This window comes from Telmatherina bonti (genome assembly GCF_933228915.1).
Source record: "Telmatherina bonti genome assembly, chromosome: 2".
In the NCBI taxonomy this organism is placed as follows: domain Eukaryota; kingdom Metazoa; phylum Chordata; class Actinopteri; order Atheriniformes; family Telmatherinidae; genus Telmatherina; species Telmatherina bonti.
This window is the reverse complement of record NC_136620.1, coordinates 593,705-665,604: the sequence shown is the minus strand read 5'-3', so window position 1 is coordinate 665,604 and position 71,900 is coordinate 593,705. Positions and strand designations below refer to the sequence as shown.

Below are 71,900 nucleotides of genomic sequence, written 5' to 3'. Positions count from 1 at the left end.
TGGGACTAAATCACCAGCCAGACTCTTTTCCTCTGTTGTTCCACGATGGTGGAATGATCTCCCAAACTCTGTCCGCCCTGCAGAGTCCCTGTCTACTTTTAAGACCCAGCTGAAGACTCAGCTCTTCAAGGAGAACTTCCTGCTCCTGTTTGGCAGTTTGAACAATTAGTCTGCATAAACCTAATATAGCACAGCTTTTGAAATGAAAAACTGGGCAAATAAAATAATTTGAAGTTCGAAACTTACTTACACAAGCACATTCATAACATGCCACAGTGGGCCAGAAGAATATTAAATAAATCCACTAACTTACAGTTTTCACACAAGGTGGAGCCTTTTAGGCTTTGAGTTAAATGCATTGATTATGTCATCATAATCAGAAATGTCAATAATTTCTTTTTCAAATGACAAAAGTGTCAAGTTTTTGAGGCATCCTGTAGGCATGGATGATCTCAGGCGCGTCTGGATGCTATTTGTTGCAGAGAAAAGTCTCTCAACACTGCAGGAGATTTAAGGGAGTGTTATGAAGGCCCTCAACAGACTGTTCATATTGGGAAAAATGTCATGAAGGGCAGCTGTCCAGCATTTCCATCAGTCATGGGAACTTCTTTCGATCCATTTTCCTACTTATATGCTGAGTGAACACAGTGTGTTCGGCATCAGCTATTTCAATCCGAAACAAGTCCGACGGAGCATTTAAAAGGTCTTTGTTGCCAAAAGTAGCGAATCCAGGTGCAAATGACGCCGATGCTCTCATTTCTCTGTATGTGTCCTCTTTAAATCGGCAGTTTAACTCTGATATCTGCCTGTCCAGAACACAGTTCCACTAAGATTTTAAATCGTCCTTACTTTTGATGGCTGACGTTTGTTCCGATGTTGTAGTGACAACAGAAGTGTGAAACTTTGAAGGAAGCTTGCGCTCACGAGATGCAGCCACATCCCAGTTAGCTATATTATGCTTTTGCCTTAATTCTTAAATCTGTCTCAGGACTTTTTCAAAATCGCCATCTGAATCATTCCGGAGAGTTGTGTATGTAGCTTTCAGTGTTTCTATAAAGGATATGCAGTCTGTTACACATAGCGTTGAGCTTTGCAGAGCTTTGTGGCAAAATCAAGGTTGTCAAAAAATTTCCAAAATAAGAGAAGCATGAAAACAAACCTTTTCGTTTGTATTTGTTGCAAAAGTTGCTCTGCTTTTACTTTAGTGTGTCTGCTCATTTCTGTTCATTCAGCTAGAGCTTCCAGTAACACATCCAATAACTTCAATATATTGTGCACTGACCCAGATTTTGAGCTCCACCTGGTGTCACTAGATCGCTCCAGTTTCATGCTCTGATGGTCAGGGTGCATTTCCTTTTGGATCTCCATAAAATGAGCATGCCTCTGAGCCCCCAAGAAAAAACTGTGTACTTGATTCACAATGTCAAAAAATGTGCTAATGTGCCCAGATTCTTTGGCTCCACTGCATAACACTAAGTTAAGCCCATGAGAGTTACAGTGTACATAAATGGCTTTCAGGAAATGTTCTTTCAAGACAACCTGAATGCACCCTCTCCGACTAACTGATGCTCCGTCAAAACAGAACCCGACACAAAGAGTAGGATCCAGTTCAAGTGGATGGAGAACATCCAGAATGTTTAGTAATAGTCCCTTTGCAGACAAATCCGCCGCCTCCACAAAACCCACTGCCCGCTCCTTGATTATTCCTCCATTAATGAATCTCACAGAAACAGCATCCGACTCTTGTTTCGCCAGATCTTTATACTCTTCTACAAGTATTGCAAAATACTGTCCATTCAATTCAATTCAACTTTATTTATATAGCGTCAAATCACGGCAATGCCATCTCAAGACGCTTTACAGACAGAGAAGAAAACATAATGAAAGCCAATTCATAACAGCCTATATAAGGAAACCAACAGATTGAGTTGAGTCCAACTCAATCTCCCATCCTGAGCAAGCACACTGGCGACAGTGGGAAGGAAAAAACTCCCTTTTAACAGGAAGGAAACCTCCGGCAGAACCCGGCTCAAGGACAGGCAGCCATCTGCCTCTGCTGTGTGGGGGGAAGAGGACAGAAAGACAACAGACAACAGGAACTGTTACTCCCGGCCAGGGAGACCTGCTGAGACAGGAGACATACATGTTAATGATTCAACACTGTTATTGGGGGGGGGGGGTAAAAGAGAGAGATAAAGAGAAAGAAGCTCAGTGTATCAGGAAATGTCCCTCAGCAGTCTAAACCTATAGCAGCATAACTAAGAGATGCTAACCATCCCTAGCTATAGGACTTATCAAAAAGATAAGTCTTCAGCCTAGTCTTAAAGGTGGGGAGGGTGTCTGCTTCCCTAACACTAACTGGGAGCTTATTCCATAAGAGAGGGGCCTGATAACCAAAAGCTCTGCCTCCTGCTCGGCTCTTTGAGACTCTAGGAACCACAAGTAAGCCTGCAGTCTGCGAACGAAGTACTCTGCTTGGTATATAAGGAACAATGAGGTCTTTGATATATAGTGGTGCCTGGTTGTGGAGGGCTTTATATGTAAGGAGAAGGATTTTAAATTCTATTCTAGATTCAACAGGCAGCCAATGAAGAGAGGCTAAAACTGGAGAAATATGATCTCTCCTGCTGGTTCTGGTCAGGACTCTGGCTGCAGAATTCTGGATCAGCTGAAGGCTTTTCAGGGCATATTTAGGACAGCCCAGTAATAGAGAGTTACAGTAATCTAGTCTCAACGTAACAAAAGCATGAACCAGTTTTTCTGCATCACTCCGAGACAGAATGTCCCTAATTTTGGCTATATTACGTAAATGAAAGAAGGCTGTTTTAGTAACCTGCTTAATATGTGGGCCAAAGGACAGGTCAGAGTCAAATATTACTCCAAGGTTTCTCACTGTAGTACTGGAAGCTAAAGTAATACCATCCAGGTTCATTACAAAACTGGAAAATTTAGCTCTGAGTTTTTCAGATCCAAAGAGAATTATTTCAGTCTTGTCTGAGTTTAAGAGGAGAAACTTTCTAGACATCCAAGTCTTTATGTCTATGAGACAATTTTGTAGCCTATTGGGCTGATTTGTTTCCATCTGGTTTAAAGGATAAGTATATCTGAGTATCATCTGCATAACAATGAAAGTTTATTCCATGTTTTCTAATAATTTTGCCTAAAGGGAGCATATATAGCGTGAAGAGTATTGGTCCAAGTACAGAACCTTGAGGAACTCCATGACTTACTGTAGTTTGTGAGGAGGACTTGTCATTTACATGAACAAACTGAAGTCTATCAGATAAATACGATTTAAACCAGCTTAACGTTGTACCTGTAATTGTCCATGGAGTTCAGTCTTTATCTTACAAAGCAGGATTGATGCTGCAGCATCAAGCAGCTCATCCTGAACTTGGTGGCTCATCAGTGTGGCATTTCTCAGCATTTCCTTCAGTCAGTTTTCAATTTCTGGTTCATATTTTGACAAGAACTTAAAAAGTTCTAAAAAAATGGCCCTTGTTGAGCGTGTCATTGGTTTCTCTATGGCCTCTAAGTGGGATTTCAAACTTGGCACACAGCATAGCAATGTCCAGTACAACCTTAACATGTTCCCAGTTTCTCTCCACAAATGCAGGCGCCTCACTGTGCAGCGGATTCAACACTGTCCCGCGGGTTTGTGGTGCGTAGCTGCTCCTGTATGATGCCAGTTTTGTTGTGCAATGGCATGCGGCCTACTACTCTCATGTTTGTCACAGGCATCTCCAAGACATCCAGTTTTTGAAGCTATCTATAAAAGTACTCTTGGTGTGAACCTCTGGAAAATGTCTGCAAGCTTTACAAAATACTGTATCTTGTTCTTTACTGTATTCAATCCATTTGTACTTCCCATTCCAGTTGGCTTTGAGAGATTTTCCACCTATTACAGTGGATGGGAATCTTAGATTTGGTTGAGTGGCTGGTTCCTCCACTGAAGATAAGTCCAAAGGTGTTCTGATTTGCTCATTAAATAGCGGTGGTCTGTTGGTTGGAACTAGTTCATTAGCACAAAAGCTAACATGACTCTCCTGGAATGACTATAAGGATGCTTTTTCCTCATTCCCTGTGCCAATAGGCACCTCTTGATGATTAACCTCTGTTGGGGCTAGAGGGGTTGTTCAGTATTTGACTCTATCATCAACAGATGTCCATAGACAAATGTTGAGGATGTATGTTAGATTTACCAAGTAAACCAAAGTTTACCAAAATAAACTCGGAAGAGGACAAAGGCACGATTACGATGATATCTTAACCAACCTGTGTATGTCAACTCTTACAGTTGATTGATGAGAATGTTAAATCCCCCCTCTATGAAGTGCACATGGTCTAATCCAGTGGACAGTAATCAATGTTCAAGGATAGATTACTGGTATGGGGTTAGGGGTTACGGTTAACCCCAACCCATAGCTCAGTTATTATGCAACGATGTCCAAAAATGTGACATATTAACATCACCCCTAACTGATCACTGCATGATTGAGTGGGCCCTTTGCTGCCTGGGAGTTGTCCGGTTGCTGTGGCAACGGCCCCTATGAGCATGCGGGGGACTTGCTCCTGGTGTGGATGGATCCCTAGGTATCATTTCCTCACATCAGCACCAAGTCAGAATTTTATCACTAAATTAATGTTTTATTTGTTTTATGTTCAGTTAAAGAGACAGTATTCAGGGAATGATGTTTTCGGGGAATGGTGGGCGTGTGTGTGTCTGTGACTTGATTTGATCTTGTAAAGCATTTTGTGTTGCCCGTGGCATGAAAAGTGCTCAAGTAATAAAGTTTGATTTCATTGAATTATCACTAAATATAAATGAGCAACCCAAATTATCATATAACACTTGGAAATTTCACAATATTTTTTTTTTTTTTTTTTTTTTTTTTTTTTTTTTTTGTCTTGTCCAGCATTTAGGCAAGCAGAATGATGTTCTAGATGCTGTGTTCTGCTGAGCAAATTTTCTCTGCCAAGGGAAGCTTTATAGACATAATGATCCCCTTGACTTTCTGAATTTTTATTTTATTTCTATATTTATTTTGTATTATTGTTTGAATTGTAGAGTTTGTTCTGCTGGACCAGAGAGGACAGATGAAAGACAGAAAGAGAAAGAAGAAAAAACACCTCATAAGAAAAGTGAAAGAGATAAAGGGAGAGAAAAAAAACTAAAAAATAACCCAAAAACAAAAAGAAAAAAAACAACCTACAGATGTATACATATACACACACACATACACACGCATACATACACATACATATACACACACACCTCTATGCACACACACACCCACACATACATACGTACGAACATATACGCACTCGCCAGTATTAACACATATACATACACATACAAGCCAACTTTAGATCATAGTAACTAAACTATGAATCTAAAAAGTTAAATATAAATGAGAAACAAACAGAAATGAGAAAACTAGCTGCTGTTAGTGAATAAAACTGCGTGACGACTCGGTGACTGTGTCACATGCAGAACATGCAGAGTGGAACGTGTTCAGAGAAGATCATGCCAGTGTGACCCCTCCCACACAAAGGCAAGAGGCACGCCAGGAGGACCCCCGAGACCGGGGCCACCGGCAGCCCCCAACCGCCCCACCCCGGAGCCAGCCATGTGCCGACCAAGGAGGCGGCAGAGGGGGGTCCCAGCCAGAGTCCCCCGCATTCAGGGGGAACAGGCCCCAGCAGGCCCGGACCAGCGAGGACCGGCCCCCAAGGGCAGACAGAGCGCGGGCCCCACGGCCCCAAGAGCCCGGAAGCAACCCCCCACCCCCGCAGGCAGAGGGCCCAGCCCACACCGACAGAGGGCCGGGATCCCCAGACCGCCACAGAGCGGCAGCCAGCAGCGCACCAAGACCCTCCCCGCACGCACGCACACACAAACACACACACACACAAACACACACATACGCACACACATGTGCACACACACACACACACACACACATACACCCACACACACCCACACCCACACGCATCCACACTTCCTCCTTAAACACACCCTATACACCCATTCTCTTACACACGCTCAAACCCCCGTTCTTTATACACACACACACACACACACATCCCTGCTCCCTCTATAATCACCCATTCTTCCATACACGCACACCCCACTCTACACACACACACACCTCCCTACACCCCTCTATCCACATTCACACTCCTCATTGTACACCCAACCCATCACTCCCCCGTACCACCAACATAACCCCACATACACACCCCCACCCATCTGCATACACCCCCCCTTCCTCCTATCCCAGCGGCCATCCACTTTCCTAAATTCTTTCACCCTGATCCCCCCACCCCCCCTCTACCCTAACATTCAGTCACCACTTCATCCATTGGCTCATGCAGGCCCCCATCTTTCTTTCCCAACGTGTCCCCTGTGAGATACCCCCGGGGGAGCAGGGGATAGGAGGGCCCCGATCTACCCCACAACTACCCCCCACCCCTGTCAATGCCCCCCCCACCACTCCACACATGCAGCCGATCCAGCACCACCCAGGGCCAGCAGCAGTCCCACCCCTGCCAGCCCAGCCCAGACCCAGGCCCCCTGAACAGCACCACTCCCCCGCCCAAACCCCCCCGGCACAGCCCCAGAAATAGGGGCGTGGCAGGACCCCATTGTCACCCCCTGCCTCCCAGCTTATGAATGATTGTGAAGTGTGTGTTGTTTGCAATTAAAATTGGGAAGAAGTAGCCACATCATGTTGGGAGCGGGACCACCAAAGCAGCCCCGCCCACCGCACACTGCATGGCCCGCCCCTCAAAGTATGTCCATGTGTTGTCAGTGTGTGTTTTTTTGTGTTATGTTGACTAAGTGTAATTAAAACTGGGAGGTGAACCGATGCTGGGTGCAGCGATGGAGACCACCTTGATGGCCTCTCTCACCATCCAGATCAACGTGTCCACCTCCCAACGCCCTGCCTGTGTGTGCTGGAAGAAGGGAAGGAGGGGGGTCCGGGGATTTAGGTCCCGAGGGAAGCGCCCCTCCCTCAAGAAGATGAGCCACCTGCGGCACGAGGCACGTCCCCCATTCCCAGGGCCCCCGAAGGCCAGGACAGGCCAAGGGCAGCTGCCCCAACAACCAGGGCCCTCAGCAACCCCAATAAAGGAGCCGCCACCGGCCCCAGAAGGCACCAACGAACCACATGCAGAAGTGGGGGGGGGGGGGGGGGGGCAAAGAAGAGGAGGGGCGGGAGAAGGAGAGACAGACCAAGGGCCCACCGCCCCCACACCCCTAGGAGACGCCCCCACCCAGAGACACGTTGCATTCCCTCCTCCTTTACACACCAACACATTCACACCCCCTCACCATCAGCCTGGTATACACACACATCTACACACACACACACACACACCTACAGACCCACACATCTACACACACACACACACCTACAGACCCACACATCTACACACACACACACACACCTACAGACCCACACATCTACACACACACACACACACCTACAGACCCACACATACATCTATACACATACACACCCATTCTAACAGACACACGGCCAAAAGATTAGTCCACCTCCAAAACCCTACATCCCACTCACCTCCCTGCCCACCACAAAACACCCCTTCCCATTCTACCTACCCTAGAACAAACCACCACAACTCCCCACTTCTCTCACTGAAGTCCTACCCCCTTCATAATCATAACCCTTCACCCCCCTATACACCTACATACACATGCACCCCCCCACTCCCCCCTACACACGGACCACTACCCCCCCATACACATGCACCTCAACACTCCTCTATATACACACCCCTATCTCCCATGCATTTAACACCAGATTATCCACACACAAGCCCTTACCCCCTCCCACACACACACACACACACACCACCCACTCCCTCATCCACACCTTCAACCCCCCCACACAATCATGTACTATCACACTCCCCAAAACCTCCACCCCCACACCTACATGCCCTAACACACTCCCCCTTACACACAACCCTACCCCCCACAAACTCATGCTCCACTACACTCCCCATAAACCCCCCACATATAAACCACCACACACTTCCTACACCCCACACACTCATGTACTATCACAGTCCCCTAAACCTCCACCCCAACACCCCTCACACACTCCCGCATACACACACCCCTCACCCCCTATACCTTCATGTACCGCTACAATCCTCTATACACACCCCGCATATACACCACCGCACTCCCTCATACGTACACCCCCACACATACATGCCTCAACACACTCCCACATACACGCACCCCTACCCCCCATACATTCATGTACCACTACACTCCTCCATACACACCCCATATATACACAGGCACCCCCCCCATCCTCAACTATCTTGGGCCCGGGTCCCTCTGCCGGGCACCAGGGCATGGACCCGCCCCCGCTGCAGAGGCAGGTCCAGGTCAGCCCAACCCCCCCACGGCAGGGCCGACCCCCCATCCCCGAGCAGCAGGGGACAGCCCCGGGGAGGCAGACATCATTTCCATGCTGATGTAATCTAATAACAGATTTCTAAACTGCTGGATACACAGATTCTGTTTGCTTTTCCAGTTCACAAGGATAGTTTTCTTTGCAATGCACAGGCTGCTGAGGATTGGTTTTGCTAAATTAAACCCTGTTATTTTCACCCAAGTGACTCAATAGGCACAGTTTGGGGTTTGCAGGGATATTACATTTAAACCAGTCTGACAGATCTTTACATACCTGGAGCCAGAACCTCTGGACAGGTGGACAAGACCATAAGGCATGATAGTAGCTGTTAATCATCTTGTCAGTACAGTGTGGACAGATATGTGAGTGTAACAGACCCATCCTGAACATCCTGTGTCCCGTATAATGAGTTCTGTGTAGAATTTTGAATTGTATTAATTGCATGTTTGAATTCTTAGTCATTTTGAATGTGTTTGAGCAGATTTGTGACCATTCATTTTGATTGAAGTTGCTGGATAAGTCTGCTTCCCATTTAGAAGTTGGGAGAGAGATGGAATCTTCTAGCTTCAATAGTAATCTGTATATTTTGGATAGTAGCTTCAGGGCCTTAAGATTTAAGAATTCTGCAACCCTTATAGGTAACTGTAAGTTTAGTTGATCAGTGGTGTATTTCTTACCTATGATAAATTTAAGTTGGTGGTATTCTAAGAATTTGGTGCTGCTGAATTCATACCGTGAAGAAATTGCATCAAATGGCAGAAAGTTTCCATTTTCTACTATATGTTCTAACTGCTTTACTCCTTTATTCTTCCACCGAGGGAAGTTTATCATCTTTTTGTTTTGCAGGAAGTCGGGTTTGTTCCAGATGGGTGTGAGCTTACATGGAATAAGTGCAGACTTGGTTACTTTCAGGAATTCCCACCAAGCCGTTAAACTGGAGCTGATGTTAATGCTTTTGAAACACTTATATGACTTGACAGTTGAGCTGATGAATGGTAAATCAGAGATGACTAAATCCTCACACAATGCTTGCTCAACATCCAGCCATGGCTCATCCAAAGAACTTGGATTAAGCCACTTGGAGATGCATTGCAGCCTATTACATAAGAAATATTGGTTAAAATTTGGCAGGTCCAACCCACCTCTGTCTTTGGTCTGTTGTAAAGTTTTTAGACTAATGCGGGATGGCTTGTTTTTCCAGAGAAATCTGGATATGTGGGAGTCTAGTGATTTAAACCAAGTGGAGGATGGTCTGATGGGAATCATTGAGAAAAGGTAATTAACTCTTGGTAGAACCGTCATTTTAACGGTGGAAACCCTCCCCATAAGTGATATGGGCAAGCGGTTCCACCTTGAGAGGTCCTCCTCTACTGTTTTTATTAGCTGATCATGATTTAACTTTATTAGTTTGGTTAGTCTGGGAGAGATTATTATACCTAAATAACTAATATTTCCTGACTGTATAGTGGTGTTAGATATGTTTTTAAAGTCACAGTTAATGGGCATTGCTGTAGTCTTTAACCAGTTAATAGAAAAATCTGATATTGAAGAGAATTTATTAATTAGTGTGATTGTTTGAGAAAGTGTTGTTTGTGAGTTTTTTAAGGAAAAGTAAAATGTCATCTGCGTAAAGACTAATTTTATGTTCAATATTTTTAGCTTGAATTCCTTTGATTTCTGGGTTCTGTCTTATGGCAGCTGCCAGGGGTTCGATAAAAATGGCAAAGAGTGATGGAGAAAGTGGGCAGCCCTGTCTGGTGCCTCTCTGGAAGCAGAAGTTTGGAGAAGTTTTGTCCTTAGTCTTCACACATGCATTTGGGTTATTGTATAATATTTTTATCCAGTCAATAAATGATGACCCAAACCCAAATTCTTTTCAAGTTGCAAATAAAAGTTTCCAGTTTACACGGTCAAATGCTTTTTCTGCATCTAAAGATATAACTGTGGACTTCAGATTGTGTAGAGTTGAATAATCTATTATGTTAATTAATCTGCGCATGTTAGTGTAGGAATGTCTACCTTTTATAAAACCTGTTTGATCAGGGTGAATAATGGAAGGGGTTATTTTTTCTATCCTTCTGGCTAGAGCTTTGCTGATTATTTTGAGATCTACATTTATTAATGAAATTGGACGATAACTGGATGGGAGTGTAGGGTCCTTTCCTGGTTTTAATAGGACTGAAATATTCGCAAAGTTCATACTGGAGGGTATTTTTTGCTTTTCCTTTATTTCTAATACCATGCAGTAAAAGGTTGGAGCCAGTGTTGTCCAGAATTCTTTGTAGAATTCAGCTGGATAACCATCTGGACCCGGTGCTTTATTATTTGGCATACGATGGAGAGCTTCATGGAGCTCATGAACTGAAATAGGTGAATCTAGAGCCATTTTATTTTCCTGATTTATTTTAGGAAGATTGATGCTGCTAAGAAATTGGTTAATATTCTCATCTGTTGAGTTTATTTGTGATGAATATAATGCTTTGTAAAATTCTTTGAAAGTATTGTTCATCATGTCAGGATCATGGCTGATATTTCCTTCTGAATCTTTTATAGAGGGAATTGTTGTTTTCTCCTTATTTGCCTTTAGTTGGTTAGCCAGGAACTTTCCAGATTTGTTACCATGTTCAAAATTGTCCAATCGAAGTCTTTGCACCATGAATTGTGTTCTTTTATCTATTATTTCATTAAGTTCTAATTTGGCTTTTCTAATACCATTCAGTGTGTGTTCTTCTGGGGAGACATGGTAAGCTTCCTCTAGTGATTTAATTCTGAGTTCTAATTCTGATGTTCTCAAAGTTTCCTTCTTTTTCTTATGGGAAGAGAAGGATATTATTTTCCCTCTCATTACTGCTTTTCCTGCTTCCCACAGAACACACGCTGAAGTTTCTGGTCTGTTATTGTTTTCTAGATATGAGGACCATTCTCTTTCAAAGTAACTGATAAACTCAGAATCTGTAAGTAATGATGTATTAAATCTCCAGTTTCTAGTGGCTGGCTTACAGTTTTTACTTCTAAGGGTTAATGATACAGGTGCATGATCACTGATGATTATGGGATGGATCTTTATCTCTGATATGTCACTCATGAGTGAAGTGCTGATTAGGAAGTAATCTAGTCTAGAATAGGTATGGTGAACTGCAGAGAAGAAAGTGTATTCTCTCAGTGTCGGGTGATGAGAACGCCATGCATCGCAAAGACCAAAATCCTTCATGTACTGTTTAACCGTTTCAGCTGATTTCCAACCTCGATGCTTCCCTGATGAACTGTATTTGTCTAGAATAACATTTAAGTCCCCGGCTACAATGATTGTGTTATCTAAGTGATCATAGAGCGAAGTAAAGAGGGAGTGAAAAAAGGAGGAGTCATCAACATTTGGGCCATAAACATTTGCAATAGTTAACTTAACATTTTGAATAGATAATGTAACTATTAAAAATCTGCCTTCTGGATCTGTGATTGTTTGATCAATGTCAAATTTTAACCTTTTATTAATAAGAGTGGCTACTCCTCTTTGTCTGGAATTATAGCAAGCTGAGTAAACATGTGGAAACTGGTCCGTTGAAAGATTTATTGTTGAATTAGATAAATGAGTTTCCTGCAGGAGAACGATGTCTGCCTTCATTTCATGCATCCGATTAAGAATTTTTAACCTTTCTCTTGTACCAGCTCCACGCACATTCCAAGTGACAAACCTCAGTGTATCCATAAACCAGCAGAGATGGAGGTTGTGTGCATATTACCACAGCGTGTGTCTGTGTGTAACCCGCTGCTTGTGCGCCTGTCAGCTGTGTGCGGTACCTGGATCTGCGCGTTAAGTGTCTCTATGTGTGCTTTCCTCATACTGAACTGTGTGTGTAAGTGTGAATCATGCATAACGTTGTGTCCGATGTTTAATCTTGTGCGTGTGCCATGAAACATATCAATATAGAAGTAGGTGACATTACTCATAAAAGTGAAAGGGTTCAAACAAAGAAAAGTGAGAAGAGAAAAAAGTGGCCGTGCCAAAGGAAGAAAATAAATGTAAAAGAAACATCCGTGACGAGAACGGTGTAGCAGAGACGGATGGAGAAAATGCTGATAATTATTTTGAAACCACAGTTTTACAAATATGGCATAACTTATTTAAGATTTAAGATTATTAAGGAACATACCAGCAAGTCAGTAGAGCCACGGAGTGATGTTTGGGTCGCGGTACAACTGGCGATGACAGCGCGAGCTCCTTCGGCGATGGATTTCCTCCTGATGGGGAACAGGACTCTCCGCCGATCCAGGATCTCTCTTGGAAACTGGTCATTAACTGCATAATGGAGGCCCCGAAGTTCACGACCCTGACTCTTCACCTGCTCCTTTTGTTTGTAGTTAACAAACTTGGCTACGATGGGCCGTGGCCGGCCGGCTCCGGGTTTCCTTCTGCCCAGACGGTGAACTCGGTGAAAGGCGATGTTCCCCACCGTTTCTTCCGGGAGCTTTAGATGAGTCTGAATGAAGTTTTTAACTGTGGTCTCGGGGTCCTCATCCGCTTGTTCTGGAATCCCTGCAAACACCAAGTTGTCCCTCATGCTTCTGGCTTGCAGATCCAGCACCGCTTCCTTCATCTTCTTGTTCTCCTCGGAGACTCTGGTTAACCCCTCGGTGAGGGATTTAACTGACTCTCTGAGGACCGCGTTTTCTGTGGCCAGTGTTTCCACTTGCTTCTGGCTGAATTCCAGTGATTCCGGCAAGGCCTGAAACTCTTTGTGGAGAATCTCCACCAGGCTCAGGCGCGCATCGAAACTACTGAGCTTTTTATATAATTTTTTTTCTATTCTATTTTTATAGAAATAAGAACATCGGTTGTGTCGTTCCCCGGCGACGAAATGGCTCCGGATGAATCCTCATTCCGCTGTCTTTCAGCCTGGGATGATGCGGCTGGGGTCGATGTTTGCTTTGGCTTCCCCATGACAACTCTGTCGAAACACTGATCTCTGAAGTCCGTCAGGCTGGCCAAATCCTCCCCGTTGTGCTCCAGAATGCACCTTAAAAAGACACTATTTACCGACTTAGGAGAATGTTCAAATTAATTTCAGATTAATTTGGCAAAACGCACACATTAATAAATGAATGAATGAATAGTTTACGTTTGCCTAGTGGGATTCCGCCGTCTCAACCTCACTACTTGCCTACAGCATTACGTCACTTACCTGCCTACTAGCACTGATTTAGCTGTCATGCACTGACTTAGTTGTCACTTCACAATAGTTTATTACTTAATGATGGATTCTGTAAGCAAGTCAAAATCCTCTTTCAGAATGTGACCAAACTTGAAATGTTGTACATGAACAAATGGGAATGGTTCAAATCTGAGCTCAGACCTAACAAGGATCTACTTTACTTTGATAACTGGAGACCAATAACTCTTTTTTGCACTGACTTCAAATTAAGAGCTCTTGTATATGCGAATAGACTAAAAATGTACTGGTTAATCTGGTTGACGAGTTTCAATAAGCCTTTGTTAAAGGTAGAAATATACACAATAATGTAAGATTATTATTGGACATGATAGACTATCAATTACTTATTATTCAGAAAGCCTAATTCTTTTCATAGACTTTTTCAAAGCCTTTGATTCATTAGAAAACGCCTCCCTATTTCTTTTTTTTTTTTCCTTCCTATTTCAAACACTAAAAAAGTTTGAATTAGGAGAAAATTTCTGGAAAGTAATTGCAATGTTTTACAAAGAAATTGTCAGTTATGTGTTATGTTTCTCTTCATCCAGGAATATCACCCAGATCATAGATAACTTGAGGGATTACACAGGAAACACCGAAACCGAAAGGATATCACCGAAACTCTTCATTCTATACCCAGATTTTAGCCTATTTGACCGTAAACAACCAGGATTTTAGAGGTATTAAAATGTGTGATTCTGATTTCTGCATCAGTCAATTGGCAGCTAATACAGTTTTTTTTCTTAAAAGATAAATCAGTCGTCGGTAAAGCATTAAACATTATTTCTCTTTTTTCCAAAACATCTGGCTTACATGTAAATCTTCTGAAAAGTGGGTTAGGGTTATAATAATATAATATCCATCCCGGTTACATCTGAAGTTAAATGTCTTGGTATCCAATAAATTAAAGACATTTAAAAGAAAAAAAAGGGAAAAAAATATGATTGAAAAAAAAGACAACATGGAAAAAACCTTAAATTGTTGGCTAACAAGAGATTTATAAATTTTTGGTCAAAACTTATACAAATCTGAGGAAATATCAAAATTGATTTATCCATGTTACTCGATGTACATGTCTCCTAATAACATTAAAAAAGCAAAATCCGTAATTTATAACTTTATCTGGTGAAATAAAAAGCACTATGTTAAAAAAATCAATACTGCTAAAAGAATACAAAGAAGGAAGTTTAAAAACCCTAAACTTTGAATCAATGTTAGGAGTCTTTAAAATAAACTGGATAAAAACCGGTGGCTCAGGAGGGGGAAGCAGTGCTCCGTCAATACTGTGTACAGTGGTGATGGGGAACTGCTGACCTCAACTCAGGACGTTGTGGATCGGTGGAAGGAATACTTCGAAGACCCCCTCGACACATCTTCCGATAGGGAAGCAGAGCTGAGGGACTCAGGGGTGGACTCTCCTATCTCTGGGGCTGAAGTCACTGAGGTGGTCAAAAAGCTCCTTGGCGGCAAGGCCCCGGGGGTGGATGAGATCCGCCCGGAGTTCCTTAAGGCTCTGGATGCTGTGGGGCTGTCCTGGCTGACATGCCTCTGCAGCATCGCGTGGACATCAGGGACAGTGCCTCTGGACTGGCAGACTGGGGTGGTGGTCCCCCTTTTTCAGAAGGGGGACCGGAGGGTGTGTTCCAATTACAGGGGAATCACACTCCTCAGCCTCCCTGGTAAGGTCTATTCAGGGGTCCTGGAGAGGAGGGTCCGCCGGATAGTCGAATCCCGGATTGAGGAGGAGCAGTGTGGTTTCCGTCCTGGTCGCGGAACAGTGGACCAGCTCTATACCCTGTTTGGGGTCCTGGGAGTTTGCCCAACCAGTCTACATGTGCTTTGTTTACCTGGAGAAGGCGTTCCACCATGTCCCCCGGGGGCTCCTGTGGGGGGTATTCTGGGAGTATGGGGTACCGGACCCCTTGTATGGGCTGTCCGGTCCCTGTACGACAGGTGTCAGAGCTTGGCCCACATTGCCGGTAGTAAGTCAGATTCGTTCGTGAGGGTTGGACTCCACCAAGGCTGCCCTTTATCACCGATTCTGTTCATAACTTATATGGACAGAATTTCTAGGCGCAGCCGAGGTGTTGAGGGGATCCGACTTGGTGGCCTCAGGATTGGGTCCCTGCTTTTTGCAGATGACGTGGTCCTATTGGCTTCATCTGGTCGTGATCTCCAGCTCTCACTTGAGCGATTCGCGGCCGAGTGTGAAGCGGCTGGGATGAGAATCAGCACCTCCAAATCTGAGACCATGGTCCTCAGCCGGAATAGGGTGGATTGTCCTCTCCGGGTCGGGAGTCAGGTCCTGCCTCAAGTGGAGGAGTTTAAATATCTCGGGGTCTTGTTCACGAGTGAGGGAAGGATGGAGCGCGAGATGGACAGACGGATCGGTGCGGCATCTGCAGTAATGCGGACTCTGCGCCGGTCTGTCGTGAAGAAGGAGCTGAGCCAGAAGGCGAAGCTCTTGATTTACCAGTTGATCTATGTTCCTACCCTCACCTATGGTCATGAGCTGTGGGTCGTGACCGAAAGAAGGAGATCTCGTATACAGGCGGCTGAAATGAGTTTCCTCCGCAGGGTGGCCGGGCTCTCCCTTAGAGATAGGGTGAGGAGCTCGGTCATCCGGGAGGAGATCAGAGTAGAGCCGCTGCTCCTCCGCATCGAGAGGAACCAGTTGAGGTGGCTCGGGCATCTGGTCAGGATGCCTCCTGGACCTCCCTGGTGAGGTGTTCCAGGCACGTCCCTCTGGGAGGAGACCCCGGGGAAGACCCAGGACATGCTGGCGGGATTATATCTCTCGGCTGGCCTGGGAATGCCTCGGGATCCCCCCCGCAGAGTTGGTAAATGTGGCTGGGGAGAGGGAAGTCTGGGCTTCCCTGCTTAGGCTGTGTTGTGAAAAAAAAAGTCTGTCAATGACGAGGAGTCTTGTTCTGAAGTGAAAAAGATTACAAAGTTTATTGAACAGAAAATAAAGTACAGAATAATACAAATTGCAATTTGGAGAGACAGTCCAGAGGTCCAACGGGGCAGAAGTCTGGATTGCTCTACCTGAGTCCCGGACTGAAGCGTCCTTTTACCCTCGCAAAAGGTCGTCAATTGTCTGCCCTTAATCTATGTTATTCTAAACAAGAAATGTCTGTTGTTAGCTGTAACCCTCTTCAAGGAAGAGAGTGTTCTAACTAGTCAGATCTCAGATGTCTGAATGCAGACATGTTAGATCTCTACGCATTGCTTTGTCTGTAAAGGGGAATAAGCAGACACTGTGTAACTAAGCTTAAGTTCTTAAGTTCATCATGACCTTTTCAGAAAGCCCACCAAGCCAGAATCAGAAGTGAATATACACTAGGACTATGAAATATATGAAAATCTAAGTCAGAACATAAAATTTCCACAACAGCTGCTGCCCCGGCGACCCCATCCCGGATAAGCGGCAGAAGATGGCTGGATGGATAAAAACCTTTATGTCTCAAACCAAACTGGTTTTAAATCACCAGAAACATCTTTCAGAAAATTGGAGGAATGGACTTTGTGTTAAAATGTGATTTTTAACTACAAAGCTGTCTGTGAAGCGAGCAGAGTTTCATGAAAAAAAAGTACTGAACTTTTGGAAGTTAATATTCTCCCACAATTTCACCCCACATAGGGTTAGGGTTAGGGTTACCTTATGGAATAACAGAACAATTATGATAAACAGGAAAACCATATTCAAACAGGATTGGTTCATTAAAAATGTGATTTTTGTGACCAATCTATTAAATGAACATGGAAACTTCTACAGTTTAAGAGCTTTAAAGAAAAATTTGATGTTCATTGCTCCTTTTGAGAATTCAGCAAAATATGTGAAGCAATACCCCCAGCTCTAATGCATTTAATAAAAAACACAATCTCTCAAACAAGATTACAAGCCGTCATGCCAGAAACAAAAAATAATCAAATACATATTTGTGAATAAAAATGGAACAACCAATTCATTGGAAAAGCTTTCAAATGTAAACCTTTCAGGACTATACAAGAACGAAAAAACCAAAATAAACAATGATTAATTTTCAAAACATTTAAAATGGCCAACTCCACCAAAAGTAAAATCATCCATAGCCATTAGCCTTCAGCAGAAACCCTGTAGAAAAGATTTGGTTTTGAGGCTGAAGCTTGTGTTTTTTGTCTGGAAGAACCTGAAACTATTGAACATCTTTTCTATTTATGTAGAATCACCAGTCGGTTCTGGCAGAACGTTCATTGTTGGTTAAACAACACAAAAGTTAATATAACACCCTTCGATATGAACCAAATTCTAATATACAAAATGACATTGATAAAGAGAGAGCTGACATGATCAATATTATTATAATGATAGGAAAATATATCCATACATGCAAATGGGAAAACCAAAGACCCTCAGTACTATGTTTCAAAAACAAACTCAAAAACTTCTATTCCTCTCTAATATTATTGGCACCAAACATGGAGAAATACAGAAAGTTTGTAATAATTTGTCACAACCTTTTTAAAATAAATGAATAAAAATTAATAAATACATCTAAATGAATGACAATGGTTTGTCAATGTCCCCCATCTTATTGACCTTATGTCTGAAAGCAACACTTTCACTTGGTCACTTTCAAAATGTCTCAAGAGTAGAAAAGTGGGCCAGGATGATTATTTTTTATTTATATTGTTTTTGCTTTGTGTCGTATCTGACAGTGAACATGCTGGTATTTATGTTGTTTTTTTCTGGTTCCTTGCCCGATATTTGTGTTTTTGTAGTAAGTGGAAATTCTTACTTGAGTTTGTAATTAATGTTTTGTTCAATAAATTTAAAAAAAAAAAAAAAAAAAAAAAAAAAAAAAAAGACAGCCATCGGTGTAACGGGAAATTGTGCACTGACAAACGATCCGAGTTCAGCAAGTAAATGCTTTTTTTATTTACCTCCTTCATTTTTGTGGAAGTAGTTAATCGTAATGACGGATTGGTCGGCAAGATGGCGACGGTGGCAGACAATATTCCACAACTGAGCTGATTTTCAGTTCTCTATCCCTTATCTAACTGTTTCTACATAGATATGATATACCAACAAACCAAAAACAGTTTTTAAACAATCTCATCCCTCCTAACACTATCTTTCCTCCCGCTATTGCCTTGCCCACCTCTTTAGCCGACCGAAGCGCTAAGCTAAGCTAAAGATAGCTGTGTGGATCCTCAGGTCACATTGACATGAAGCCAAAAGAACAAGGGGTGAAATGTAAAAAAAAGATGCACCAGAACACAAGGAAGGTATGGTTCTTGGAGTACTTTTAAACATTAACAGAGCACAATCCAACTTTTCGGCTTCCACAGCACCTGCTACCTCTTCAGCTTAACATGGAACATGACTGTGCCGTCTCTGAATCCCACGCCTGTAGCCAAGAAGCAGTTCTGGTAGCTCTGCCATCTTCTGTCCCTGACACACCGGTTAAACCAAAAAGAAAAACAAAAAGCTGAGATGTCTTTGGCAGACTGGCAGGATAACATTGTCACTCCAATCAATGCTTGAGCAGATAACCTGGAGGGCATGATCACCAAGAATGCTATGAGCATTGAAGCCCGAAAGAAATCTATTGATTTTGCCTTTGCAGAAGTTGAATCACTAAAATCTGATATGAAAGAGATGAAAACTGCCAGCGACAAACAGGACCAGCAAATAACCAAGTTACAACTTAAACTTAACAAGGCTGATAGATATTGAACAAGGTGGAACCTCAGACTCCATGAGTCAATTCCATGAAGGCAACCCTGAGGACATCACAGAAAAAGTTGTCAGCCTCTGCTGCTCTGTGGTCCCCGACTTCGTCAGGAAATTATAAGTGGCATTGACATCGTCCACCGCTTAGGAAAAAACCAAGGATCCACTAACAGACCCAGAACAACCATCATCTGCTTCATTAATATCTTATTACCACCAACAGATGCTTCTTTCCTGGTAGCTAATTTAAAAAAACACAACTTTTCCCGACATAGATACTACATATGGAACTATAAAGACATCACATAAAAAACTAATCCCTCTTTTACCACTTTTGGTTTATTCAAAAATAATCCTGGTCCATCAATTATTTATTGCTGAAGGGTCTTCAATGACATATCAAGAATTTATTATAAAATATGAAGTAATTATTCCTATTAATGAATATAAAAGTTAAAAATGCAATCCCTGATGGAGTAATTATATTGTTCAAATGCAAATGGACAGAATCTACCACTGTTACCTCTTGACCCAACTAAACTGGACTTTGGCCGAATCTGTTTCTCATCAACCCACATTAGTAATCATCATACACGTTCAACATAGCTACAGTTCTGTATGTGGTATCTTTCTGGAACACATTAATTAATAATCTTGAATGGAAGAAGATTTGGAATTTACCTGCTAAATACATAATAACTATTAAAGTAGATTTTATCCATCAAAGGTCTTTCTACAAAGATTTAAAAAAGATCTAGAATTAACTTGCTCTTTTTGCGAAGGACAGGCTGGAGACATGTTTCATTTATTTTGTCGCTAACCCAACTCCACCAGATTGAATTCTGATCTCTTCCTGTACTGAACTGAGTTTTTCCCCTTTGCTTTGAACATATATTGTTTGGCTTCATTAACTACCTAGAGAAAAACAAACAATTCTATATCAATAATATTATTATATACTTGACAAAATGGCATATTCACAAATGTTGATATACCAACCAAAAGCCACTTTTCTATATTCTTAATAATGAAGCCAAACAATATATTAATTCTAATAAGTGTTCCACGAACATGAAAGCCATTAAGACTATTTATTTGTGCACTTTTTGTGTTTATGTGACTATTGTTATTTGTGTTATGGCTGCTCCTAATAAACTATATCCCCCTGGCGTATGTATTGTTCAGTTTTGTATTGCACTGTTTTACTCTGCATAATGCTTGTATAAAAAAAATAATGTAATAAAAATAAAAATTTAAAAAAAGTTCATCGTAATAAACGCGATAAAAACGTGGCTAGAGTCTTCATCTTTCCCACATTTTAAATGCTCAGTGAATGCAGCATACCGTCAGCCAATCCCGTGGCTGGAAGGAGACTGCGTGATGACGTAATCCCAGCGTCTGTTTGGACGTCCGTAGCTTTAGAAGCGTGGATTTTTAGCAGCGTGACTAATGTTTCCCAGATCAAGAAATAGCTAAAAGCTTCATTATTTTACAGACTCGTGGTGTGACGTGTCCAGTCTAAGATGACGTCAGCGATCCTCGCGGCAATTAATATTCTCACGAGACCTCTTACGGGTAAGCAAAAGGATGAGAAATAAACCAAAAGGAGCAGAAGCAGCCTTCCTGCTCCAACCTGGACCATTAGAACTGGTTCTGACAGCCTGGGTCCTTATCTGATCCGTTTCCTCCAGTAAAGATCCGGGATGCTGGCTGGTCTGACCACAGACCAGAGAAGTCCAGAGAAGTGGACTCTGGAACTCTGGACCAGCTTAAAGAGCAGCTTCTTCTCTTCCTCTCAAGGAAACTCTGACTTATAGAGGTGACCAAGGTTTCCATGAAAACGCTGTTCATCTGGCTCTGTTGGCTCGTGATGATGATGATGATGATGATGATGATGGTGGTGGTGGTCCTGGATGCAGGTCTGTCTGGGAATCAGAGACCACGTGTCCATCCTCCCCTGAATTTACTTCATGCTTTCATGATCTTCTGACTTCAGAGGGAGAGACATTGAAGTTCACCAGTCTTCCTTTTAACTGGGAGGTTTTTCTGACTGGAAGACAAACTGGAGATCTCCTGAACATCTTTACACCCAGAGACTGGATCCCTCATGGCACCTCCTCCCTGAGATGGGAGGCGTTTCACCCTCATTCACCTCCTGACAGCGGCCCTGTCAGAATAACATGTACAGCTATTCTGAAACTGATGTCACGCTGTGTGTGTAAAGCCTGATGATGTCACGCTGTGTGTGTAAAGCCTGATGATGTCACGCTGTGTGTGTAAAGCCTGATGATGTCACGCTGTGTGTGTAAAGCCTGATGATGTCACGCTGTGTGTGTAAAGCCTGATGATGTCACGCTGTGTGTAAAGCCTGATGATGTCACGCTGTGTGTGTAAAGCCTGATGATGTCATGCTTTTTGCAGAGGCATGTGAGCGGACCTCTGAGCAGGAAGCTCTGCTGGCAGCCCTGGCGGCCAAACGGACCAGCCTCCTGGATCAGCTGGAGGCGGACCGCGGCCTGCAGGCGGTGAGGAGTCTGAGGGAGGAAGTGAAGGCAGCGTCAGACTGGTTCTGTTGTGATGCAGAAGATGACACGTGGAGCTTTGTCCAGGAGGGTTTGCTGCTGCTCCTCACCTTGACTCGACATTTGTCGGACAGACTGGAGCACCTCCGGCAGGCCTCGCCTCCTGCAGCAAGACGGCCCACCCCTGAAATGGCACCGCCATTACCCCCCGACGTCCTAAGCGTCTCCCAGCAGAAGACTGTGGAAGCTGCTCTGCAGTTTGTGGTTTCTCTGGGGCTCTGCCCCTACCTGGCTCCTGGAGTGGGCGTGACGCTGGGACGCAGGTCAGCATTTGGTGTCATGGTGGAGAAAGTAGTCGGTAAGGAGACGCTGCCGACAGCAGGGCGCCGCCTCCTTATCACCACTACAGTCCTGCTGCAGCTGGTGAAGCAGTCCACGCTTGCCACGCTGGTGTTGTCGCGACATCTGGGGGACGTGATGGCGGCTCTGTGTCAGCTGGGCTACCAGCCACGCAGAAACAGTGACAGGGTGGGTCATCACATCACACAGGTCACAGGTGGCGAAGCCCAGACGGCCTTCACTCATCTTTGTCGTCAGGATAATGTCCTTTTTTATTTGACATAAAGTCTGGAGACGTCAATTTTTCTTTTTCTGTATTGTTGTTTCCTCTTCGATTCAGCAACTCAGCGCTGAAGAGAGTCAGACATGTAAAGAAGCCCTGAAGAACCTCCTGGGTCAGGTCTACCAACCGATGGTCATCAAGGAGCTGCTGATCCTGCAAGGTGGACCCAAGCAGGTATTCTGGATCTGGATCATAAAGACACGATGGTGTCGTGTCTTTAAGGGGGACGGTGTCATGTCTTTAAGGGGGACGGTGTCGTGTCTTTAAGGGGGACGGTGTCGTGTCTTTAAGGGGGATGGTGTCGTGACTTTAAGGGGGACGGTGTCGTGTCTTTAAGGGGGACGGTGTCGTGTCTTTAAGGGGGACGGTGTCGTGTCTTTAAGGGGGATGGTGTCGTGTCTTTAAGGGGGATGGTGTCGTGACTTTAAGGGGGACGGTGTCGTGTCTTTAAGGGGGACGGTGTCGTGTCTTTAAGGGGGACGGTGTCGTGTCTTTAAGGGGGACGGTGTCGTGTCTTTAAGGGGGATGGTGTCGTGACTTTAAGGGGGACGGTGTCGTGTCTTTAAGGGGGACGGTGTCGTGTCTTTAAGGGGGATGGTGTCGTGACTTTATGGGGGACGGTGTCGTGTCTTTAAGGGGGACGGTGTCGTGTCTTTAAGGGGGATGGTGTCGTGACTTTATGGGGGACGGTGTCGTGTCTTTAAGGGGGACGGTGTCGTGACTTTAAGGGGGACGGTGTCGTGTCTTTAAGGGGGACGGTGTCGTGTCTTTAAGGGGGATGGTGTCGTGTCTTTATGGGGGACGGTGTCGTGTCTTTAAGGGGGATGGTGTCGTGTCTTTAAGGGGGATGGTGTCGTGTCTTTAAGGGGGACGGTGTCGTGTCTTTAAGGGGGATGGTGTCGTGTCTTTAAGGGGGATGGTGTCGTGTCTTTATGGGGGACGGTGTCGTGTCTTTAAGGGGGATGGTGTCGTGTCTTTAAGGGGGATGGTGTCGTGTCTTTAAGGGGGACGGTGTCGTGTCTTTAAGGGGGACGGTGTCGTGTCTTTAAGGGGGACGGTGTCGTGTCTTTAAGGGGGACGGTGTCGTGTCTTTAAGGGGGATGGTGTCGTGTCTTTATGGGGGATGGTGTCGTGACTTTATGGGGGACGGTGTCGTGTCTTTAAGGGGGGCGGTGTCGTGTCTTTAAGGGGGACGGTGTCGTGTCTTTAAGGGGGACGGTGTCGTGTCTTTATGGGGGACGGTGTCGTGTCTTTATGGGGGACGGTGTCGTGTCTTTAAGGGGGACGGTGTCGTGTCTTTAAGGGGGATGGTGTCGTGTCTTTAAGGGGGATGGTGTCGTGTCTTTATGGGGGACGGTGTCGTGTCTTTAAGGGGGATGGTGTCGTGTCTTTAAGGGGGACGGTGTCGTGTCTTTAAGGGGGACGGTGTCGTGTCTTTAAGGGGGACGGTGTCGTGTCTTTAAGGGGGACGGTGTCGTGTCTTTAAGGGGGATGGTGTCGTGACTTTAAGGGGGACGGTGTCGTGTCTTTAAGGGGGACGGTGTCGTGTCTTTAAGGGGGATGGTGTCGTGACTTTATGGGGGACGGTGTCGTGTCTTTAAGGGGGACGGTGTCGTGTCTTTAAGGGGGACGGTGTCGTGTCTTTAAGGGGGATGGTGTCGTGACTTTATGGGGGACGGTGTCGTGTCTTTAAGGGGGACGGTGTCGTGACTTTAAGGGGGACGGTGTCGTGACTTTATGGGGGACGGTGTCGTGTCTTTATGGGGGACGGTGTCGTGTCTTTAAGGGGGACGGTGTCGTGTCTTTAAGGGGGACGGTGTCGTGTCTTTATGGGGGACGGTGTCGTGTCTTTATGGGGGACGGTGTCGTGTCTTTATGGGGGACGGTGTCGTGTCTTTATGGGGGACGGTGTCGTGTCTTTATGGGGGACGGTGTCGTGTCTTTAAGGGGGACGGTGTCGTGTCTTTATGGGGGACGGTGTCGTGTCTTTAAGGGGGACGGTGGACCCGGTGGCGGGACAGGCCCGGTGGGGACGTCCGGTGGACCCGGTGGCGGGACAGGCCCGGTGGGGACGTCCGGTGGACCCGGTGGCGGGACAGGCCCGGCTCCAGCCTGGCTCAGGCGTCTCTGCGGTCAGCTCCTGTCTGAACGTCTCGTGCAGCCTGGCGGTGTCCACGCCGTGGTCAGAGCAACCCTGGAAGGAGGATCAGGTGAAGAAGAGGAGAGGAGGAAGGGTTGTGGTTACCGTGGAAACCAGACTAAAGCTGCATTTGTGTCCTGCAGGAGGCGAGTCGAACTGGAGGAAATGTGACGCCGTAGCCAGGATCCTGGTGACCTGTCCCCAACAGTCTGCATCAGCAGAGGACTACTTCAGACTCGTCTGTCCTCAGGTCCACATCTTTCCATCACGTCCTGCAGTGTCTGTCCCTGTCCTGCGGCGCTCACATTGCAGACTGTTGTAGACGTTTCTTTGTTCAGTTGTCTGCTTGGACTTTTGCACGTCTTCAGCAGATTTTAGAAACCTCAGGTCATTTTCTTTCGCTTCGTTTATTTCAGTTTCATTTTCATTTTGTTTTCCGTCTAAACGCGTCTCCACTGATAGCAGACCCAGATTTCCCTCCTTCTGGCTACGTCTCCCACCTATCACCGCCAGGTATCCCCAGACCGGCCGGGACACAGACCCTTAGCTTGTCCTGGGCTTTCCATGGGGTCTTGACCTGATGGGACGAGTCTGGAACCACCCAGCAGGACGGCATCCAGGAGGCATGCAGACCGGGCTTCTGTCCCGCTGTGTCCCGCTTTGTCCCGCCTTGTCCTGCTTTGTCCCGCCTTGTCCTGCTTTGTCCTGCTTTGTCCCACTTTGTCCTGCTTGGTCCCACTTTGTCCCACTTTGTCCTGCTTGGTCCCGCTTTGTCCCACTTTGTCCTGCTTGGTCCCGCTTTGTCCCACTTTGTCCTGCTTGGTCCCGCTTTGTCCTGTTTTGTCCCGCTTTGTCCTGCTTGGTCCCATTTTGTCCCACTTTGTCCCGCTTTGTCCTGCTTTGTCTTGCTTTGTCCCACTTTGTCCTGCTTGGTCCCACTTTGTCCTGCTTTGTCCCATTTTGTCCCACTTTCTCCCGCCTTGTCCTGCTTTGTCCCGCTGTGTCCCGCTTTGTCCCGCCTTGTCCTGCTTTGTCCTGCTTTGTCCCACTTTGTCCTGCTTGGTCCCACTTTGTCCCACTTTGTCCTGCTTGGTCCCGCTTTGTCCCACTTTGTCCTGCTTGGTCCCGCTTTGTCCCACTTTGTCCTGCTTTGTCCCGCTTTGTCCTGCTTGGTCCCATTTTGTCCCACTTTGTCCTGCTTGGTCCCGCTTTGTCCCACTTTGTCCTGCTTGGTCCCACTTTGTCCTGCTTGGTCCCACTTTGTCCCACTTTGTCCTGCTTGGTCCCGCTTTGTCCCACTTTGTCCTGCTTTGTCCCATTTTGTCCTGCTTTGTCCCGCTTTGTCCCGCTTTGTCCCGCTTTGTCCTGCTTGGTCCCACTTTGTCCCGCCTTGTCCTGCTTTGTCCCGCCTTGTCCTGCTTTGTCCTGCTTTGTCCCACTTTGTCCTGCTTGGTCCCACTTTGTCCCACTTTGTCCTGCTTGGTCCCGCTTTGTCCCACTTTGTCCTGCTTGGTCCCGCTTTGTCCCACTTTGTCCTGTTTTGTCCCGCTTTGTCCTGCTTGGTCCCATTTTGTCCCACTTTGTCCCGCTTTGTCCTGCTTTGTCTCGCTTTGTCCCACTTTGTCCTGCTTGGTCCCACTTTGTCCTGCTTTGTCCCATTTTGTCCCACTTTCTCCCGCCTTGTCCTGCTTTGTCCCGCTGTGTCCCGCCTTGTCCTGCTTTGTCCCACTTTGTCCTGCTTGGTCCCACTTTGTCCCACTTTGTCCTGCTTGGTCCCGCTTTGTCCCACTTTGTCCTGCTTGGTCCCGCTTTGTCCCACTTTGTCCTGCTTTGTCCCGCTTTGTCCTGCTTGGTCCCATTTTGTCCCACTTTGTCCTGCTTGGTCCTGCTTTGTCCCACTTTGTCCTGCTTGGTCCCACTTTGTCCTGCTTGGTCCCGCTTTGTCCCACTTTGTCCTGCTTTGTCCCATTTTGTCCTGCTTTGTCCCGCTTTGTCCTGCTTTGTCCCGCTTTGTCCTGCTTTGTCCCGCTTTGTCCCACTTTGTCCCGCTTTGTCCTGCTTGGTCCCACTTTGTCCCGCTTTGTCCTGCTTTGTCCCGCTTGGTCCCACTTTGTCCCACTTTGTCCTGCTTGTTCCCGCTTTGTCCCACTTTGTCCTGCTTTGTCCCATTTTGTCCTGCTTGGTCCCGCTTTGTCCCACTTTGTCCCGCTTTGTCCTGCTTTGTCCCATTTTGTCCCACTTTGTCCCACTTTGTCCTGCTTTGTCCCACTTTGTCCCGCTTGGTCCCACTTTGTCCTGCTTGGTCCCGCTTTGTCCCACTTTGTCCTGCTTTGTCCCATTTTGTCCTGCTTTGTCCCGCTTTGTCCTGCTTTGTCCCACTTTGCCCTGCTTTGTCCCGCTTTGTCCCACTTTGTCCTGCTTTGTCCCACTTTGTCCTGCTTGGTCCCACTTTGTCCCACTTTGTCCTGCTTGGTCCCGCTTTATCCCACTTTGTCCTGCTTGGTCCTGCTTGGTCCCACTTTGTCCTGCTTGGTCCCGCTTTGTCCGGCTTTGTCCTGCTTTGTCCCACTTTGTCCTGCTTGGTCCCACTTTGTCCTGCTTGGTCCCACTTTGTCCCACTTTGTCCCGCTTTGTCCTGCTTGGTCCCACTTTGTCCTGCTTGGTCCCACTTTGTCCCACTTTGTCCTGCTTGTTCCCGCTTTGTCCCACTTTGTCCTGCTTTGTCCCATTTTGTCCTGCTTGGTCCCGCTTTGTCCCACTTTGTCCCGCTTTGTCCTGCTTTGTCCCATTTTGTCCCACTTTGTCCTGCTTTGTCCCACTTTGTCCCGCTTGGTCCCACTTTGTCCCACTTTGTCCTGCTTTGTCCCACTTTGTCCTGCTTTGTCCCGCTTTGTCCTGCTTTGTCCCACTTTGCCCTGCTTTGTCCCGCTTTGTCCTGCTTTGTCCCACTTTGTCCTGCTTGGTCCCACTTTGTCCCATTTTGTCCTGCTTGGTCCCGCTTTGTCCCACTTTGTCCCGCTTTGTCCTGCTTTGTCCCATTTTGTCCCACTTTGTCCCACTTTGTCCTGCTTTGTCCCACTTTGTCCCGCTTGGTCCCACTTTGTCCTGCTTGGTCCCGCTTTGTCCCACTTTGTCCTGCTTTGTCCCATTTTGTCCTGCTTTGTCCCGCTTTGTCCTGCTTTGTCCCACTTTGCCCTGCTTTGTCCCGCTTTGTCCCACTTTGTCCTGCTTTGTCCCACTTTGTCCTGCTTGGTCCCACTTTGTCCCACTTTGTCCTGCTTGGTCCCGCTTTATCCCACTTTGTCCTGCTTTGTCCCACTTTGTCCTGCTTGGTCCTGCTTTATCCTGCTTGGTCCTGCTTTGTCCCACTTTGTCCTGCTTTGTCCCATTTTGTCTTGCTTTGTCCCACTTTGTCCTGCTTTGTCCCACTTTGTCCTGCTTGGTCCCGCTTTATCCTGCTTGGTCCCACTTTGTCCTGCTTGGTCCTGCTTGGTCCCACTTTGTCCTGCTTGGTCCCACTTTGTCCCACTTTGTCCTGCTTGGTCCCACTTTGTCCCGCTTTGTCCCACTTTGTCCTGCTTTGTCCCACTTTGTCCTGCTTGGTCCCACTTTGTCCTGCTTGGTCCTGCTTTGTCCTGCTTGGTCCCACTTTGTCCTGCTTGGTCCCACTTTGTCCTGCTTGGTCCTGCTTTGTCCCATTTTGTCCTGCTTTGTCCCGCTTTGTCCTGCTTTGTCCCACTTTGTCCTGCTTGATCCCACTTTGTCCCACTTTGTCCTGCTTTGTCCCACTTTGTCCTGCTTGGTCCCACTTTGTCCCACTTTGTCCTGCTTGGTCCCACTTTGTCCCACTTTGTCCTGCTTGGTCCCACTTTGTCCCACTTTGTCCTGCTTGGTCCCACTTTGTCCTGCTTTGTCCTGCTTTGTCCCACTTGGTCCTGCTTTGTCCCACTTTGTCCTGCTTGGTCCCACTTTGTCCCGCTTTGTCCCGCTTGGTCCCACTTTGTCCTGCTTGGTCCCACTTTGTCCTGCTTGGTCCCACTTTGTCCTGCTTTGTCCTGCTTTGTCCCTGCTTTGTCCTGCTTGGTCCTGCTTTGTCCTGCTTTGTCCCATTTTGTCCTGCTTTGTCCTGCTTTGTCCCACTTTGTCCTGCTTGGTCCCGCTTTATCCTTCTTGGTCCCACTTTGTCCTGCTTGGTCCTGCTTTGTCCCACTTTGTCCTGCTTGGTCCCACTTTGTCCTGCTTGGTCCTGCTTTGTCCCACTTTGTCCTGCTTTGTCCCACTTTGTCCTGCTTGGTCCCACTTTGTCCTGCTTTGTCCTACTTTGTCCCACTTTGTCCTGCTTGGTCCCACTTTGTCCCACTTTGTCCTGCTTGGTCCCACTTTGTCCCACTTTGTCCTGCTTGGTCCTGCTTTGTCCCACTTTGTCCTGCTTGGTCCCACTTTGTCCTGCTTGGTCCCACTTTGTCCTGCTTGGTCCTGCTTTGTCCTGCTTTGTCCCATTTTGTCTTGCTTTGTCCCACTTTGTCCTGCTTTGTCCCACTTTGTCCTGCTTGGTCCCGCTTTATCCTGCTTGGTCCCACTTTGTCCTGCTTGGTCCTGCTTGGTCCCACTTTGTCCTGCTTGGTCCCACTTTGTCCCACTTTGTCCTGCTTGGTCCCACTTTGTCCCGCTTTGTCCCACTTTGTCCTGCTTTGTCCCACTTTGTCCTGCTTGGTCCCACTTTGTCCTGCTTGGTCCTGCTTTGTCCTGCTTGGTCCCACTTTGTCCTGCTTGGTCCCACTTTGTCCTGCTTGGTCCTGCTTTGTCCCATTTTGTCCTGCTTTGTCCCGCTTTGTCCCACTTTGTCCTGCTTTTTCCCACTTTGTCCTGCTTTTTCCCACTTTGTCCTGCTTGATCCCACTTTGTCCTGCTTGATCCCACTTTGTCCCACTTTGTCCTGCTTTGTCCCACTTTGTCCTGCTTGGTCCCACTTTGTCCTGCTTGGTCCCACTTTGTCCTGCTTGGTCCCGCTTTATCCTTCTTGGTCCCACTTTGTCCTGCTTGGTCCTGCTTTGTGCCACTTTTTCCTGCTTGGTCCCACTTTGTCCTGCTTTGTCCCTGCTTTGTCCTGCTTGGTCCTGCTTTGTCCTGCTTTGTCCCATTTTGTCTTGCTTTTTCCCGCTTTGTCCCACTTTGTCCTGCTTTGTCCTGCTTGGTCCTGCTTTATCCTGCTTGGTCCTGCTTTGTCCTGCTTGGTCCTGCTTTGTCCCACTTTGTCCTGCTTGGTCCCACTTTGTCCCACTTTGTCCTGCTTGGTCCTGCTTTGTCCTGCTTTGTCCCGCTTTGTCCCACTTTGTCCTGCTTTGTCCCACTTTGTCCTGCTTGGTCCCACTTTGTCCCACTTTGTCCTGCTTGGTCCCACTTTGTCCTGCTTGGTCCCACTTTGTCCTGCTTGGTCCCACTTTGTCTTGCTTTTTCCCGCTTTGTCCCACTTTGTCCTGCTTTGTCCCACTTTGTCCTGCTTGGTCCTGCTTTATCCTGCTTGGTCCTGCTTTGTCCTGCTTGGTCCTGCTTTGTCCCACTTTGTCCTGCTTGGTCCCACTTTGTCCCACTTTGTCCTGCTTGGTCCTGCTTTGTCCTGCTTTGTCCCGCTTTGTCCCACTTTGTCCTGCTTTGTCCCACTTTGTCCTGCTTGGTCCCACTTTGTCCCACTTTGTCCTGCTTGGTCCCACTTTGTCCTGCTTGGTCCCACTTTGTCCTGCTTGGTCCCACTTTGTCCCACTTTGTCCTGCTTGGTCCCACTTTGTCCCACTTTGTCCTGCTTGGTCCCACTTTGTCCTGCTTGGTCCCACTTTGTCCCACTTTGTCCTGCTTGGTCCCACGCGTATGCTTCTTCTGGTGGTGGAAAATGGTGACGTAGATGGTGAGGCGGGGAACTGAAGTTCCTCTGACAGTCAAACAGCAGTAAACGTCCAACAGAAATACAGAAAGTACTAGAAATCCCACGGAACATCATCACCTTCCTCCCCGCCATCGCCATGGTGATGTGGACCATAGACTAACACATGTGTCCTGCTCCTCCATGGAGCCAGAATCCTGGTCCATGATGAGGACTGGGTCCGAACTGGGTCCCAGAGACCGTCCCTCCGGAACCGCGCCGTCCCCGTTCAGTTACAGGTGTCAACCACTGGGTTTCCATGGCAACCAGCTGGAGGTAGCCAACAGCCATGTGTTTGATGTGAACTCTCCATTTCTAGGAGCAACATAATCCTGTCCCCATGTCCCCGATGTCCCCGCAGCAGTCTGTCAGTCCAGAGGTACTGTCCCGATGTCCCCATGTCCCCATGTCCCCATGTCCCGATGTCCCCGCAGCAGTCTGTCAGTCCAGAGGTACTGTCCCCGTGTCCCCGAAGCAGTCTGTCAGTCCAGAGGTACTGTCCCGATGTCCCCATGTCCCCGATGTCCCATGTCCCGATGTCCCCGCAGCAGTCTGCCAGTCCAGAGGTACTGTCCCCATGTCCCCGATGTCCCCGCAGCAGTCTGCCAGTCCAGAGGTACTGTCCCGATGTCCCAGATGTCCCCGCAGCAGTCTGTCAGTCCAGAGGTACTGTCCCGATGTCCCCATGTCCCATGTCCTGATGTCCCGATGTCCCCGCAGCAGTCTGTCAGTCCAGAGGTACTGTCCCCATGTCCCCGATGTCCCCGCAGCAGTCTGTCAGTCCAGAGGTACTGTCCCGATGTCCCAGATGTCCCCATGTCCCGATGTCCCCATGTCCCGATGTCCCCGATGTCCAGATGTCACTGATGTCCAGATGCTGCAGAGACGTGTCAGCCAGGACAGCATCCAGGACCTTTAGGAACTCCAGGCGGATCCCGGGGCCTTGAAGCCACCAAGGAGTTTTTTGACCACCTCAGGTCTTTCCATCCACCGAGCCACAACGTCCCAGTTCCAGTCCTCCACTGTCCAGAGTGTTGACGGAGCACAACACTGGTGGACCAGAACCTCCTCGAAACCGTGTGGAAGTTGTTCTTCGTGGCCTCGGCGAACTCCTCCCACGCCCGCCTCCTCGCCATCATCCCAGTTTTCTTCTCCAACACTTTTACCCAGAATTCCACATTCATCTCTTTTCGAAACTATTTTGTCAAACAGAATTCGACATAATTTTATTTATATTTATTTGTGTATTTACTTCGGATTTTGATTGGTGTGTGTCAACTTCCATCAGAGCTCCAAGAAGTTCCTAAATATATGTCCAAACCTGAAAAGACTTGTTTGTGTTGTGTCCAGATCCTGGACCTGCTCCGCTTCAGAGACAAGCTGACAGCCCTGCAGTTCCAGCGCGTGGCCACCAGGGCGACACTCTCCATCGTCTGGGAGAGGCCCAGCTTGGCCCGGCGATGCCTGCTCAGCCCGCTGCTGGCGCCGCTCCACCGCTGCACCTCTGCCTCCAGTCAGTTATAGAAACTGGGAGTTCTCCATCTCGTTGAATACGTTGACGGTTCTTCCACCAAGCTTGAACCTGTGTATTTATGAAAGATCTTTTCCAGCAACTCGCCCCATTAAAAAAGAAGAAGTTGATGAAAGTCTTTGTGTTTTAGGCGACGGGGGAGTTCCTGTAGACGAGTCCGAGCTGACTTGCTGTGTGGAGGACGTGTACAAAGTGAGCATGCCCGGCTCGTAGACGTTTTCCTGTGTAGACATCTGCTTTCATGAAGCTTCTGTTTCCATTCAGATCTGGGTGGTAGGAAACAGTCCGTCAGAGACTCTTCTCAGGACACTCCAGGAAGTTCTTCCTGCCATCTTCAAGCTCTTCTGTTTTACCAAACAGAATGTCTGCCACCTCCGGTAAACGTCGTCTTCGTTAACGCCTGAATCAGCACCGCTGTGTTACTCGTTTGTGACGGATGTGTTCCACAGCGCCCCCTGTCAGGAGATTTTACTGTGGTACCTGAGCCACGCTGAGATGTCTGCAGCACTGTCTGCTCTGAGGGAACTGTCAGGCCTGCAGGGACGAAGGAGGGATGTGCCAGAAGACTTCTGTTTCACGGCGGGCAGCAATGGAGGCGCCAGACTGTGTTGTAGAGAGAGCTGCAGGTGGCGACGCTCAGCAGATGGCCTTTGCTTCCTCTGACTGAAGCTGGGTTCGCTGACTGCTTTGTTGTTTCCTCACAGTGACGAAGATGATGAGCTGTATGCCAAACTGTCAGGGGAACAGTGGAGGGTGGAATGTCTGGTGATGCTGCTGGCTGAACTCAAGGACTCTGACCTGCCTGGTGACTTCTTCCTGGGCCTGCTGCAGGTAAATACAGCCACCATGATTATGCATGGGGGCTCATGGTCGTTACAAACTTCTTGTGTTCAGAATTTAATATTTTATCTCTAGATCTATACAGAAAGCCAAAAACAGAAGCTAAAGTTAGATTAATAAAAGAAACTTTAATCATACTAGTACTTTGTGATTCGCACTTTCTGACTTGTATTTTTTTATTTGTGTGCATAGACTTTTATTTTCTAACTTTTACTTTCCGACTTCTACATTCTGACTTGTATTTCTTAACTAGTACTTTCAGACTTGTACTGTCTGACTTGTACTTTCTGATTTGTACTCTTTCAAATATTTTATTGACATTTTCAATAACAAACTGTCATTCTGGATGAACATCTTTTGGAAATTGCAGTTATCAAAACAAGACAAAAGACAATAAAGGACAAATAAACATGCAGACTAAACAAGACCAAAGAAAGAGGTCAGGAGATATATATAGCCCAGTGCTTTCTATTGAATTAGAAATCAACATATTTCAGGAATTTTTTTTCCTATTTTTCAGGACAACTTATGTCATTTTTGTGAATATAACACTGGACTCTATCTCCATTGTTGTTATTGGTGAATCTGTTTTTCTCCATATCTGAACAATGGTTCTTTTCACTTGCAGAAAACTAAAATCAATTAATACTGATGAGACAAGGTTCTTTGGATAATGCCCAATATACAGTTTTACATCACATGGTACTTTCATTCATTCATCAATAGAACCGTTCAGTCTGATTAGGGTCGCGGGGGAAGTGGAGACGGATCACACCAACAAGTCTCAATTCTATCTTTTACCCCTTCCCCTATCCCTATCCCTGTCGCTAGCCCAATCGCTAGCCCTATCCCTATCCCAATCCCTGGCCCTATGCCTGCCCCTATCCCTGGCCCTATCCCTAGCCCTAGCCCTATCCCTGGCCATGGCTAGGGCCCTATCCCTGGCCCTGGCCCTGGCCCTATCCCTATCCTAATCCCTATCCCTATCCCTGGCCCTGGCCCTGGCCCTGGCCTTGGCCCTAGCCCTATCCTAATCCCTATCCCTAGCCCTGGCCCTGGCCCGAGCCCTAGCCCTGGCCCTGGCCCTAGCCCTAGCCCTAGCCCTATCCCTATCCCTATCCCTAGCCCTAGCCCTATCCCTGGACATGGCTAGGGCCCTATCCCTGGCCCTGGCCCTATCCCTATCCTAATCCCAATCCCTATCCCTGGCCCTGGCCCTAGCCCTATCCCTATCCCAATCCCTGGCCCTATGCCTGGCCCTATCCCTGGCCCTATCCCAATCCCAATCCCTATCCCTAGCCCTGGCCCAAGCCCTAGCCCTGGCCCTAGTCCTAGCCCTAGCCCTAGCCCTATCCCTATTCCTATCCCTAGCCCTATCCCTATTCCTAGCCCTAGCCCTAGCCCTAGCCCTATCCCTGGCCATGGCTAGGGCCCTATCCCTGGCCCTATCCCTATCCTAATCCCTATCCCTATCCCTATCCCTGGCCCTGGCCTTGGCCCTATCCCTATCCCTATCCCTAGCCCGAGCCCTAGCCCTGGCCCTGGCCCTAGCCCTAGCCCTGGCCCTATCCCTATCCCTAGCCCTAGCCCTATCCCTAGCCCTAGCCCTATCCCTGGCCATGGCTAGGGCCCTATCCCTGGCCATGGCCCTATCCCTATCCCTATCCCTATCCTAATCCCAATCCCTATCCCTGGCCCTGGCCCTGGCCCTACCTGGCCCTAGCCCTGGCCCTAGCCCTAGCCCTATCCCTAGCCCTGGCCCTATCCCTAGCCCTGGCCCTGGCCCTATCCCTAGCCCTGGCCCTATCCCTATGCCTGGCCCTGGCTAGGGCCCTATCCCTATCCCAATCCCAATTCCTATCCCTGGGTCTGGCCCTAACCCTAACCCTGGCCGGGGCCCTATCCCTAGCCCCGTCCTGGCCCTATCCCTGGCCCTGGCCCTGGCCCTGGCCCTGGCCCTAGCCCTGGCCCTGGCCCTATCCCTATCCCTATCCCTGGCCCTATCCCAATCCCAATCCCAATCCCTGCCCCTGGCCCTAGCCCTAGCCCTAGCCCTAACCCTGGCCCTAGCCCTAGCCCTAGCCCTGACCCTGGCCCTAGCCCAGACCTTATACCGATTGCCCAGACAGCAGAAAGTAGCACGGCTGACGACAATGGCATCTTGGAAAACAATTACTCGTCGCCTGTGATTGCGTAGCAGCCAGAGTGCCGCAGCTTGATGACGTCATCACGGTGGAGTGGTGTCCCATTTCTTAGGGGAACATTTGATTTATTGGTTTATATTTTATAAATGCAGGCTGCGTTTTATTGCACTCTGTTTGTTGCCCAGATAAGAGGCGCGTTATGCACATTCCATTTTGTTTTGTTTTTTTTCGAATTCTCAAAATAAAATTTACATAAAAAAATCGGATTTCTATATTGCATTTTTTTAATTTCATCAACACAACGAAACATAACTCATTAATATAGCAATGAAGTTAAACATGAGGCAGCATCGTACAATAGAGTCGTCACGTGGTGCGTCATTCTCTACAGGATGCGCAGCGGGGAAAATAAACATTTTATCATTAAGGCTCATTATGTATTTGTAGCCAACTTAGTCATTTTGATAGTAGGCTGATATAGCTAATATAGATACATAAAACATGTGTTGCCTTCATGATGAGGCTTATATTAAATACATGACGAGACGCATTTATATACGCATATTGATTGAAAGATGGCGGCGTGTGTACACAACGAGGCTCCGCGTCTCTACAGTATTTGCAATTTTGCAATGGTTTACCTGTTTGTGATGATTTACCTGTTCATCTCGGGTCTGCTTGTTGGGAACAGTATATATATATATATATATATATATATATATATATATATATATATATATATATATATATATATATATATAAATATATTATTATTTTATTTATTTATTTATTTTTTTAACATCCGACACGCGAGAGGAAATTTTGGATATCAAACTACGACACTCCAACAATTTTTAAATGAATCTTCATCTCGTCACTAAGATCGCTAAAACACGGAGGCTTTGCACTCTGCCCAGCCGGGTGGAAATGCTTGCAGGCGGCGTCTTGATTGTAAACAAAGGCAAGGGAAGCGAGGTGGGCTAAGAACTAAGTATTGAAGCCAACACCACACAGGCTCTCCCTGACCTAACCCTGTCGTTGTTAATGTGAGGTCCCTGGTGTACAAAATGGACGAACTACGACTCCATGTCAACAGCAGGAGACTTACGGATTGTTATGTCATGATCTTCTCTGAAACATGGCTAAATGGCGGCGTACCCGACAATGCTATTAAGCTAGCCAAACGCCAAACACTGCGGGCAGATGACTCTCGTAAGACAAGACGCGGAAGACATTTTATCAACGGTGTGCATTTATATCAACAAATCTGTCATTGTTGGAAGGTACTGCTCAGCTAACCTATAATTCCTCATGGTTTGATGTGGACCATTTATCTGCCAAGAGAGTTTATTTCTACCATAACTGCAGCCTATATCTCCCTGGATGCTAGGCTAGCTATGAACGAACATGTAGACTTGGGCATCACCTCGAGGCAAATAATTTGAGGCTCCGTTTAATTAATATCACGTGGTGATATATTTTAATTTACGCATCATCGCATCATTTTCAGACCACTACGCTGTTCGGAGGGATGACCTCACTGTTTCAGTAAACATATAAAACATCTAAACATGTATAAAATGTATAAAAGCAGAGCCTGTGGCCTACGGTGTGTCTGTACAGTCTGACTGTTTCAGCCGGACTGATGACGGACATTTCCACCAGCAGCGGCGAGCGCTTTGCTTTCTGTCTGAAGATCCTCCTTGCTTTGGTCTCTAATGGCAGAGAATGAAGAAGAGGGGAGGAAAAGACCAAAAAGTGGCAGTGTGGGACCATTTCACACTGAAAAGGACAGAAAACGTAGAGTTGGCGTACCACCCCCCCACTTCACCGCTCCAGGAGGAGATCCAGCTTTCTGATTTATATCAGCAGCAGCAGCGGCTGGTAAAATGTTCAGAGTTCTAACCTGTGATATCAGTCAGCAGTGACGAGGCATGGCGAGGTGTCGGCTGCTAACGCACGTTAACCGTCTGGTAATCCGTCCCTCATCTGTCTCTCCTGCACACACGCAGAGTCAAAGCGCATGTTTTAGGCAGCGTGTGGCGGAGCCTCTGTTCCTGCAGCAAACTTTTATTCCGGATTAAACAGACACACTTTTACCAGGCGTGTCGTCCACCAAGACATCGGCTAGTTCTTACTGTGGACATGTTTACAAGTCACTCCTTCTTTCTACGGGAATTCTTCTTTTTATCCTTTAAAAGGCAGGAATTCGCGATCGGTTGAGGATTGTTTCTCCACACATAATTAAAAAATATAATCGTTAGAGTACTCACTCATAGAAATAATCAACGGAGTACCCGATTTCAAAAGTACTCGATAGTTGCAGCTTTACTCATAATACTTAAATCTGTGTACTGTGACAATCACTTTTATGACATAGCTATAGAATAGACATTTGTACATACTGTAGATAATATATACTTGCACTAATTGCTTATTGCACTCTGGTTAGATGCCAACTGTGTTTTGTTGCATTGTACTTGTACATGTGTCGTGACATTCATTCATTCATTCATTCATTTTCCGAACCGCTTATTCCAATTCAGGGTCGCGGGGAAGCTGGAGCCTATCCCAGCTGGCTTTGGGCGACAGGCAGGGTACACCCTGGACAGCTCGCCAGTCCATCTCAGGGCCACACAGAGAGACGAACAACCACTCACGCTCACACTCACTCCTAGGGGCAAGTTAGAGTAACCAATTAACCTAACATGCATCTGTTTGGATGGTGGGAGGAAGCCAGAGTACCCGGAGAGAACCCACGCATACACGGGGAGAACATGCAAACTCCACACAGAAAGGCCACTGACCAAACCAGCCAAGGATCGAACCAGCGACCTTCTTGCTGTGAGGCCACAGTGCTAACCACTGCGCCACTGTGCAGCCCTGTGTCGTGACAATATAATATAAGATAAGATAAGATAAGATAATATATGGCGGGTTTGGTCAGTGGCCTTTCTGTGTGGAGTTTCCATGTTCTCCCCGTGTATGCGTGGGTTCTCTCCGGGTACTCCGGCTTCCTCCCACCATCCAAACACATGCATGATAGGTTAATTGGTCACTCTAAATTGCCCCTAGGAGTGAGTGTGAGCGTGAGTGGTTGTTCGTCTCTCTGTGTGGCCCTGCGATGGACTGGCGAGCTGTCCAGGGTGTACCCTGCCTGTCGCCCAAAGCTGGCTGGGATAGGCTCCAGCTTCCCCGCGACCCTGAATTGGAATAAGCAGTTCGGAAAATGAATGAATAATATAATATAATATAATATGAAAACTGAGAACTTACTGTGTGGCACTCCTCTCGACCACACTACTGATCGCCTGGAGGGCGATCAGTAGTAACAACAGTATTAGAACAATGGTTATGCATGTATGTGCAGAGATAATCTATGATAACACACATCGCACTCTAACAAAGTTGGTAGAAATATTTACTCGCCGTGTGGCGAATAGCCCTCTGACATTTCCTTGCCAAAAGAACATGTACTTGCATTTGGCAATTGGCAAGTGTTAATTTAGGACCCTGGTCACTGCACTGAGCAGAAGCCACAACACTGGATGATCTCCTAATACTTGTTCTAAGTTAGTTTTGACCTAAGGTTTGTTCTTCAGCTACTCTTTAACAACCTTCTTCTTTGTCACTGTGTCCTCCAAAAAAACATATAACTTTACATCATGTTGATTTAGTCATCTAAATTCAAGCCGGAGTCTTTGAATACAGACTAATCTATACATTCCATGTATGTCTGTATCATGGAAATACTGTCTTCATCCCAAACTTTAATTTCTCTACGTGTAACTTTCTCCCTGTTCAGCACTGGCTCGTACACAGGGGAGAGGATGGCGTTGTGGTCAGAGAAGCCAAGAGATGGGCGAGGAAAGGCTTTGTAAGCATCTTTGATGATGCCGCAACACAAGTTGTTTTTGGTTGTGCTGGTTACATACTATTCACATTATGTCAAATTGCATTATTACTGTAGAGTGTATTTGTTGTGTAGGAACAGCTCCATGTGTACTTGACTGTTGTGAGACACTGCCACAGAGGTCCAACCTGAACGCTGTCAGTGTTAATGGGGCTGCAATGTACTGGACACTGGAAACTGGTGTAAACAGCAAGAGAATCAGCAAGGCATGCTGGAAAGATTCTAGTGCTTCTTTTCCCAAAGGTTACACTTATGTTCAAGAAGACATGGCTTCAAGCTTATCCATCTTTTTAACCATCTTTGTAGTTAAACATTTGATATTTTTCTACCACATCTCCACATGCACCAATATAGACTTCATTCTCTTCTCAATAGAAGAGACGGAGTCTACAACCCACACAAGTGGCTCAGGTAGTGCAACTCATCCAGGATGGCACATCAATGCCAGCTGTGGCAAGAAGGTTTGCTGTGTCTGTCAGCGTAGTGTCCAGAGCATGGAGGCGCTACCAGGAGACAGGCCAGTACATCAGGAGACGTGGAGGAGGCCGTGGGAGGGCAACAACCCAGCAGCAGGACCGCTACCTCCTTCTTTGTGCAAGGAGGAACAGGAGGAGCACTGCCAGAGCCCTGCAGAATGAGCTCCAGCAGGACACAAATGTGCATGTGTCTGCTCCAACAGTCAGAAACAGACTCCATGAGGGTGGTATGAGGGCCCGACGTCCACAGGTGGGGGTTGTGCTTCCAGCCCAACACCCTGCGGGACGTTTGGCATTTGCCAGAGAACACCAAGATTGGCAAATTCTCCACTGGCGCCCTGAGCTCTTCACAGATGGAAGCAGGTTCACACTGAGCACATGTGCCAGATGTGACAGAGTCTGGAGACGCCGTGGAGAACGTTCTGCTGCCTGCAACATCCTCCAGCATGACCGGTTTGGCAGTGGGTCAGTAATGGTGTGGGGGGGCATTTCTTTGGAGGGCCGCACAGCCCTCCATGTGCTCGCCAGAGGTAGCCTGACTGCCATTAGGTACCGAGATGAGATCCTCAGACCCCTTGTGGGACCATATGCTGGTGCGGTTGGCCCTGGGTTCCTCCTAATGCAAGACAATGCGAGACCTCATGTGGCTGGAGTGTGTCAGCAGTTCCTGCAACATGAAGGCATTGATGTTATGGACCGGCCCGCCCGTTCCCCAGACCTGGATCCAGCTGAGCACATCTGGGACATCATGTCTCGCTCCATCCACCAACGCCAAGTTGCACCACAGCCTGGCTGTAGGAGGGTTGTCGCCGGCCCTGGGTGGGTGCTGGGTCGGCTGCATCTGTGGGGTGGTGGGGGGGGACGCTGGGAGTGGTGGGCGGTAATTATGGGGGCCCTGATCGGGGCCATCCTGTCCTCTGCCCCCTCTGGGACATCTCACATGGGACATGATGGAGGGGGGAGGTGAGGATGTGTGGGAGCGGGTGTATGGAGTTACAGATGGATGGTGCGGTGGCTGGGGGGGGGGGGGGGGGGATTAGGGTTGGGGATATAGGTGGGTAGGGGGGTGAGGGGATAGGGATGTGTGCGGATGAGTAGGTGTGTGTGTGTGTGTGTGTGTGTGTGTGTGTGGAGGGGTATGTTGGTGGGTGGGTTGTATGTAATGGGGTGTGCCTGTGTTGGAGGAGTGAGGGTGTCTGTGGGGGGGCTGTGGGTGGTGGAGGGGTGTTGGTGGGGCATGTGTGGTTGGGTAGAAGTAGAGGGATGGGGTGGCGGGGTGTGAGCGTGTGTGGGGGCGGGGTCGGTTGGGGTTTGTGTGACTTGGTATGGGTGAGTGAGTAGAGGTGGGGTGGGGGTGTGTATGTGATGGGAGATGTGTGGATTGCGGAGGGGTGTGTGGATGGGGGCTGAGAGGGGAGTGCGTGTTGGGGGAGGGAGGGTATGCATGTTTATGTGTGTGTGGTTTGATGGTGGGGGGGTGGTGTCCTGTACCCGGGGGCGCAGCTGGTGCACTGGGGTGCGACCTGGCTGCCGCTAGGTGGCGGTCTGGGGATCCTGGTCCTCCGTCAGTGTGGGCTGTACCCTCTGCCTGCGGGGGCGGGGGGCTGCTCTCGGGCTTTTGGGGCCCTGGGGCCTGCGCTCTGTCTGCCCTGGGGGGCCGGTGCCCGGTGGGATCGGCCCTTGCCGGCCTGGGCCTGCTGGGGCCTGTTCCCCCTGACTGCGGGGGACTCTGGTTGGGCACCTCCTTCGCCACCTCCAGGGCAGATGCATGGCTGGCTCCGGAGTGGGGGGGTTGGGGTCTGTGCCTGGGGGTGACGGTCGGTTACCCGGGTCTCTGGGTTCTCCTGGCCTGCCTCTAGCCCTAGGCGGGCGGGGTCACATTGGCATGATCACTCTTCTCTGAACACGTTCCACTCTAAATGTTCTGCATGAATGTTCTGCATGTGTCACAGTCACTGAGTCATCCAGCAAGTTTATTCACTAACAGCAGGTAGCTCTCTTTCTGTCTTTCTGATTTAACTTGCTAGTTTCTGGTCCTCCTGATTGTCAGTGGTTCTGTTCTCCACAGGGACCATGAATCTAGAGTTGGCTTGTGTGGGTGTATATATTTATGTGTGTGGGTGGGTATGTGTGTGTATGTATGTATATGTCTGTATGTATGTGTATGTATATCTATCTATATATATGTATGTTTGTGTGTGTGTGTATGTATGTGTATATGTATGTATGTATGTATATATGTATATATATAATGTATGTGCGAGTGTATATACATATATATGTAGGTGGGTATGTATGTGCATATACGTGTATGCATTGATCTCTTTCTTTTGTTTTTTTATGTTCTCGTTTCTGTTCTCTTTCTGCCCCTTTCCTGTCCTTTCCGGTCCAGCAGCATAAACTCTGTAATACAAACTATTATCCAAAGCAAATAGAAAAATAAAATAAGAATCAAGAAATAGAAGGGGATCATTACATCTATAAAAGTTCCCCTTGGCAAAATAAATCTGCTCAGCAGAACATCCAGAACATCAGTCTGCTGCTTAAATGCTGGACAAGACAAAAAAAAAAAAAAAAACAAGTTGCACCACAGACTGTCCAGGAGTTGGTGGATGCTTTAGTCCAGGTCTGGGAGGAGATCCCTCAGGAGAACATCCACCGCCTCATCAGGAGCATGCCCAGGCGTTGTAGGGAGGTCATACAGGCACGCGGAGGCCACACACACTACTGATCCTCATTCTGACTTGTTTAAAGGACATTACATCAAAGTTGGATCAGCCTGTAGTGTGTTTTTCCACTTTCATTTGGAGTAGAACTCTAAATCCAGACCTCCATGGGTTGATATGTTTGATTTTTATTGATAATTTATGTGTGATTTTATTGTCAGCAAAAGATTTCATTCATTTACATCTACATCTTACTGTAGTGCTCTTTTTATTTTTTTAATAGTGTATATGTGTTAGGAGGTGGTGGCCTAGTGATTATGATGATGGTCTTTGGCTCTGGATGTTGTGGGTTCAAATCCAACAAGACACATTTTAATAAGTTTGCATAATACCCCCCCCCCCCCCCCCCCTTAATCCTAAAGAAATGATTTCTTTCTGCAATTTTATCACTTCAAAAACATTTCAATTAACTTTCATTTATACTTTATCAGATTGGAAAGAACGCTGCATGTCTGCTAGCTGCTGCAGTGTACTGCCACTAATTTCAGTGACATCTTCAGAATTTTTGCTTTATACATCAGTAATTATCACATTCACATATTGCTGTTATGTAATAACAGCAAATTTTCTAGTTGGATATGTGACAACTGCGTTTCTGCTGTTTGGTGTGTTCTGCTTCCTGGTGTATTGCAAATTTCCAAAAAATTTGTCAGAGGCTGGAGTGCGGACTCACTATCACAGACACACCTCCTGATGATTCAACGTTAGCAGACTTGTGCAGACTCTGCACATGAAGTCTGATGTGAGTCAGGTGTGTTGCAGCAGAGCAACTCCTAACACTTGCAGGACAACGACTCTTGAGGACCGGAGTGGCCCAACCTGACCTAATGAAAGCATTCACAGTGTATAAAGTATTAGTCCAAGTAAAACAGTACTCATCATTTACATGAACAAACTGAAATCGATCAGATAAATGACTTAAACCACCCTGATGTGGTTCACTTTAATCATCTGGAATCAATACTAAAATGTTGAAAACTGGAACAGATTTTTCTGTTCTTTACGCTCTTCGTTGTTCTCTCTATCCAGACGAGGACAGAAAACACATTTCAAACGTAAATTGTGTGAAGCTGCATGATGTTGTTTCACATTAGATTTACTTTGTGTTTGCACAGCATTGTTGCTTTAACTAACTTTGATCCTCCTGCAGGAGTTGACGAGCTGGACGGCAGCAGGAGATGAAGAGGAGGAGGAGCTGGAGGTGTTGGCCATGACGCTGCTGGAGGCAGAAGAGCAGCGGCTGGGCCAAGCTGAGAGACGAGCCCGGAGGCTGGCTTTGCTTCAACTGCTGGCTGTAATGGTGGAAGGTCTGCAGCACAATCTGCTTCTGAGGAACATCACACAGGTGGGAGGAAAGAAAGTACCAAGAGTTTTATTCAAAACTGTAAAACATTGGAGTCCATGTTTCCATAGGATTCACATGTGTCTGTAGCTGCAACCTGGACACACTGATGTGCTTTTAATCAGAACTCCTATCTGGTTCTTGGGAATGTTCTGGTCCTCACATAACCATAAAGCATTGTGTCTGCTTCTCTGACTGCAAACATGAAAAGATCCAAACCCACTGGTCAGAAAGATGAACAAACTGATGACAAACGTAAAGATGGAAATAGACCAGATACAGATTAAAATGAACCATAAAGCAGACATAGTTGTTCGAAAAAAGGAATATGTATGATTGACCAAAATCCTGGTTTACAAACCTCCGAGATTGCCAACTGATGGAGATTTACTTAGCACATTTAGCTTCCCAGCACATATACGATGAGCCAATGCAGTTTCACAGGAGCAGAAATAAAAGCTTACTACTTACTCATCACAAAAGCCATGCTTTGAACTTGCTAATTAAAAAAGCTGTTATGGCCTGTCTTTGACTTCTGGTGACGTCATGCCTGCAAAAGCAGCTTGAAAATGGGGCTCTTGTCCAAAAGTTTCACATTTGAGATTACAGCGTTATTTATCCTCGGTATTTTCACATCTGGAGGAGGCAAAATGAGTGGATCCAATAAACAAGGCAAAGCTGCAACCAGACGTGATAATGCAAGAAACAAGATGGAGGAAAACCCAGCTAACCAAGCTAAAGCTAACAACACAGTTGCGTGTATACAGCAAGAAAGTATTGCTGAACTCATGGAAGAGCTGTAAAGAGTTGGGACGGAAAATCAAGAAGGTCCACACGAACCAAAGCCTCGCTGGATCAACTTGAACTTTCAGTACAGGAATTAAACATGGAAATTTTGAACCAAGAAGACCGGCTTAACGAAGCAGAAAAGCGAATCAGCGCGGAGGACCGGGGGATGCGGCATGAACTACGCCAGGGGTCACCAACTCCAGTCCTCGAGGGCTACCATCCTGCAGGTTTTATTGTTTTCCAGGTACAACACACCTGACCCAAACCAATGGCTCATTAACAGGCAGGTGCAGAAGATGACAACAAGTTCTTGGAGAACCTTTTCACTTGGATCAAATGTGTTGTACCAGGGGAACAGGATGATTCAACCTGCAGGATGGTAGCCCTCGAGGACTGGAGTTGGTGACCCCTGAACTACGCTATCTGCTCCGCCAAGAAGTGGACCTCACATCACGTTGCCAGGACCTGCAAAACCGACTGAGACGCAACAACCTGCTAATCTACCAGGTTCCAGAGGGCAGCGAAAAACGCGACATGATGGGATTTATCCCTGATCTCATACGTCAAGTCTTAAATAAGCCAGAAACGGAGCTGAAGATTGAGAGAGCACACCACGCGTTAGTGTCCTGGCCGAGAGATCCGACAGCCCCTCCAAGGTCCATACTTGTGAGATTTCTAGATTTCACTGTGAAAGAAAGTGTGCTTCGACTTGCGTGGGGACAGAAGAAAACGTCCTTTGAGGGGAAACCCATTTATTTCGACCATGATTATTCCCCAGATATGCAGCGAAAAAGAACGCGAGTGCGGAGTGTGATCAAACAATTTAAAGTGAAGGGAATAAATGCAAGATGCCTCTACCCCGCCCAACTCAAGATTCACCCTAAGACCAGTGAAAAGACCTTTTCGACGCTAATGGAGGCAGCCACCGTACTACAGGACATGTGCATTGCAATGGAAACGGAGGAACGAGAACGACTGGAAGACACGGCGAAGGAGGACAGGTGGACGCTGGTGGAAGGAGTGCGCAGAGGAGGAGCTACCCTTGCAGCCGTGGACTACAATGTTTTCTTCAGAGACACGCTGGAGATAAGTACACCCAAATAAAGTAAAGATATTCTGTGGCTACACAATGCTAAGCCAAATATTACCGAGATTATTTTTTCTTTTATAGCTGTAAAGATTACTGACCTAAGCTGTATATATTGATTTAGTAATTTTAATGTGGACAATTCAGAGCAACCCTGGAGTGTAATGCACTCACCAAGCAGCCCCCCCCCTCCCCACCCCCGCTTAAAAAGGTGACTGCTCCAGCATTCTGCCCTACATTAACCCCAGAGATAGCTCGTCGCCTATTTCTGCACGTGGAACAACGGGAGCTGGTCATTTTAAAACCAGTTGGGCACTTGGAAGTTAAGTGTGTTGTGGCATTTGTGTGTATATATATATATATATATATATATATATATATATATATATATATATCAGTCCTGATCAAAATCTTAAGACCAGCTGAAAAATTGCTAGAATGTACCTTTTGCATATTTGGATCTCAATGAGATTTTAAGTAGATCTACAATATGCAAAAGTAAGAAGGGGGAGTGTGACAAAAAGCACTTTGAAATAGCAATTTATTGAAAACAACAATTAAACTGAAATAGGCTGTTTATCAGCCTATATTCACTAAGACCCAGTCTGACTCAGAGGAACATCTTTGTCAACATGTTTTAACACACTCAGTATTTTCTGTGTTTTCTGATGTCCAGTTCATTAAATACAAGAATAACATTATATAAATATTTTTAAAAAAACTTTTGTTAAAATTTTTCTCTTTAACAAATAGGAATTTTAATGTTTGTGTCCTTTGAATACTGCAGATGTTGATGTTATAATTTTCCTCAAAGGAAAACTTATTCATTAAAAAAACAACACAGCAGTGAAGATGGGGTTCGGTTCTACTTTTGGTCTGAATCAGAAAATGCCACATACCTGGTTAATAACACTACTCACGTTGTTAATAACAATAACCTGGATAACACCAACAACTTGGTTAATAACGCCACTAACATTTTGGTTAATGACACCACTAACCTTGTTAATTACACCATTAACCTTGTTACTAACACCATTAACCTCCTGGATTATAACACCATTAACATGTTTAAATATCACAACCTGGTTATATCGCCTCTATTTGGTTAATAAAAAAACATCAGTCCTTGAATACTGTCTCTTTAACCGAACTCAGGTTAATAAAACAATGTGATGTGAGGAAATGATACCTAGGGATCCATCCACACCAGGAGCCGGTCCCCGCATGCTCATAGGGGTTGTTGCCATGGCAACCGCACAACTCCCAGGCAGACCATGGGCCACCCCGCAGCCGTGAAGCTGCAGTGCTGGACCCCGCGCCACCCTAACAGCAGCGGTCGCCATGACAACAGCCCCCAGACCAAACAGGCAGGGCCCCCAGCGTGCTGGATCCCCATAAGGAAAACACTGGAGTTAAAACCAGAAGTTAAATAACCTTAAGAAGAAATAAGAGCAACAATAAAAGAAAATATACATATATACATGTAAGGACTTTACAATAATGTAATAAAAAAAAAAAGAAATCTAATAAAACAATTTAAAAATAAATAAAATGAATAAATGAAGTAAATTAGATAAGTAAATAAAGTAAAATGAAATTCAGTTCAATTCTAAGCTAAAAAGGTCTTGAGCCTCTTCTTAAAAACATCAGCCGTCTCGGCGGCCCTGAGGCTCTCTGGCAGGCTGGTCCACAGTCCAGGACCAGAACAATGGAAAGAGGTCTCACCGTATGTCTTAGTTCTGACTTTAGGAACCACTAAAAGGCCAGAACCAGAGGACCTCAGGGTCCGCGAAGGCTCATCATTAAAAAGAAGGACAGATAAATAAGAAGGTCCAGGGTCATTAAGGCATTTATTTTTATTTATTTAAGACAAGTAAAAGAATATTAAAATCCATCCTGAAGCGCACAGGAAGCCGATGCAGCGATTTTAAAGCTGGTGTAACGTTGGTAAACGTGGTTGGTAAACGCCGTTAAGTTGCCTGGCGCAGCGTTTTATTAGCAAAGCCATTACGGCGTTTATAACAGGACACGTCGATGATGAAATTTCACATCGATGAAATTTCATCGTCATCTTTGTCAACAAATAGTTGCAGCCTTACCACACTATTCCTACTGTATAGGGCACTATGTAGGGAATAGCGTGGACATTCAGACAAAGCCATGGTCTACAAACATGAATCTGATTAAGGGCTTGTAAACAGACTGCTGAAAGGATGTTGCTGAATGAGTTCCGCTGATCCAGAAGTCGGATAGTTTGTTCAGATGCAGCTTTATCAACCTGCACCTTGCTGCCATGTTCTTCTTTTCTTCAGCAATCCATCCCAACAAGCCATACAAGTAAAATCTTTCTCCAATTGGACCATAATAAACCTGAAAACTTGATAGTCTGACATGGAGATCTTTGGTCTGAGCTTGGACTTGTTAGGACTTCTGGGAAGATCTGCTGGTGTTTGGGAATAATCTCACGGTAGGATTCTGGACTCCAGATGGTCTACATCTTCCTCTCTTAGATCATTGATGATGTCTTTCCTCCTTCAAGGACTTCTGTTTTTGTGAAAAAGATGTGTTGTTCTTTATCTGACGATAGATTTTCTGGATTTTAGGACCTGAAGAAAACTAATGAAAGATTATCAACGTCAGTCTTTCTTATCTTTGTTTCTTCTCCAGGTGGTGGATTTCATGGTGTCCCTGCTCCAGAGGGCCTGTGTGGGCTTGCATCAGGCTTCTGGATCGGATGTTTGTAACCCAGTAGAGAGCCAGTCTCTCAGCATGGGCATGGGCCTGGTGGCCACTCTGCTGTCAACTTCTCAGGTAGTCCAAAGTGGAAAACCTTATAAATATGTTAAACCTTCATTATACAGGAATAATCTGAAGGCACTCTAATTCCTGTTCTCTGTAAGGCTGTGGAAACTATGAAGAGGAGGTAACTTATAAGGCAGCTGAGAATGAAAAGCTAGAAATGTACAGATGTGTGGCAGAGACCTCATTACAGTGAAACTAGCAGAAAGCATCCTGTCTCCTCTTGAAATTCACAGCTTACTGTGGAAGAGTATTCATCCATGTCCAGACTGCTTCCGACTCTGCAGACTCTGAGTCAGAAACACCCTGATAAGGTCATCCAGGAGCTGGCGTTCGACCTCAGAGCTGTCATCGCCACGCATGGGGCCTTTAGGCCTCAAAACCTTCCAGCTGCTGCTTCTGGGGAGCCTAAAAAGGCAGCGCAAAGCAACCGACTTCCAGCATCCACTGCACCTCCTCCTAGAGCAGCAGGGGAGAGCTCAACTGCTGACTCTTCTCTTCACAACAAGCTCTTTTCTGATTGGCTACTCGACGCGTGTGACACTGATGTACCAACCAGAGCACTCGCCCTCAGGATCCTAACCCAGATGGTACAACACAAAAACCCAGAGGCTGTAAAGGACCAAGACAAAGTCCTCCTGGTACGTGGAGTGATTACTTTTCTGGTGTTTAACATTAACAATGATCCACAGGTAGAAACATCCCACCAGCCTCATCAGGAGCTCCACCTGGTCTACTTCCTGTTTACACCAGCATCTAACCAGCCAATCAGATGGCAGCATGGAACAATGGCGTTAACCAAGAGCGGAGTGCGACCCAATGTTCCTTTTGTTCTGTGTCTTGAGTTTCAAATGGAAGAATTTTGCCTGTCGCTGCTGCTTGTTAACCCCGGTTAGTTGAGCCAGTTACTGCCATCTACTGGTGAAGATGGGTACAGAACACTTTTCAATGTATGGTGGCCATCAGAGGACATAAAATGTTTTCACTTGACTGGCCTCAGGTGCAGCACTGATGCACTGCAGGTAACTACAGGTGTCGTGTCTTTTTGCATAGTGTTTCTAAGGTGTTACTTACCTCAAACAGTGCTTCTGTAAAATCTAGCTGCTATAAAATTAAGCTGCTACTGCAGTTTGTCCATTTAGAAACACCAAAAAAAAATTGTGGTAGATGCATGGTGAGCACCAGTACAAAAAGAATTTTTAATGGTTGAGTCCATTTTTCTCTAATTGATTTGTGGCGCTTCAGGTTGAGCTTCCTGTCACTGGTCAGATTCCTGAGCAGAAGCTATAAGTGACCAGTCTTCTTTTCTATATGAGATGTCCCAAATCTAAAGTAAAGCACCCACAACAAGATGTTGTAGATTTTTTACATGGAGTGATGGTTTACTTGATCACTCAAGTGATCAATAATTCAGTGGTGAGTTGAAGGTGGTTGCCCTGGATGAGGAAGGTACATAATGAGCCTTTGTCCTTAAACCCAAGTTGATGGTGGAAGGATCAGCTGAACTGCAGCATCTCTGGGTCTCTACTGTCTCCTGGGTCCTGCATAATAAATGAGCCTTGTCTTCAGAGGGTCCCTGGTGGTCTTCTGGGCTTGTGTAGATGGGATGGTCAAAAAAGGGCATGTCCTCATTTACAATTCTGTCTAATTAGAAGTCCTGCAGATAAAGCAGAAACTCCTCATTGATTTTTAGGTGAGGTTTCCATCTTTGATCTATTGTGTCTTCCTTTAACCCTGGAACCCAACGTGACTTCCCCTCAGATTTATCCTCTGCATTTGAATTATTCTCTTTGTTCTATTTATGATGGCCGCACACTCAGACAGTATAGAGCCTCTTTCTTTTTTGTGACTAGATTGAGTAAACAGTGGATATCTCTGTAGCGGGGTAGTGGTCAGGGAGGGGTACACTAGTAATTCATCTAAAATAATTGTGACTGTTCTCACCGATGATTTGTCTCCTCCAGCTGTTTTTAGAAAACCTGGAGCATGAAGACTCATTTATTTATCTGTCAGCCATCCAAGGTAAAGATTCAGCTGTAAGTCATATGACAGGAACATTAATTATGATTTGATGGACTCAATATAAACTATCTTTAGGTCTGGTTGAACTGGCCGACTCCTACCCTGACCAGATCCTGGAGAGGCTCCTGAGAGACTTCCAGACCGGACCCTCCCTTCCTTCATCCAACAAGGTGTGCTCTCTGGAGACTCGGCTGAAAGTGGGAGAGGTCCTGATGCGGGCAAGCAAGGCGATGGGTGAGCATCAAGTTTTCAAGTTTCAAGTTGTTGATTTGTCCCATGCACATCCCAGATGTAGTTGTTCATGCTCCTGAGGCTGAGCACACCCATTATCCCCAGATAATAAGGCTTAGGGCAATGTTTGTGCTGTATTTTGCATATACACTGCTCCAAAACTAAAGGAAACACTACAGTAACACGTTGTAGATGTAAATGAATGAAATATTTTTATGAAATACTTTGTTCTTTCCATAGCTGAATGTGCTGACAACAAAATCACACAATTTATCAATAAAAATCAAACATATCAACCCATGGAGGTCTGGATTTGGAGTTCCACTCCAATGAAAGTGGAAAAACACACTACAGGCTGATCCAGCTTTGATGTAATGTCCTTTAAACAAGTCAGAATGAGGCTCAGTAGTGTGTGTGGCCTCCGCGTGCCTGTATGACCTCCCTACAACGCCTGGGCACGCTCCTGATGAGGCGGTGGATGTTCTCCTGAGGGATCTCCTCCCAGACCTGGACTAAAGCATCCGCCAACTCCTGGACAGTCTGTGGTGCAACTTGGCGTTGGTGGATGGAGCGAGACATGATGTCCCAGATGTGCTCAGCTGGATCCAGGTCTGGGGAACGGGCGGGCCGGTCCATAACATCAATGCCTTGGTGTTGCAGGAACTGCTGACACACTCCAGCCACATGAGGTCTCGCATTGTCTTGCATTAGGAGGAACCCAGGGCCAACCGCACCAGCATATGGTCCCACAAGGGGTCTGAGGATCTCATCTCGGTACCTAATGGCAGTCAGGCTACCTCTGGCGAGCACATGGAGGGCTGTGCGGCCCTCCAAAGAAATGCCCCCCCCCACACCATTACTGACCCACTGCCAAACCGGTCGTGCTGGAGGATGTTGCAGGCAGCAGAACGTTCTCCACGGTGTCTCCAGACTCTGTCACGTCTGGCACATGTGCTCAGTGTGAACCTGCTTCCATCTGTGAAGAGCTCAGGGCGCCAGTGGAGAATTTGCCAATCTTGGTGTCCTCTGGCAAACGCCAAACGTCCTGCAGGGTGTTGGGCTGGAAGCACAACCCCCACCTCTGGACGTCGGGCCTTCATACCACCCTCATGGAGTCTGTTTCTGACTGTTGGAGCAGACACATGCACATTTGTGTCTTGCTGGAGCTCATTCTGCAGGGCTCTGGCAGTGCTCCTCCTGTTCCTCCTTGCACAAAGAAGGAGGTAGCGGTCCTGCTGCTGGGTTGTTGCCCTCCCACGGCCTCCTCCACGTCTCCTGATGTACTGGCCTGTCTCCTGGTAGCGCCTTCTCCATGCTCTGGACACCACGCTGACAGACACAGCAAACCTTCTTGCCACAGCTGGCATTGATGTGCCATCCTGGATGAGCTGCACTACCTGAGCCACTTGTGTGGGTTGTAGACTCCGTCTCATGCTACCACTAGAGTGAAAGCACCACCAGCATTCAGACCAAAACATCAGCCAGAAAGCATCGGAACTGAGAAGTGGTCTGTGGTCTCCACCTGCAGAACCACTCCTTTATTGGGTGTGTCTTGCCAGTTGCCTATAATTTCCACCTGTTGTCTATTCCATTTGCACAACAGCATGTGGAACTGGTTGTTAATCAGTGTTGCTTCCTAAGTGGACAGTTCCATTTCACAGATGTCTGGTTGACTTGGAGTTACATCGTGTTGTTTAGGTGCTCCCTTTATTTTGTTGATCAGTGTATATATATGCTATCACAGTTGGAGATTGAGGAGATACAACACACTAATACTGAAAGGGAAGGACCCCTGGGGGAGAGAGGGTATGGAGGAGATAACATCAACTCCCCCATTGAGACGGTACCAAGCCCCAGAGATAAAGATAAGTGAGGGAATAATCAGCCTCAGAGACAGCATCATAGCTAAGATGGGAGCGTGCCACCCCCGACACCCACTGGCAAGAATTAGTGATGTACCACCAGAAAGTTTTCTGCTTTTTAATTTGGGTGGTGGGGCGGTAGTACTCCTGATTGGACTCCTGACTCTGTTTTCTGACTCGGGTATCAGTCAGGACTGGGGTCAGGACTCCCTCCATTATCTTTGACTAAGAGCACATCGCCCCTGTGCTTGTTCCCGCTACACGCTTCCTGTTAACCTAAAATGTCTTGACGTCCATCTCAGACTGAGTAATCCTGAGTCCTGAGTCCAAGCAGGCTACTCTGACTGGTTTTTTTCCTTCTCCAGGGGAACTGGCGGCTCACCTTGGCCGTCCTTTGGTCAGCGTCTTCTTGCAGGGAGCCAAAGATCCAGACCAAAGTGTCCGTGCCAGCAGTCTGTCCAACCTGGGAGAGCTCTGTCAGAGAATGGACTATGCCCTGGGGCCCCTGGCTCAAGAGGTGAGACCAAAATGAAAGTTTAAAGGCAATGAGCTCCCAAAACATCAGAAGTTCTTGTAGTAACAAGTATGACATGTGAAAGATGATTTATGAAATTAAAAGTTCCATTTAAAGGTTTGTTTCGCCAGTGACAGAAAAACTATTTGAAAGTATACTTTGAAGAAGTCCCTGACCAGCTGCATGCTTTCCAGCTTTATTCTGTGTAGTTAAGACACTGAACCCCAAGTTGGGCCCCAATGTTCCTATTGGGGAATGTAAGTTGCTTTGGATAAAAGCGTATACGAAATGACTGTAGAATAGAATAGAATAAAGTTAATTCCCTGTGAGATCAGCAGGTTTATGAACTTTTATCTTTTTCCCTCATAATGGAGCACATTGTACTTTTTTGAGATCCGATTTCTTTTATTTTGCAGAATAAAACAGAAATCATGATGCTAAATTTTCAAACTCAATACGATACTAAGGATGGTGCTCGATACTTTATACTATTTTCAACACTACACAGAGAGGAAAGACTCCTTTTTTAAAAAATCATTCAACATCACAAATACATCACAACTTACAGGAAAGAATATAAGAAAAGAAAAACAGTGTGGAACAAATTAATTAAAGATCTTTTTAACTTTTGCTACTGTTCTCAAATTGCTCACTGTAGCATAACTGCGTCACTGTAATTATGGTTGCTAGCAGCATGGCTAGCTATGATGCTAGTAGCATGGCTAGCTATGATGCTAGCAGCATGGCTAGCTATGATGCTAGTAGCATGGCTAACTATGATGCTAGCAGCATGACTGCATTACTATAACGGTGTATTCTAGGGTTGTCATTCGACTGTATTCATTAATTCAACTTTTTTCTGAGTGACAACTAAAAAAATAAAACGGTGCGATTGCTTTGCTTACTTGGACACTGGTGTGAAGTCAGAACCCAGCAGATTTTTTTCTTTTTAACGAATATGCTGGACTAAACTTTCCCACCTCCTGATACTCCTTATATAATCTCTAGTGACGGTGTGGTCTGCTTCAAAGTGACATTGGTCTACTTCCAAGGAGAGCGCATTTTGTTCTGGATTTGTCAACGTGCAAATCAGGTGAAGCTTTAAAGTCCAAACAACTTTCTGACTTTTAAGTGTTTTTACCAGCACAAGTTGCATTTGCCCATTGCCATGCTAAAATTATGTCTCCAGTGTAAACAATGGGTCCACCAGGTAGCTGCTGTACGGAAATGGGCTGGCCACTGCAGTGCCTGTTCAGAAAGTGGCATTTAATTATCAATACACGTATTAAATAACATCCAACTAGAAGCTATATTTTTGTATTGATTAGTATCCGAGTATCTTTTTTTTTTTTTACACTAACAAATACTTGTTGCACATTTTGGTTCATCACAACCAAAAAAGTCCTGATGGGGGGAATCTTTCAAATTGTTTAAAATGTATGAACTTCACAAACACATCGCCTGAACAGCGCTTGAGGCCACAGAATAGACTATTAAAGCCTTATGGGTGCATTCCAGGCTGCTGCAGAGCCACAAAGATGCTGCGTGTGCACACTGCTGTCGGACACGATGAATGAGCAGCACTGTCAGCTGCAGGAACAGATTGCTTATTCAGGAACATGCACGCTTCCACTTTTTCCACATGGAATGGCTGTTTGTGGAGCCCATGTTGGTTTGAAGTATGGCTGATACATCAGTCGATCCAGTTTAGCTCCAACCCTAACCTCAGTAGTGTGGGTCTGCAGCTGAACACCAGACTGTATTTCAAGTTGAAGTAGATGTAGCAAAAACAAGGAAATATAACTTCTGTAAAAGTGTACATCCTTAAACATATCAGTTTGTCACCTCTTCACACTTTTCATGGAGTTTTATAAAGAGGGTTGACTTGCAGATTCTATTTAAACATCTGAAAATGTCATTAAGCTCATTCATGATTTTATGCAGGTCTTCTGTCATCCATCGGTACGAGCATGTGCTGTGCAATACTTGCAGGAATAGCTTTGCAGATCGTTCATCTGATGCGTGGCAACACAGGATGTGAACAGACCAAGCGGCAACCTCCGGCGGTTAAAAGTGAAGCCGATGTGGAAGTGACAAAAACTGCAGTTCTCCCCTCATCCACTAGGGGCTCCAAAACAGAGCAAATTCCCATAGACTCCCATGTGAAAAAGACTAACTTCACAGCAGAAATAAACAGGTTTACAGCAGAAATAAACATGTTTACAGCAGGAATAAATATGTTTACAGCAGAAATAAACATGTTTACAGCAGAAATAAACATGTTTAGAACAGAAATAAACACATTTACTGCAGAAATAAACATGTTTACAGCAGAAATAAACATATTTACAGCAGAAATAAACACGTTTACAGCAGAAATAAACACGTTTACAGCAGGAATAAACATATTTACAGCAGAAATAAACACGTTTACAGCAGAAATAAACACGTTTACAGCAGGAATAAACATATTTACAGCAGAAATAAACACGTTTACAGCAGAAATAAACACGTTTACAGCAGGAATAAACATATTTACAGCAGAAATAAACATGTTTACAGCAGGAATAAACATATTTACAGCAGAAATAAACACGTTTACAGCAGGAATAAACATTTACAGACTGGTACAAAATCCATTTTTGGCTTAATAGGTCAGGTTTACCTTCATGACAACTGTGGGGGGAGTGAATTTTTTTCTAACTCCTCTGTTTAGAAGTAATCTCATCTCAAAATTGAGCATATTTAGGGGCGTGACAGGTACCCATTATCCCACTGAATGAAATGAAATGAAAAATACTTTATTAATCCCCAAAGGGAAATTAAATATTGTAGTATATAATAATAATTAACTAGAGGAGGTCTTGTTCCGGAGGCTGATGGCTGCTGGCAGGAATGATCTTCTGTATCTTTCAGTCTTACATCGGACCTGAAGAAGCCTCTCACTGAACACACTTTGTTGTTTCATCACTGTGTTGTGGAGAGGGTGTGAAGAATCCTCCATCATCTTCATCAGCTTGTGCAGCATTCTTCTTTGGACAATCAGCTCCAGCGGCTCCAGAGTTACTCCAAGCACAGAAGCAGCTTTCTGGATCAGTTTGTTGATTCTCTTCAAGTCTCTGGTTCTGATGCTACTACCCCAGCAGATGCTGCAAAGCTGACTGCACTCTCCACAACAGACTTATAGAAGATATGCAACATCTTGGTGCAGACGTTAAACCATCTCAGCTTCCTTAAGAAGTACAGTCTGCTCTGACCTTTCTTGTAGATGTAGTCAGTGTTGCATTTCCAGTCCAGTTTGTTGTCCAGCTGAACTCCAAGATACTTGTATTTCTCCACCACCTCCACCTCCTCTCCCAGGATGGAAACAGTGCTTTGTTTATTCTTCTTCCTCCTGAAGTCAACAATCATCTCTTTTGTTTTGCTGCTATTTAATATGAGATGATTGTCACCGCACCATTTAACAAACTGACTGACCAGTTCTCTGTACTCTGCTTCTTGTCCATCCCTGATACACCCCACAACTGCAGAGTCATCAGAGTATTTCTGCAGATGACAGGACTCAGAGTTGTACTGGAAGTCTGAGGTGTACAGAGTGAAGAGGAATGGCCAGAGTACAGTTCCTTGTGGTGCACCAGTGCTGCTGACCTCCATCTCAGACACACAACCTTTCAGTCTCACAAACTGGGGTCTGTTTGTGAGGTAGTCATAGATCCAGGTGGTTGTGGAGGTATCCACCTGGAATTTATGGAGCTTCTCACATAACAAAGCAGGCTGAATGGTATTAAAAGCACTGAGAAATGAAAGAACATGACCCTCAGAGTGCTGCCTGAATGGTCCAGATGAGAGTGTGCTCTCTGGAGCAGGTATATGATGGCATCTTCAACCCCAAGTCCATTACGATATGCAAACTGTAATGGGTCCTGAAAGGTGTTTACTTGCTTGTTGAGGTGAGCCAGTAAGAGTCTCTCCAGGACTTTCATGATGTGAGATGTCAGGGCAACTGGTCTGTAGTCACTTGGTTCAGCTGGTTCACTGGAACAAGGCAGGAGGTTTTCCACAGCACTGGGACTCTATTTTGTGTCAGACTGGTATTGAAAAGGTTGAAATGTAAAACAACCGCAGTTTTTTGCCGGTTAACAACGTGACTTAGCTTAGCCTGCTTACCTCCGTTAGCTGGTTATCTCCTGTTATCTCTGGGTTAACAGTTTGCTACAAGCATGTCTGACATTGTTAAATGTCAGTCATCCACCCCAACCCTGACAGCCCCCTCTCAGCTCCACCTTTTTGCCAATTTTTGTTATTTCCGGTAAAGACGACACGTGAAGTTGCCAAGATGGCGATGGTGGGAATCGCCCACCGAGCTTCGATTCAGCTCATAAACCTACTGGTGATGTCAGGGAGGCTCCGCCCATTTTTATATATACAGTCTAGGGAAAAGACACAACAGAATCAGTGACTTTCAAGATTCAGAAAAACCATTAGCTGACAACAGTCCATCATCAGATTTTACTATTGTTTTTAATCTTGTCTTTTCCACAGGAACACGTATCTGTTTCTTTGTTATAGATAGATAGATTAATTATCTCCGAGACAAAAATGTGAAATGAGAGAAAAATAGTAAAGTAAAAATTAAATTAGTCAGCAGACAGTACAGTCTGTCATAAGTTGTGTGTTCCTGTGCATAATATGTGTTAATTCTGCGTTGTGAGCCGGTGGCTCTTTCATCGACCCCCACATTAGATGTTGAAGAGATTTCCTGAACCTGTCAGTGAAGCATACCAATGACTGAAGTCTTCCTGGAGGTACTTCTCTACCTGGAGATGCTCCTTTACCTGGAGGTTCTCCGTTGCCTGGAGGTGCTCCTCTACCTGGAGGGGCTCTTCTACCTGGAGGTGCCCCTCTACCTGGAGGTGCTCCTCTACCTTCTTTGCCTGGAGGAACACTGCAAATGCTTCTTTCCCTGGAGGGGCTGTAAGGGTGGGGTGGATGACTGACATCTACCTCCTCTACCTGGAAATGCTTCTGGGCCTGGAGTTGCTCCTCTACCTGGAAATGCTCCTTTGCCTGGAGCTGCTTCTCTACCTGGAAATGCTCCTTTGCCTGGAGGTGCTTCTCTACCTGGAGGTGCCTCTCTACCTGGAGGTGCCTCTCTACCTGGAGATTCTCCTCTACCGGGAGATTCTCCTCTACCTAGAGGTGCTCATCTGCCTGGAGATGTTCCTTTGCCTGAAGATGCCCATCTACCTGGAGGTTGCATCTCTACCTGGAGGTGCTCCTCTACCTGGTGGTGCCTCTCTACCTGGAGATGCTTCTTTGCCAGGAGGTGCCCCTCTACCTGGAGGTGCTCCTCTACCTGGGGGTGCTCCTCTACCTGGATGGACTCCTCTACCTGGAGGTGCTCCTTTGCCTGGAGGTGCTCCTCTTTCTGGAGGTGCCCTTCTACCTGGAAATGTTTCTTTTCCTGTAGGGTCTCCTCTACCTGGAGGTGCTCCTTTATCTGGAGATGCTCCTCCTACCTGGAGGTGCTCCTTTGCCTGAAGGTGCTCCTCTCCCTCGAGGTGGCCTTCAACCTGGAGGTGCTCCTTTGCCTGGAGGTTCTCCTCTACCTGGAGGTGCCTCTCTACGTGGAGATGCTCCTCTACCTGGAGGTGCTCCCCTACCTGGAGGTGCCCTTCTACCTGGAGGTGCTCCTCTACCAGGAGGTTCTCTTCTACCTGGAGGTGCTCCTTTGCCTGGAGGTTCTCCCCTACCTGGAGGTGCCCTTCTACCTGGAGGTTCTCTTCTACCTGGAGGTGCTCCCCTACCTGGAGGTGCTCCTTTGCCTGGAGGTGCTCCTCTACCTGGAGGGGCTCCTTTGCTTGGAGGTGCTCTTTTACCTGGAGATGCTCCTCTACCTGGAGGTGCTCCTTTGCCTGAAGGTGCTCCTCTACCTGGAGGTGCTCCTCTACCTAGAAGGGCTCCTTTTCCTTTGAAGTGCTCCTCTTTCTTGAGGTGCCCTTCTACCTGGAAATGCTCCTTTTCCTGGAGGTTCTCCTCTACCTGGAGGTGCTCCTCTACCTGGAAATGCTTCTTTGCCTGGAGTTGCTCCTCTAACTGGAAATGCTCCTTTGCCTGGAGCTGCTTCTCTACCTGGAGGTGCCTCTCTACCTGGAGATTCTCCTCTACCTAGAGGTGCTCATCTGCCTGGAGATGTTCCTTTGCCTGAAGATGCCCATCTACCTGGAGGTTGCATCTCTACCTGGAGGTGCTCCTCTACCTGGTGGTGCCTCTCTACCTGGAAATGCTTCTTTGCCTGGAGGTGCTCTTCTACATGAAGGTACTCCTCTACATGGAGGTGCTCCTTTGCCTGGAGGTTCTCCTCTACCTGGAGGTTCTCCTCTACCTGGAGGTGCTCCTCTACCTAGATGTGCTCTTCTACCTGGAGATGCTCCTCTACCTGGAAGTCCTCCTCTACTTGGAAATGCTTCTTTGCCTGAAGATGCCCCTCTACCTGGAGGTTGCATCTATACCTGGAGGTTGCATCTATACCTGGAGGTTGCAGCTCTACCCGGAGGTGCATCTCTACCTGGACATGCTCTTCTCCCTGGAAATGCTTCTTTGCCTGGAGGTGCTCCTCTACCTGGAGATGCTCCTCTACCTGGAGATGCTCCTTTGCCTGAAGGTGCTCCTCTACATGGAGGTGCTCCTTTGCCTTTAGGTTCTCCTCTACCTGGAGGTTGCACCTCTACCTGGAGGTGCCCTTCTACCTTGAAATGTTTCTTTGCCTGGAGATGCACCTCTACTGGAGGTGCTCCTCTACCTGGAGGTTGCACCTGTACCTGGAGGTGCCACCCGTACCTGGAGGTTGCACCTCTACCTGGAGGTGCTCCTTTGCCTGGAGGTTCTCCTCTACCTGGAGGTGCATCTCTACGTAGAGATGCTCCTCTATCTGGAGGTGCTCTTCTACCTGGAGGTTCTCCTCTGCCTGGAGGTTCTCCTCTACCTGGAGGTGCTCCCCTACCTCGAGGTGCTCTTCTACCTTGTGGTTCTCCTCTACCTGGAGGTGCACTTCTACATGGAGGTTCTCCTCTACCTGGAGGTGCTCCTTTGCCTTGAGGTTCTCCTCTACCTGGAGGTGCCTCTCTACGTAGAGATGCTCCTTTGCCTGGAGATGCACCTCTACTGGAGGTGCTCCTCCACCAGGAGGTGCCTCTCTACCAGGAGGTGCCCAGCTACCTGGAAATGCTTCTTTTCCTTGAGGTGCTCCTTTACCTGGAGGTGCCTCTCTACGTGGAGATGCTCCTCTACCTGGAGGTGCTCCCCTACCTGGAGGTACTCCTTTGCCTGGAGGTTCTCCCCTTCCTGGAGGTGCCTCTCTACCTGGAGATGCTCATCTGCCTTGAGATGCTCCTTTGCCTGGAGGTGCTCTTTTACCTGGAGGTTGCACCTGTAACTGGAGGTTGCACCTCTACCTGGAGGTGCTCCTTTACCTGGAGGTTCTCCTCTACCTGGAGGTGCATCTCTACGTAGAGATGCTCCTTTGCCTGGAGATGCACCTCTACTGGAGGTGCTCCTCCACCAGGGGGTGCCTCTCTACCAGGAGGTGCCCAGCTACCTGGAAATGCTTCTTTTCCTTGAGGTGCTCCTCTACCTGGAGGTTGTACCTCTACCTGGAGGTGGCCTTCTACCTGGAAATGTTTCTTTGCCTGGAGTTGCACTTCTACCTGGAAATGCTTCTGTGTCTTGAGGTGCTCCTCTACCTGGAGGTTGCACCTGTATCTGGAGGTTGCACCTCTACTTGGAGGTGCTCCTTTGCCTGGAGGTTCTCCTCTACCTGGAGGTGCCCTTCTACCTTGAAATGTTTCTTTGCCTGGAGATGCACCTCTACTGGAGGTGCTCCTTTGCCTGGAGGTTGCACCTGTACCTGGAGGTGCCACCCGTACCTGGAGGTTGCACCTCTACCTGGAGGTGCTCCTTTGCCTGGAGGTTCTCCTCTACCTGGAGGTGCATCTCTACGTAGAAATGCTCCTCTATCTGGAGGTGCTCTTCTACCTGGAGGTTCTCCTCTGCCTGGAGGTTCTCCTCTACCTGGAGGTGCCTCTCTACGTGGAGATGCTCCTCTACCTGGAGGTGCTCCCCTACCTGGAGGCGCTCCTTTGCCTGGAGGTTCTCCTCTACCTGGAGGTGCCTCTCTACCTGGAGATGCTCTTCTACCTGGAGGTGCTCCCCTACCTCGAGGTGCTCTTCTACCTTGTGGTTCTCCTCTACCTGGAGGTGCACTTCTACATGGAGGTTCTCCTCTACCTGGAGGTGCTCCTTTGCCTTGAGGTTCTCCTCTACCTGGAGGTGCCTCTCTACGTAGAAATGCTCCTCTACCTAGAGGTGCCCTTCTTCCCGGGAGGTTCTCCTTTGACTGGAGGTTCTCCTCTACCTGGAGGTGCCTCTCTACGTGGAGATGCTCCTCTACCTGGAGGTGCTCCCCTACCTGGAGGTGCTCCTTTGCCTGGAGGTTCTCCCCTTCCTGGAGGTGCCTCTCTACGTGGAGATGCTCCTCTACCTGGAGGTGCTCCCCTACCTGGAGGCGCTCCTTTGCCTGGAGGTTCTCCTCTACCTGGAGGTGCCTCTCTACCTGGAGATGCTCCTCTACCTGGAGGTGCTCCCCTACCTCGAGGTGCTCTTCTACCTTGTGGTTCTCCTCTACCTGGAGGTGCACTTCTACATGGAGGTTCTCCTCTACCTGGAGGTGCTCCTTTGCCTTGAGGTTCTCCTCTACCTGGAGGTGCCTCTCTACGTAGAAATGCTCCTCTACCTGGAGGTGCTGCCCTACCTAGAGGTGCCCTTCTTCCCGGGAGGTTCTCCTTTGACTGGAGGTTCTCCTCTACCTGGAGGTGCCTCTCTACGTGGAGATGCTCCTCTACCTGGAGGTGCTCCCCTACCTGGAGGTGCTCCTTTGCCTGGAGGTTCTCCCCTTCCTGGAGGTGCCTCTCTACCTGGAGATGCTCATCTGCCTTGAGATGCTCCTTTGCCTGGAGGTGCTCTTTTACCTGGAGGTTGCACCTGTAACTGGAGGTTGCACCTCTACCTGGAGGTGCTCCTTTACCTGGAGGTTCTCCTCTACCTGGAGGTGCATCTCTACGTAGAGATGCTCCTTTGCCTGGAGATGCACCTCTACTGGAGGTGCTCCTCCACCAGGAGGTGCCTCTCTACCAGGAGGTGCCCAGCTACCTGGAAATGCTTCTTTTCCTTAAGGTGCTCCTCTACCTGGAGGTTGTACCTCTACCTGGAGGTGGCCTTCTACCTGGAAATGTTTCTTTGCCTGCAGTTGCACTTCTACCTGGAAATGCTTCTGTGTCTTGAGGTGCTCCTCTACCTGGAGGTTGCACCTGTATCTGGAGGTTGCACCTCTACTTGGAGGTGCTCCTTTGCCTGGAGGTTCTCCTCTACCTGGAGGTGCCTCTCTACGTAGAGATGCTCCTCTATCTGGAGGTGCTCTTCGACCTGGAGGTTCTCCTTTGCCTGGAGGTTCTCCTCTACCTGGAGGTGCCTCTCTACCTGGAGATGCTCCTCTACCTGGAGGTGCTCCCCTACCTCGAGGTGCCCTTCTACCTTGAGGTTCTCCTCTACCTGGAGGTGCCCTTCTACCTGGAGGTTCTCCTCTACCTGGAGGTGCTCCTCTCCCTGGAAATGCTCCTTTGCCTGTTAAGTTTCCTGTTTTAAACCTTTCTTTCCGACATTGTTTTTGTTTTCGCGTGAATTTCCCAGATTATGTTACTGGGAGAAAATAAACTGACAGGAGGAAACAAACCCCCCTCACCTTGAGAATAAACATGCAATACCATTTAACTTCCGTCTTCCAGACACCCAGCCACCAATACCTCTATTTCACCCACCGCGACCCTCTCTGCATTTGCCGAAGAAATTCCCTTATCTTGCATTCCTCTCCTTTATGACTGTACTTGATGCTGTTTGTGTGCAGCTGAGTTCCTGTCTGACGGCTCTGATTAAAACCGAAAAGGAGGCTGAGGTGAGGAGAGCTGCCGTCCACGTCATCGCTGAGCTTCTCCGAGGCCTTAGCAGTCAAACCACACAGGTACGATACCTCCCTATACATGAAAAACATCTTCACATCCATGAAGCACATCTGTATCCCTCCTTTAAAGTAGTTTTCATTTTCAATCATTATAGAGTTAAACTATTGAGATGGAAGAGTTTAAATATGTTAGTTAACCTGGTTCCCCTCATCTGTTCCTTTCACAGTAAGAACTACAAGAAACTGTCAGAGCTCTAATTGGTTATGTAAATACTGGTGGAAATGTCATTAAGGCAGTTATACTTCATGTTTCCAAACTCCCCTCATGCCTAAGCATTAATAGTCATTGGTATTGTTAGACAACCACTGGGTACAGATAATTAAAACCATGTAAAAGTTCTTACATTAGTGGTAAAGATGAACCAAGCTAACTTGCAAAGTCAGAATCTCAGAGAGCCAGATCTGCCTTCACATTACCGCATCTGTTTTAAAAGCTAAAAACGCAGGGCTGATCTATGGTGGGAATATGTACAGTCAGAATACTGTAAGCTGATCTGCGTTAGATCTGGGCCTAACTGGGACCAAATCAAGTTTCTTCATGTGATGCAGTCCTGGTGCGGTTCCGGGTTGGAGTTGGTGAATTGTTCTGTGCCGATATTGGCCGGTTGTGTTAAAAGGTCTGTTATGCAGAACTTATGTGGGCTTTGGACTGGATTCAGGCCAAATGATTTTTACTGTCGCTGATACAACATGGCTGCATTCCACTCCAGCCCCCTCACTCCATAATTGATGAAAATATCTGTAAACCTCAGCTGTTGCCTCTTCAAAGCTTGTCAGAGATCTTGAGGAGAACAGATGGAAGAAGACTTTGTAGGAGTCCTTTACATTAGGAGGCCAGTCACCGTCCTCCTGCCGGTCACCATCATCCTGCCAGTCACCATCATCCTGCCAGACACCGTCCTCCTGCCGGTCACCGTCCTCCTGCCGGTCACCGTCCTCCTGCCGGTCACCGTCCTCCTGCCAGTCACCATCATCCTGCCGGTCACCGTCCTCCTGCCAGTCACCATCATCCTGCCGGTCACCGTCCTCCTGCCAGTCACCATCATCCTGCCGGTCACCGTCCTCCTGCCAGTCACCATCATCCTGCCGGTCACCGTCCTCCTGCCAGTCACCATCATCCTGCCGGTCACCGTCCTCCTGCCAGTCACCATCATCCTGCCGGTCACCGTCCTCCTGCCGGTCACCGTCCTCCTGCCAGTCACCATCATCCTGCCGGTCACCGTCCTCCTGCCAGTCACCATCATCCTGCCGGTCACCGTCCTCCTGCCGGTCACCATCATCCTGCCGGTCACCGTCCTCCTGCCAGACACCGTCATCCTGCCGGTCACCGTCCTCCTGCCAGACACCGTCCTCCTGCCAGACACCATCATCCTGCCAGACACCGTCCTCCTGCCGGTCACCGTCCTCCTGCCAGACACCGTCCTCCTGCCAGACACCGTCCTCCTGCCGGTCACCGTCCTCCTGCCGGTCACCATCATCCTGCCGGTCACCGTCATCCTGCCAGACACCGTCCTCCTGCCGGTCACCGTCATCCTGCCGGTCACCATCATCCTGCCGGTCACCGTCCTCCTGCCGGTCACCGTCCTCCTGCCGGTCACCATCATCCTGCCGGTCACCGTCCTCCTGCCAGACACCGTCATCCTGCCGGACACCGTCCTCCTGCCAGTCACCGTCCTCCTGCCAGACACCGTCCTCCTGCCAGACACCGTCCTCCTGCCGGTCACCGTCATCCTGCCAGACACCGTCATCCTGCTGGTCACCGTCCTCCTGCCAGTCACCGTCCTCCTGCCAATCACCGTCCTCCTGCCGGACACCGTCCTCCTGCCGGACACCGTCCTCCTGCCGGACACCGTCCTCCTGCCAATCACCGTCCTCCTGCCGGTCACCGTCCTCCTGCCAATCACCGTCCTCCTGCCAATCACCAACCTCCTGCCGGTCACCAACCTCCTGCCGGTCACCAACCTCCTGCCGGTCACCAACCTCCTGCCGGACACCGTCCTCCTGCCAATCACCGTCCTCCTGCCGGTCACCGTCCTCCTGCCAATCACCGTCCTCCTGCCAATCACCGTCCTCCTGCCAATCACCAACCTCCTGCCGGTCACCAACCTCCTGCCGGTCACCAACCTCCTGCCGGTCACCAACCTCCTGCCGGTCACCAACCTCCTGCCGGTCACCAACCTCCTGCCGGTCACCAACCTCCTGCTGGACACCGTCCTCCTGCCGGTCACCATCATCCTGCCAGTCACCATCGTCCTGCCAGACACCGTCCTCCTGCCGGTCACCGTCCTCCTGCCGGTCACCGTCCTCCTGCCAGTCACCATCATCCTGCCGGTCACCGTCCTCCTGCCAGTCACCATCATCCTGCCGGTCACCGTCCTCCTGCCAGTCACCATCATCCTGCCGGTCACCGTCCTCCTGCCAGTCACCATCATCCTGCCGGTCACCGTCCTCCTGCCAGTCACCATCATCCTGCCGGTCACCGTCCTCCTGCCAGTCACCATCATCCTGCCGGTCACCGTCCTCCTGCCGGTCACCGTCCTCCTGCCAGTCACCATCATCCTGCCGGTCACCGTCCTCCTGCCAGACACCGTCATCCTGCCGGTCACCGTCCTCCTGCCTGACACCGTCCTCCTGCCAGACACCATCATCCTGCCAGACACCGTCCTCCTGCCGGTCACCGTCCTCCTGCCAGACACCATCATCCTGCAAGACACCGTCCTCCTGCCGGTCACCGTCCTCCTGCCAGACACCGTCCTCCTGCCAGACACCGTCCTCCTGCCGGTCACCGTCCTCCTGCCGGTCACCGTCCTCCTGCCAGTCACCATCATCCTGCCGGTCACCGTCCTCCTGCCAGACACCGTCCTCCTGCCAGACACCGTCCTCCTGCCAGACACCGTCCTCCTGCCAGTCACCGTCCTCCTGCCAGTCACCATCATCCTGCCAGACACCGTCCTCCTGCCGGTCACCGTCCTCCTGCCGGTCACCGTCCTCCTGCCAGACACCGTCCTCCTGCCAGACACCGTCCTCCTGCCGGTCACCGTCCTCCTGCCGGTCACCGTCCTCCTGCCAGACACCGTCCTCCTGCCGGTCACCATCATCCTGCCGGTCACCATCATCCTGCCAGACACCGTCCTCCTGCCGGACACCGTCCTCCTGCCAGACACCGTCCTCCTGCCGGACACCGTCCTCCTGCCGGTCACCGTCCTCCTGCCGGACACCGTCCTCCTGCCGGACACCGTCCTCCTGCCGGACACCGTCCTCCTGCCAATCACCGTCCTCCTGCCGGTCACCGTCCTCCTGCCAGACACCGTCCTCCTGCCAGACACCGTCCTCCTGCCAGTCACCATCATCCTGCCGGTCACCGTCCTCCTGCCAGTCACCGTCCTCCTGCCGGTCACCGTCCTCCTGCCAGACACCGTCCTCCTGCCAGACACCGTCCTCCTGCCAGACACCGTCCTCCTGCCGGTCACCGTCCTCCTGCCGGTCACCATCATCCTGCCAGTCACCATCATCCTGCCAGACACCGTCCTCCTGCCGGACACCGTCCTCCTGCCGGTCACCGTCCTCCTGCCGGTCACCGTCCTCCTGCCGGTCACCGTCCTCCTGCCGGTCACCGTCCTCCTGCCGGTCACCGTCCTCCTGCCGGACACCGTCCTCCTGCCGGACACCGTCCTCCTGCCGGTCACCGTCCTCCTGCCAGACACCGTCCTCCTGCCAGACACCGTCCTCCTGCCGGTCACCGTCCTCCTGCCAGACACCGTCCTCCTGCCGGTCACCGTCCTCCTGCCGGTCACCGTCCTCCTGCCGGTCACCGTCCTCCTGCCAGACACCGTCCTCCTGCCAGACACCGTCCTCCTGCCGGTCACCGTCCTCCTGCCGGTCACCGTCCTCCTGCCGGTCACCATCATCCTGCCGGTCACCGTCCTCCTGCCGGTCACCGTCCTCCTGCCAGACACCGTCCTCCTGCCAGTCACCATCATCCTGCCAGACACCGTCCTCCTGCCAGACACCGTCCTCCTGCCGGTCACCGTCCTCCTGCCAGTCACCATCATCCTGCCGGTCACCGTCCTCCTGCCGGTCACCGTCCTCCTGCCAGACACCGTCCTCCTGCCAGACACCGTCCTCCTGCCGGTCACCGTCCTCCTGCCAGACACCGTCCTCCTGCCAGACACCGTCCTCCTGCCGGTCACCGTCCTCCTGCCAGACACCGTCCTCCTGCCGGTCACCGTCCTCCTGCCGGTCACCGTCCTCCTGCCAGTCACCGTCCTCCTGCCGGTCACCGTCCTCCTGCCAGACACCGTCCTCCTGCCAGACACCGTCCTCCTGCCAGACACCGTCCTCCTGCCGGTCACCGTCCTCCTGCCAGACACCGTCCTCCTGCCAGACACCGTCCTCCTGCCGGTCACCGTCCTCCTGCCAGACACCGTCCTCCTGCCGGTCACCGTCCTCCTGCCGGTCACCGTCCTCCTGCCAGTCACCGTCCTCCTGCCGGTCACCGTCCTCCTGCCGGTCACCGTCCTCCTGCCAGACACCGTCCTCCTGCCGGTCACCGTCCTCCTGCCGGTCACCGTCCTCCTGCCAGTCACCGTCCTCCTGCCGGTCACCGTCCTCCTGCCGGTCACCGTCATCCTGCCAGTCACCGTCATCCTGCCAGACACCGTCCTCCTGCCAGACACCGTCCTCCTGCCAGACACCGTCCTCCTGCCGGTCACCGTCCTCCTGCCGGTCACCGTCCTCCTGCCGGACACCGTCCTCCTGCCAGACACCGTCCTCCTGCCGGTCACCGTCCTCCTGCCAGACACCATCATCCTGCCGGTCACCGTCCTCCTGCCAGACACCGTCCTCCTGCCAGTCACCATCATCCTGCCAGACACCGTCCTCCTGCCGGTCACCGTCCTCCTGCCAATCACCGTCCTCCTGCCAATCACCGTCCTCCTGCCAATCACCGTCCTCCTGCCAATCACCGTCCTCCTGCCAATCACCAACCTCCTGCCAATCACCGTCCTTCTTCCGGTCACCGTCCTCCTGCCAATCACCAACCTCCTGCCGGTCACCGTCCACCTGCAGGTCCAATAACAAGACTTTAATTTGATTCAGGACTGGACTGTGCACCCTTGATCTCGTCAGCTTACTCATCTGTGAAGTTAACACCCATCAGCGATTTGACTGATCAGAATTTTAATTCATGACAGGATTTGGAACACTTTGACTGTATATTCAGCAGAGTAACCTGTTTGTCTCTATTCTGCAGGTTCTCAGTGATGTCCTGTTGGAACTGTACCGGGCCCTGAAGTGGGTGATTCGGTCAGATCCAGATGAGGCTGCAGTACTACATGCACAGCTGGCTTTGGAGGAGCTGGATCAGATAATGAGGGGGTTCATTTTCCCTCAACAGAAACTGGAGAAGAAGATAGTTGTCCTGCCATAGAGCCCGATAACCCTGCCACACCAACCATGAACATGGAAAATAAAGATGAGAACATGTCAGTTTTGGCTATTTATTCTTTAGTTTTCAATCTATACATTTATAGCATACATACAGTATATAAGGAAGATCAGTAAATTTTATATTAACAGAGAGGAAGCCACTCATTTTAGCAGGATTTTAGTCCTGAAAGGACTCAGCATGTTGCTCTAATTGTAGTCACATGATGACCTCAGGTCAGGATGTCTCTCCTTTGCAGCCTCACTTCTGTTTACAGTTGTTCTCTGAATGGTTTTTGGCTGTTGAGAATGAAAAAGTCTGCGTTTCCTGTAAGATAAGTTGGAGCCTTGGTATTTCCATGTCTCAGTCTCGTCTTATTTATTGCTGTAAAAAGATGCTGAGCTTAGAACAATGTTCCGGGACCACATGATGGTGGAAATGCTAGAAAAAAGCTGGACGGCTTTGTGTAAGTAGGGCCATATGTGGTCCAGACTCAATTCCAATGGAGACAAATGAGACATTCTTTCTTTTGTGTAATCTCCTTAGTTAAAGGTTATGAGGACTGGCCTCTTCGTCTCTGTGAACATTCAGCAGACAAACTACAATGGCAGTACCCTCTTCTTCTTCACCACCCCAGACCATCAGAACAGATCTTTGAGACTTATTTCTGACAGTCTGGATTCTTTTTTTGGTTCATTTCCTTCAATAAAGTTCTAGAATACTGGATGGTCTGATCACAATCCAAGTCTTCACTGTGATAGTGTGTGACTTTTCTTCTTCTGAAGGGACATCTGTGAGGGAACTGAAGAGAATCCCTTCCAGTCTTTCTTTAAGGAAACTTGTTTTCAGATTGTTCTATAATTCGCTCAAATTGTTGGAGAGGAAGATGTTTGGTTTTGGTACCCAGTACATTAGGAATGTTTCATCATCTCTGTTGCACTTCCTGTTAAAGACACCTTTATGCTCAATACAGAATACAGACAGTTATGTGTATCTTCTGCATCGGTTACATACATAATTTGGATGTTTTCAAAAAGCTCAGCAATCTGTCACTTGACCCAGAAAATGGTGCAATACCACGGGACCTCACTAGGGCAGGGCCAGGCCTGGACCCGCTAGTGCCCTAGGCACACAAGTTTTTCCCCCACCCCACGTGGCAAAATGTTTGCAAAACCAGTCCATAAAACATGTTTCACCATTCAATCCCACTTGAAACTTTTGGATGAAAAGGTAAAAGCCATCTCCTTTCATTGTGTTCAACACATGGGGGAAAAAAGGAGGGCAGACCAAGACATCAGTCTTGACTTCACCGAAATTCTTAGACAAATAAAAAGAAGAGGTGAAGCGTGGCAGACAGCGTGGGACTAACCTCAGCATGAGTGATCAGATTCCCAGAGAAATCCTGGAGTGTCGCAAGATCTTGTTCCCCATCAAGAGGAAATTTCTGGACAGAGGAGCCTCCTCTTCATCACGCCACCTTTTTTATTTTTTTGGATAATAAAAAAAATATCCCCTCCATAATACCCTGGCCAGACAGAGGAGCAACTGCACTGAGAGATTAATCTTTCTTCGATGCAGGACTTCGATGCAGAGGTTAGGAAGGTCCTTCATTCCAGCTGCAATTCGACTGTTTAACATTAATCTTTAATTTAATCTATTTATCTTTTCTTTTTAAAGGAACTGTTGGAACATCCTAAATTTTCCCCCTGGGGATGAATGAATTTTATTTATTTATTTCAAACAGCAATTAGATGATAACTCAAACATGGATATAAAACGACAAAGCTAACAAGTAGCAGTTCCTGTTGTCTATTGTCTTTCTGTCCTCTTCCCCCCACACAGCAGAGGCAGATGGCTGCCTGTCCTTGAGCCGGGTTCTGCCGGAGGTTTTCTTCCTTTTAAAAGGGAGTTTTTTTCCTTCCCACTGTCGCCAGTGTGCTTGCTCAGGATGGGAGATTGAGTTGGACCTCCAACTCAATCTGTTGGTTTCCTTATATAGGCTGTTATGAATTGGCCTTCATTATGTTTTCTTCTCTGTCTGTAAAGCGTCTGGAGATGGCATTGGCGTGATATGACGCAATATAAATAAAGTTGAATTGAATTGAATTGCCCCTCCCTGAGCTGTCACCTTATCGTGGTGGAGGGGTTTGTGCGTCCTGAAGATCCCAGCAGCTATGTTGTCGGGGGCTTTATGCCCCTGGTAGGGTCACCCATGGCAAACAGGTGTCTAGGGGAGGGACCAGACCAAGCACGGCTCATCGACCTCTATGATGACGACCAACCTGGGCATGAATGTTCCCTTGCCCGGACGTGGGTTACCGGGACCCCCCTCTGGAGCCAGGCCTGGAGGTGGGGTACGAGAGTGAGCGTCTGGTGGACGGGCCTTCGCCCATGGGGCCCGGTCGGGCTTTGCCCGAAAGAGTGACATAGGCCACACCTCCTGTGGGCTCACCAAGGGTGGTGGGGCCGTAGAGGTTGGGTGCAGTGTGAGCTAGGCGGCAGCAAGGGGTGGGGACCCTGGCGGTCCGATCCCCGGCTGCATAAGCTGGCTCTAGGGACGTGGAACATCACCTCTCTGGTGGGGAAGGAGCCTGAGCTTGTGCACGAGGTTGAGCGGTTCCGACTAGACATAGTTGGACTCACCTCGACGCATGGCTTGGGCTCTGGAACCAGTACCCTCGAGAGGGGCTGGACCTTCTTCCACTCTGGAGTTGCTCATGGTGAGAGGTGCCGAGCAGGTGTGGGCATTCTCATCAGCCCCCAGCTCGGTGCCTGCACGTTGGGGTTTACCCCGGTGGATGAAAGGGTAGTTTCCCTCCGCCTCCGGGTGGGGGGACGGGTCCTGACTGTTGTCTGTGCTTATGCACCGAACAGCAGTTCTTAGTACCCACCCTTTCTGGAGTCCTTGGAGGGAGTGCTGGAGGGTGCTCCTTCTGGGGACTCCATTGTTCTGCTGGGGGACTTCAATGCTCACGTGGGCAATGACAGTGAGACCTGGAGGGGAGTGATTGGGAGGCATGGTCCCCCCCCTCTGAACCCAAATGGTGTTTTGTTATTGGACTTCTGTGCTCGTCATGGATTGTCCATAACGAACACCATGTTCCAACATAAGAGTGTCCATATGTACACCTGGCATCAGGACTCCCTGGGCCGCAGTTCGATGATCGATTTTGTAGTTGTATCATCAGACCTGCGGCCACATGTCTTGGACGAAAAGGGGGGCAGAGCTGTCAACTGATCACCACCTGGTGGTGAGTTGGCTCAGATGGTGGGGGAGGAAGCCGGTCAGATCTGGCAGGGCCAAATGTGTTGTGAGGGTCTGCTGGGAACGTCTGGCTGAGTCCCCCGTCAGAGCGAGCTTCAACTCCCACCTTCAGCAGAGCTTCAACCATGTCCCGAGTGAGGCGGGGGACATTGAGTCCGAATGGGCTGTGTTCCATGCCTCTATTGTTGAGGCGGCCGGCCGGAGCTGTGGCTGTAAGGTCGTTGGTGCCTGTCGTGGCGGTAATCCCAGAACTCCTTGGTGGACACCAGCAAT

General features: G+C 48.0%; 1 protein-coding gene across 1 annotated transcript; it reads left to right on the top strand.

The window, feature by feature from the left end:
• Positions 1 to 20,819: 20,819 nt before the first annotated feature.
• Positions 20,820 to 68,380, top strand: tango6 (transport and golgi organization 6 homolog). The gene is made up of 18 exons (XM_079254853.1): positions 20,820 to 20,960; positions 21,807 to 22,435; positions 22,587 to 22,703; positions 24,523 to 24,739; positions 24,813 to 24,919; positions 31,937 to 32,099; positions 32,248 to 32,309; positions 32,382 to 32,494; positions 32,567 to 32,743; positions 32,822 to 32,948; positions 43,367 to 43,561; positions 48,105 to 48,248; positions 48,473 to 48,877; positions 50,201 to 50,258; positions 50,334 to 50,492; positions 52,717 to 52,868; positions 62,824 to 62,937; positions 68,189 to 68,380. Exons 1-18 carry the CDS (start codon positions 20,909 to 20,911, stop codon positions 68,363 to 68,365), a joined length of 3,168 nt encoding a protein of 1,055 aa, XP_079110979.1. The 5' UTR covers positions 20,820 to 20,908; the 3' UTR covers positions 68,366 to 68,380.
• The last annotated feature ends 3,520 nt before the right edge of the window (positions 68,381 to 71,900 follow it).

Bases quoted from the DNA above. Each gene is read 5' to 3' on its own strand.
- tango6 (XM_079254853.1), top strand. From the start codon at position 20,909: ATGACGTCAGCGATCCTCGCGGCAATTAATATTCTCACGAGACCTCTT. The intron at 32,495-32,566 runs GTAAACGTCGTC...TGTGTTCCACAG, and splicing joins CAGAATGTCTGCCACCTCCG to CGCCCCCTGTCAGGAGATTT. The intron at 32,949-43,366 runs GTAAATACAGCC...ATCCTCCTGCAG, and splicing joins TCTTCCTGGGCCTGCTGCAG to GAGTTGACGAGCTGGACGGC.